This window comes from Fomitopsis serialis (assembly GCF_022376445.1).
Source record: "Fomitopsis serialis strain Sig1Antser10 chromosome Unknown B0H18scaffold_87, whole genome shotgun sequence".
Taxonomy (NCBI): domain Eukaryota; kingdom Fungi; phylum Basidiomycota; class Agaricomycetes; order Polyporales; family Fomitopsidaceae; genus Fomitopsis; species Fomitopsis serialis.
Genome location: NW_025955047.1, coordinates 20,875 through 84,943, shown reverse-complemented (window position 1 = coordinate 84,943; position 64,069 = coordinate 20,875). Strand labels below are relative to the sequence as shown.

The 64,069-nt window shown below is 56.4% G+C and overlaps 17 protein-coding genes across 17 annotated transcripts; 10 read left to right on the top strand and 7 right to left on the bottom strand.

The window, feature by feature from the left end:
- Positions 1-540: 540 nt before the first annotated feature.
- B0H18DRAFT_665355 (uncharacterized protein) lies at positions 541-2,722 on the bottom strand. Its single transcript, XM_048039035.1, has 7 exons — positions 2,380-2,722; positions 2,261-2,331; positions 2,165-2,206; positions 1,116-2,110; positions 1,026-1,067; positions 895-957; positions 541-821 (listed from the first exon to the last, which is right to left on the bottom strand). The coding sequence occupies exons 1-7, from the start codon at positions 2,638-2,640 to the stop codon at positions 805-807; spliced, it is 1,491 nt and encodes a 496-aa protein (XP_047889028.1). The 5' UTR covers positions 2,641-2,722; the 3' UTR covers positions 541-804.
- Positions 2,723-3,070: 348 nt separating this feature from the next.
- Positions 3,071-5,221, bottom strand: B0H18DRAFT_1198522 (uncharacterized protein; the record flags this gene model as incomplete). Its single annotated transcript, XM_048036101.1, has 8 exons — positions 3,071-3,405; positions 3,467-4,033; positions 4,104-4,309; positions 4,365-4,388; positions 4,444-4,511; positions 4,577-4,744; positions 4,865-5,012; positions 5,208-5,221. 8 exons carry the CDS (start codon positions 5,219-5,221, stop codon positions 3,170-3,172), a joined length of 1,431 nt encoding a protein of 476 aa, XP_047889027.1. The 3' UTR covers positions 3,071-3,169.
- Positions 5,222-11,500: 6,279 nt separating this feature from the next.
- On the top strand, positions 11,501-12,437 carry B0H18DRAFT_1030655 (uncharacterized protein; the record flags this gene model as incomplete). The annotated part of the gene is given in 3 exon segments (XM_048030042.1): positions 11,501-11,603; positions 11,623-12,148; positions 12,210-12,437. Coding segments are annotated over 2 exon segments (343 nt in total), but the record flags the coding sequence as incomplete, so codon positions are not given.
- A 738-nt stretch (positions 12,438-13,175) lies between these two features.
- B0H18DRAFT_1122958 (uncharacterized protein) lies at positions 13,176-15,656 on the top strand (the record flags this gene model as incomplete). The annotated part of the gene is made up of 4 exons (XM_048034610.1): positions 13,176-13,353; positions 13,412-13,617; positions 13,672-14,182; positions 14,233-15,656. The coding sequence occupies 4 exons, from the start codon at positions 13,176-13,178 to the stop codon at positions 15,654-15,656; spliced, it is 2,319 nt and encodes a 772-aa protein (XP_047889025.1).
- Positions 15,657-20,171: 4,515 nt separating this feature from the next.
- B0H18DRAFT_882671 (uncharacterized protein) lies at positions 20,172-21,317 on the top strand (the record flags this gene model as incomplete). Its single annotated transcript, XM_048040923.1, has 1 exon — positions 20,172-21,317. One exon carries the CDS (start codon positions 20,172-20,174, stop codon positions 21,315-21,317), a length of 1,146 nt encoding a protein of 381 aa, XP_047889024.1.
- Positions 21,318-24,169: 2,852 nt separating this feature from the next.
- Positions 24,170-26,149, top strand: B0H18DRAFT_1214143 (uncharacterized protein; the record flags this gene model as incomplete). Its single annotated transcript, XM_048036561.1, has 8 exons — positions 24,170-24,433; positions 24,491-24,561; positions 24,615-24,645; positions 24,706-24,780; positions 24,842-25,664; positions 25,728-25,766; positions 25,830-25,892; positions 25,955-26,149. 8 exons carry the CDS (start codon positions 24,170-24,172, stop codon positions 25,984-25,986), a joined length of 1,398 nt encoding a protein of 465 aa, XP_047889023.1. The 3' UTR covers positions 25,987-26,149.
- A 174-nt stretch (positions 26,150-26,323) lies between these two features.
- Positions 26,324-27,071, top strand: B0H18DRAFT_1030651 (uncharacterized protein). The gene is made up of 2 exons (XM_048030041.1): positions 26,324-26,880; positions 26,931-27,071. Exon 1 carries the CDS (start codon positions 26,438-26,440, stop codon positions 26,840-26,842), a length of 405 nt encoding a protein of 134 aa, XP_047889022.1. The 5' UTR covers positions 26,324-26,437; the 3' UTR covers positions 26,843-26,880; positions 26,931-27,071.
- A 5,009-nt stretch (positions 27,072-32,080) lies between these two features.
- On the bottom strand, positions 32,081-34,071 carry B0H18DRAFT_1106892 (uncharacterized protein). The gene is made up of 3 exons (XM_048032696.1): positions 33,631-34,071; positions 33,180-33,579; positions 32,081-33,129 (listed from the first exon to the last, which is right to left on the bottom strand). The coding sequence occupies exons 1-3, from the start codon at positions 33,928-33,930 to the stop codon at positions 32,237-32,239; spliced, it is 1,593 nt and encodes a 530-aa protein (XP_047889021.1). The 5' UTR covers positions 33,931-34,071; the 3' UTR covers positions 32,081-32,236.
- Positions 34,072-37,687: 3,616 nt separating this feature from the next.
- B0H18DRAFT_1030619 (uncharacterized protein) lies at positions 37,688-39,536 on the top strand. The gene is made up of 6 exons (XM_048030040.1): positions 37,688-38,026; positions 38,099-38,160; positions 38,230-38,253; positions 38,308-39,176; positions 39,235-39,297; positions 39,360-39,536. The coding sequence occupies exons 2-6, from the start codon at positions 38,108-38,110 to the stop codon at positions 39,461-39,463; spliced, it is 1,113 nt and encodes a 370-aa protein (XP_047889020.1). The 5' UTR covers positions 37,688-38,026; positions 38,099-38,107; the 3' UTR covers positions 39,464-39,536.
- A 589-nt stretch (positions 39,537-40,125) lies between these two features.
- B0H18DRAFT_1030616 (uncharacterized protein) lies at positions 40,126-42,033 on the bottom strand. Its single transcript, XM_048030039.1, has 7 exons — positions 41,882-42,033; positions 41,571-41,795; positions 41,437-41,504; positions 41,358-41,381; positions 41,104-41,300; positions 40,496-41,023; positions 40,126-40,428 (listed from the first exon to the last, which is right to left on the bottom strand). Exons 2-7 carry the CDS (start codon positions 41,769-41,771, stop codon positions 40,205-40,207), a joined length of 1,242 nt encoding a protein of 413 aa, XP_047889019.1. The 5' UTR covers positions 41,772-41,795; positions 41,882-42,033; the 3' UTR covers positions 40,126-40,204.
- A 519-nt stretch (positions 42,034-42,552) lies between these two features.
- Positions 42,553-43,576, top strand: B0H18DRAFT_1122952 (uncharacterized protein; the record flags this gene model as incomplete). Its single annotated transcript, XM_048034609.1, has 5 exons — positions 42,553-42,580; positions 42,710-42,956; positions 43,012-43,202; positions 43,421-43,453; positions 43,509-43,576. The coding sequence occupies 5 exons, from the start codon at positions 42,553-42,555 to the stop codon at positions 43,574-43,576; spliced, it is 567 nt and encodes a 188-aa protein (XP_047889018.1).
- A 1,070-nt stretch (positions 43,577-44,646) lies between these two features.
- On the top strand, positions 44,647-45,750 carry B0H18DRAFT_664756 (uncharacterized protein). The gene has a single exon (XM_048039033.1). It carries the CDS (start codon positions 44,843-44,845, stop codon positions 45,602-45,604), a length of 762 nt encoding a protein of 253 aa, XP_047889017.1. The 5' UTR covers positions 44,647-44,842; the 3' UTR covers positions 45,605-45,750.
- A 1-nt stretch (position 45,751) lies between these two features.
- On the bottom strand, positions 45,752-47,643 carry B0H18DRAFT_664755 (cytolysin). The gene is made up of 9 exons (XM_048039032.1): positions 47,435-47,643; positions 47,146-47,387; positions 46,909-47,087; positions 46,713-46,848; positions 46,575-46,647; positions 46,475-46,514; positions 46,405-46,417; positions 46,334-46,355; positions 45,752-46,272 (listed from the first exon to the last, which is right to left on the bottom strand). Exons 2-9 carry the CDS (start codon positions 47,292-47,294, stop codon positions 46,045-46,047), a joined length of 840 nt encoding a protein of 279 aa, XP_047889016.1. The 5' UTR covers positions 47,295-47,387; positions 47,435-47,643; the 3' UTR covers positions 45,752-46,044.
- A 1,715-nt stretch (positions 47,644-49,358) lies between these two features.
- B0H18DRAFT_664851 (uncharacterized protein) lies at positions 49,359-50,397 on the top strand. The gene is made up of 3 exons (XM_048039034.1): positions 49,359-49,599; positions 49,652-50,268; positions 50,325-50,397. The coding sequence occupies exons 1-3, from the start codon at positions 49,488-49,490 to the stop codon at positions 50,340-50,342; spliced, it is 747 nt and encodes a 248-aa protein (XP_047889015.1). The 5' UTR covers positions 49,359-49,487; the 3' UTR covers positions 50,343-50,397.
- Positions 50,398-51,507: 1,110 nt separating this feature from the next.
- Positions 51,508-53,114, bottom strand: B0H18DRAFT_1030537 (uncharacterized protein). Its single transcript, XM_048030038.1, has 6 exons — positions 52,821-53,114; positions 52,682-52,758; positions 52,508-52,537; positions 51,871-52,448; positions 51,757-51,819; positions 51,508-51,686 (listed from the first exon to the last, which is right to left on the bottom strand). Exons 1-6 carry the CDS (start codon positions 53,025-53,027, stop codon positions 51,652-51,654), a joined length of 990 nt encoding a protein of 329 aa, XP_047889014.1. The 5' UTR covers positions 53,028-53,114; the 3' UTR covers positions 51,508-51,651.
- Positions 53,115-55,020: 1,906 nt separating this feature from the next.
- On the top strand, positions 55,021-56,590 carry B0H18DRAFT_1030504 (uncharacterized protein). The gene is made up of 6 exons (XM_048030037.1): positions 55,021-55,343; positions 55,411-55,490; positions 55,536-55,571; positions 55,913-56,172; positions 56,240-56,302; positions 56,368-56,590. Exons 1-6 carry the CDS (start codon positions 55,116-55,118, stop codon positions 56,436-56,438), a joined length of 738 nt encoding a protein of 245 aa, XP_047889013.1. The 5' UTR covers positions 55,021-55,115; the 3' UTR covers positions 56,439-56,590.
- Positions 56,591-59,319: 2,729 nt separating this feature from the next.
- Positions 59,320-60,905, bottom strand: B0H18DRAFT_1030496 (uncharacterized protein). Its single transcript, XM_048030036.1, has 3 exons — positions 60,304-60,905; positions 59,951-60,085; positions 59,320-59,895 (listed from the first exon to the last, which is right to left on the bottom strand). The coding sequence occupies exons 1-3, from the start codon at positions 60,886-60,888 to the stop codon at positions 59,455-59,457; spliced, it is 1,161 nt and encodes a 386-aa protein (XP_047889012.1). The 5' UTR covers positions 60,889-60,905; the 3' UTR covers positions 59,320-59,454.
- Positions 60,906-64,069: the final 3,164 nt, after the last annotated feature.

Genomic DNA, 64,069 nt, shown 5'->3' with positions numbered 1-64,069 from the left:
GGATCTACATCAAGATCGCATCTTTACCAACCTCCTATCCGCGCCACTGACAGCAAAACCTGTACGTTTCAGTGAGCAACGTTCAGCCTTGCATGAAGTTGCATCGCACATTGCCGGGTTCGGCTCTGAGTCTGAGTGTACGACCTTCAGATACGACTAAGTTACGGTGATCGCGCCAGGCACACGTGACCCCGTGCGGGATACCCTGAAATCAATAGTGAATGGGATGAGCCGCGCGTGAGGCTAGTATCGACAATTCGGGTCTTGCACCGTTCTTGTTCTCTGTTCACACACAGTGTCCGATCGCCGGATCGGGTAGCACCGAGAACTTTAGTAGTGTAGCTCCTTTGACCACTTCCTTTCGCACCATTTATTCTCTATGCTTGGTTGGCAACCAGGCGAACGGCGCCCCGAGCACCCCGAAAGGATCCCGGCAGGGTCCAGTTTTTGCTCCTTTAGAAGACGTTGATGTTGTCCGGGGACTGGACGAGTATAAAGTGTGAGGAACGGTAGTCAGACTGTCCAAATCCATCATAGGTTGCTGGCCCGGGGGCAGACACTGGAAGTAACGTCACGCGTGTAACTGTAGTCAATCCGAGGACCTCAAGGACACATCTACACATTGACGAAACTACATTGACGAGAAGATACATCGTGGGAGTCGCAGATCCAGCTGCGCAACCGCTAATACCCACTGGCAATTACGCGCACTGACAAATACATGACGCCAGACGCGTCGTCCGGGAAATGACAGAAGGAATAGAATGGGTTGCTTCTCCCTGCCATGGGCAGGTCGTCATTTCTTCACAAGGCTCTGCGGACTAGATCGAGACGATTCAGATCGAACAACAATTCAGCATCACATTCGCTCGGGGACACAACAATCACACTGACCGTATCCCTTAGGAACCAACTCCGCCAACTCCTTCTCGAGCGCGGCCTCACGGTCAATGTAGACTTGACACGACGGGAGTCAACACGCTGACAAGCACCACAAGATCACGGCACGACAAGCGGGTACTCACATTTCTCCTCGGCGTGGAGCGAGTCAATCTCCTTGGCAAGCTCTGCTCAACGTCGGAGTAAATCATTTGAGGAATGCTAGGCAGACTTACTGAGGTGTCGCACACGCTGTGCCAGGTCGGCTGCCTCCTGCTGCTTGCGAGCCTCCTCCATATGTCGGATCGTCGCTTCGGCTTGTACGAGCTCGACCACATGCCTGGAGAGAACGAGCATGCGTCCTGTTGCGCAGAAGCTCACGTGTCGGGTGCCGCGTTCATTCGCGGGTCGCCCAGTGGGATCCAAACCTGCCTGCATGCCAGTGCGGGAGGGACCAGCATCAGATGTTACGGAGCTACAGACCTCGACGTTGCCTGAACGGGCCGGTACGGTGCCAGCGAGAGACTCTTGAGCTTCCAGAAGTAGGGCTGCACTTTCATCGTATAGCGTAGACCCACAGAGGTTCCCCAGCAGAGCATCAGTGTCTTCCACAGGCTCGGTCGTAGTTTGACGGACAGCGGCAAGCGTAGGCCATACAGAAATACCAGCATTGACTAGCGGCCCTTCCTGTGGCACTCCAGCGAATTTGACACTGCGGGTCGCACGACATGCGCCGGTGCTGGTCGAAGCCCGTTGACGAGAATGTCCGTCTGGGAATCGGTTCTCTTTCCCCTTGCGCTGTTGCTTGATTCGGCAGAGATCTTCCTTACGGAAATCGATGTATCTGACTTCTTCCTTGTGCCGAATCGGAGAACCACAGAACGTATTACTGCGACGACGTTTCGGCGGAGACCCTCTGAGCGCTGATGAACACGACCGCTTGGGGGCTAATGCCGCCGCCGACCGAGAATCCGGATCCAAGTCAGTGGCCTTAGGATCGCACACAGCAGACGAGCCAAAGAGAGGTTTTGTATCTTCATCATCAGAATGTTCGGAGGACGCGTGAAGTTTTCGGGCGGCCAGGACGACTGAAGCCTCCTGAACTGCGGGCTCCCTCTTCGCTGTGGGTGAACCGCTGTGACGGCGCTCGAGTTGAACCTGCTCGTCGAGCACCAGCCGAGACGACGGCTTGAGGGTGACCGCCGATTCTGTAGGAGGCAAGGGAGGGACACTGCCAAAATGATCGTGAGCGCCCAATGATCGGGGAGCCCAGACCGTCACTCACACTACTGGAGCGAGCTGCATAGGTTCGAACTGGACGAATGGTCTGAGCCAGGTCGCTTCAGTGAGGAACCCTAGGCGGAGGGAAGTGTGCACATACACATGGTAGGCTGTACGGATGCCCGACACCCACGAAGAAGACTCAAAGATGTCTACACTTCTTTGAAGAGCCTTACCGCGTAATGAGTGTTAAGCCCCACTGCAAGTCGTACCACTCACTTCGGCATGGCTCTCCGGCCCTTTCCACTCACAGCGGAGCTCTGCTACAGTCCGGTTGAGCGTCTTGAGCGTGATAATCCGGGGATTAGGCATCCTGCACGCCGTGAGAAAGGTATTTGCATACCCCCTCCAGACACTTCGCACGGAATTCGACGTTGCGTCGTAGCTCGGAGTGTTGTATAGGTAGGCATGGAACAGAATCCTACACGCCAGCCTGTACTCTGTCGCTTCGGAAGGCTGAGGGCCCACGGTATCAGCCATGGTTGAAACAAGGATAAAAGCGAGTGCGGTAGTCTGAAGTCGTGGATGGTGAACAAGGTACTTGTGTGCGGTGCGATGGTTGTGGTTCGGATTCCAGAGCAGTCGCGCACCAACCCGCGTCACCTCGCCGCCGGGTCACGTGACCATGACGCGGTCTGCGTTCTGAATCTCCTCCTCGCTGCTGGCGGGACTCGGCTGGAAGTGACAATATTACTGGATCCAACGACAAGCCAACATGAACTACGGGAGACAACTTGAAGTTCCTGCACCATTCCAGCCATCTCTGACATGCCCACTTTTGCACCTTCTATTAATACAGCACAACTTCAGTGAGCAGACCGACTCTGCAGGCTCTGGAACGCTGGAATCGAACGCGGTTCATCCTTATTCGCGCTGTGCGCAGGAAATGATATTGCCTACAGGAAATCGTGTGTGCATGAACATGGTTTATCCCAGAGGAGTCAGACACATAGGTATACATACAGATAAATGGGACTCATACGCGATTGGCCGCACCGCCCGTGCCTACCTACACACCCGAGCATTGTGTGTTCCTTCTGCTCCCGACACCAATCACCTCCTCGGTGATGCGCGACATTTGCAAGAACGCGTCCACGAGCGCGGGTACGACGAATGGCGTCTTACAATCCCGGCGTACGTCTGCCACTACTGCTTCTGCTAGCTCGCGCCGCCGCTGCTCCTCCCGGAGCGAGGACTCCGCCGTCTTGCGGGCTGCGTACTCTGATCTTAGCTGGGCGCGGAGCTCTGTAGAGCGGCTGTGAGCAGGAGAAACAAGCCAAGGCCTGTACGAAGGAACGTTGCTTACTCGTGATTTCGTCTTCCACGAAGGGCGGCACTGGAGGCTCTGGCGCGGGGCGCGCTCCTAATCGCTTGAGCTGCGTTTGCAGCGCGATTTCCCGGGCGGATAGGGCGGCGATCTCTCGCCGAACGTCCCACACCTCCCGTGTCAGGCTGCTCACGCTGCCATCGGATTTTGTTGGTGGTGCACTCGTCGTAGCACTCGGCGTCGTGAGGCTGGACGGAACGGATGTGGACGCACCGGTTTCACGAGCGATACTTTTGGTGAGAGGTGAGTGGGGTTGGCCAAGAGAGATATTCGTCTCTTCTACTTTGACTCTCACGTCCGGCGCTGCATGACTGTATGCGCTCCCTGAGTGAGACTGCGGGGTACCGGTATTGCACGGAGGCGTGTGCCGATGCGGTTGTGCCACCGAGGCCTTCGAAGCATCTGAGGTAGCGGTGGGTTGCCTCTCTTCCTGCTTCATCGAGCGTGTCCCATCAGAAATCGTGTTTGGCGAGCTGAAGGCCTTTTCTGGGTTCGCCTCTGGGTCCCTCGGCTTTCTCAGTAGTGGTCTCTCAACTTTTGGGTATTCTAAAAGTGTGTGCAACAACGTCAATAACTGCTTTCGGCGCTGCGAGGCATGATACTGTGAGCTACTCACCCGATCGTGAAGAGATCGCGCCGCAGGGACGGGCCATCGGCGAAGCACCCATTCTCGCCAGAGTTATCGACTTCGGAGCGCTTGGCACTTTTCCAAATGCGTACAGATGCGTGGAATGACTACGTGATGGCCCTGGTCGAGGAATGTATCCTGTCGGGTGTTTCACGCCTGGCGCAGTTACCCACGAAGCTGTACTAGTGTTGCCGCTGAAACAAGATGACGATGAGGTTTACTATTGCAATGGAACAATGCTGAGCTTACTCCATCGACAATCCTACCATGGATCTGCGAAGGGCGTCAACATTCGATTCTTGTCTCATGAATAATCGAGTCCACTTACATGGAACGGGCGAGCAGGCCTTGCCTATCGATCGCTCCAAAGGCAGCAGATAAATACTTCTGCAAGTACTGAAAGGCACGGAATACGTGATTAGCACATTTTCGCAGCGACTGATAATCACGACGGAACACACGCTGCCTTCATCGAGTGTCCAGCTACATTTGATTATCCCAGATTGCCAGGTGCACGCAGACTCTTGAGGCAAAGGTAGCCCGAGAAACGTGAGATCACCGTTCACAAACTCGTCCAAACTCGGCGTCGCGTGATCCCGATATTCTCTTATTCGTTGTGTCTTCTCGCCCTTGTAATGCAGATATATAGTAAGCAGCATGACGCCTTGAGTTTGTCAACGTCCTGAGTTTTTTCAGAGGTGAGGTTGTGCACATAATTTGCATGAAAATCAGATCCGAAGTGTTCTTACCTGGTAGATACGCCAATTGTACGCCAAGTCGCATATGGAAGTACTGCGATCGTAGGCGTAGGTAGTAACTGCGATCGCAAGTACGGCGAGACTACGCGGTATAAGGGCTTGTTGCGTGTTGTATTTTGTAAAGGTGGCCTCTGTTCGCCTGAGCTGAACAGTGTGAGATAAAGGATCGTGAGAGTCGCGAGGAAGCTCACTTCCTAGGAAGTTCATGGCCACACACAACGTGGACACAACGCGTATCGAAGATCACGCGTAACCGTCGTAACCACGTGAATGTGACACTCGCTTTGCATGAACAGTCAATGTGACTTTCACTTGAACAGCAATACTCACTCACTTGTGAAAGAGCATCGTAGTGCCCACTTGTCAAGTAACTTGGCTAGCCTGATTCAACTCATCGTATGAGGGAATGAAGGAGGCAAGAAGCTGCTGGATGGTCACGGTCACGTGGTCATATCCCGTTGAACGTGCTGAACGGATGCGACCGCGCCGTGTCTTCAAGGCTGCGTTGCATCGGAGAGTCCAAAGGCAATGGGCTCGAGTTGTTGAAAATGGAACCGGTGTGCGTACCCAGGATGATAGGATTGAAGGCTAAGGTTTCAGAGTTGAGAACACAGCGTGACGAACCGGAAGAGCTCTTATGGTCGGAGCGACGAAAAAGAGGAGTGTCTGGTGGAGAAGCTCGCATTTTCACAGTGCCTCGGGCATAAGAGCAGTCATTCAAAGGTAAGCGAGGGCAATCCCTTCGCAAAATATGCTCTTTGGCCCTGTGTATGTACGAGATCTGGGGGTCTCGGAGACATTGGTTGTCAGCGGGGTTCATATTACGCGAAGGGCAGGCAGGTGACTACGGCGTACCATGTTAACTTCATGTTAAGAAGATAGATGAGGTTGTACAGCGCAATCACTCTTGGATTCCTGTCGGTGCAGTCAGCCCAATCGGTAGCCTATTACGCACACATATGTCGTTTTCCGACCGTCCTCGTCCCGGGGGACTGTTATTTGCTCCCATACGTCGCGACATCTGGTAGACCGGGTATAAGTTGCCTCACACCATCAAACAAGATCGAGGTAACTCACCAACGCGTCAGCCTCTCCGAACGTCTACTCAGTAACCGGTACTGCTGACCATAGCCGGCCTACGGAGCGAGAGCCCCGTGTCAGAGTTGATCGTTCACCATTGATGTCGTACACGACCCAATCTGGGGTCTTCTTCTTTCACTGCCAGCCACTGCTGCCGCGCGCACAGCATCGTCCAACACTAAGAGATTTGAAGATTAGGTGCGAGTTCGGGCCTGCGAAAGGAGGCCGTGTACGTACGAACGGGAAACCCTGCATCTTAACATCAATATCTGACTATTGCAGCATTTGCAGTGTGGGTGCGAACCCAAACGTTTAAACTTTCAAGTTGACGAAGTTGGACAGAGTTGCCAGACCGCGACGGTCGGAAGCAGCCACCTCCCCCCGGGAGGGCTCCGTCGTCCAGACGAGCCCTGTGCAGACCTTTTCGTGGTCCGGGGGATAAGTAACCTCTACGAGGTGAAACCAACATGCACTATAAGGACTACCGAGGAAGACGAACTCGATGTCCCGGAGTCAACCATGACCCACATCTGCTGTCGGACACGACAATCCACCCTTACAAGGGTTAGCAGAACCGGGAGCACACCCACAACAAGGGCCTACGAACCCGATAAACCAACCGAATGCTACTACAATAGCATCCTATACGCTGGCAAGCCCCTGCGGCGCCCTAGAACCATATGAGACCCGCCAGGCAGACCAGCCGGAGGCGCCCAACTAACGCCCAACAGGCGCCCAAACACCCAAAATCCACACAAAATTAAAGTTCAACGAACTAGCACGATAAGATTTACACGTGATACTAGTTGAAATGATAGGATTCACACCGCCACCCGGGGAATAGCGATCGATCAGCTGACACAAACACCAAATGAGGCAGGAGTGACAGCAACATGTCCACAAGCCATGTCGACGCCGACCAACAGGCACACCACCCACACTCCCTGACAAAACCAACAGTCCTGGCCCGCTATAAAGCGAATAAGCTTACGTTAAGAAGCACTAATAAATCAACCTACGCATCAGATCACGCCCAAACGTCACAAAAGACGCGCATCCCCGCAGATAAAGCTGGCGCAAAAGGATGGTAAGACACGCAACAGGACTACCCACAATGTTCCTAACCTTCTCATCACAAAGGAGCGACAAACGTCCCAACCCACAGGACAGGGGACGAACAGAGCCTAACGAACACACACATAGCCACCGACACTCCCCGTCCAGACCATCACCCTATCCACACCACTCCACGATAGCTAGCAACACACACGAGGTGTGGGTGGAGGACGAGCCTGAGCTGGCAGAGTTAAAGGAGGGGAACGGCGACGAGGAAGAAAGGCAGACCATCTGGGTCGCAGCAAGACAACCCCAAACCTCCCTAGCGAGAGGACACGTGATCACAATGCGCACGACGACGAGGACCATAGGATCTGGAAGGATCACGGTCATCCGAGACATCACGAAGCACTGGGTCACGATGCAACTTACGGGAGGCATCATCCGAGCCCGAATCCGCTTACCCATATCATGGATACGCCTAAGTCGAGTAGACCGACACGCACACGTGACACTATACGACACACTACCTGACCAACCACCACTGCACCAATCCCTCCGAGACCAAATCCACCACACGGACGCGAACGAGAACATCCCATACGAGTACACCTCCAACGCGTACGATCGCCGACACCTCCAGAAGCGCCTGGCGACAAGCGCACGGTGGAGAAACCTTACTAGCGGGAACGCGCCGTCGGGGAAACAAGGGAAGGAGGGAACAGAGATAACTGGAGACATACCGGACATGTAGACAGACCACACGGACAGTGCCACAGTAACGCACATCACGTTTAGAGACGCCGCCTGAATCCAGTGTATTGAAAGGCTAAGAGCCGGACCGAGGCCCAACCACAAACCCACTAACTGAATAACACCCAGATACGGTATGAACTGCGAACTGCGAGGTACAAACCACAAACAACGAACCACGAACCAAAAAGGAAAAACCAAGCGTCGGATCCCGCAGAGAGCAACCAGCGGACAAAGGCACGACGCGCAGACGAAGGTAGAACAAGCGCCACTCCTCGGGACACGAGACGTCACGACACGGGAAAGATCCGAGCCCAAGCTAGACGCAACCCAGAACAACGGGACGACCTGAAGATCCCGATTGCGGGAACGACCAACATACCTCGTTATAGTAAGGGAGATGGAAACACTGCCGGATATAGTAACCCAAACCAAGAACACACCCCCTTTTGGCAAGTGCAAACACGACCCAACAGAAACCAGGCAAGCACTAACAAACTCACAACGACACCTTCCCAACCCCCAAGAGGGCAACACTGACAGCACCGACCATCTCGCACAACCACCAACGTAACTCTCGCGAAGAAGCGAGACACGACCGCGGATGAGGGACACAAACTACCCGCACGCGCTGCGCCGGCCGACAGGTTGTCGATAGAGCCCCTCCTCCGACTGATGCAAGGTGTCAAAACGACACCATCAGGAAAATCCAGATTCACAAATGAGGACACATGATGCAAAATGAGGCATAATTGTGCAAAATGTCACCTAATTAGCTGCATTAGAGATTAGATCATTTTGCTTTACCCCCTTTCTAATTAGATCTAAATGACACTCAGGGAGAACAAATTATCACTACTTCATGGAAGATATGGTCTCGGTGAGGCCATGTTATCTCACAAAACTTGCATGCTATTTCATACTATAAGCATGATACTTCCCACAAACCGTGGTGTAGCAGCTGTAGTGACGTCGCATCATATGGTTTAGGATCATACCAATCAATTGGGTGCTAAAGTACTGATAGTAATCAATTTCGGTATTAAATGTGTACGTATGTGTAGCTCCCGCCGCCAGCGCTGCCAGTGGTAGTAGTCTACCCGTACCCGCCCTGGGTACAGACCCGTCGCAAGCTGTAAATTGCCGGGGGCTTACCTGTACCCGTACCCGTACCCGCCCAGGTACCGTACCCGTGCAGCGGATACCGGTCATGTGCAGGTTCGCTGGTCTGCGGGTCCATGCGCGGATGGGCGAGCAGATAGGTGAGGGAGTGGGGGAGTGGGCAGAACGGCGGAGAGGCTCGCGCAGGCGGGCGGGCGAGCGAGTGATTGCGCGGGCAAGCGGGCAGCACCCGTTGTCCTGAGTCCTCGCCGTGTTCCCCACCATCTTCCTCGCTCGTGCGTACCCACCATCGACTCGCGCGTCCCAGCGAGCCTTTCGCCCATACGACTTCCCGTCTTCCCGCCCTGCGTCCCGTCTGTACGTGCCGCCCGCGAGCCCTCCCGTTTGCTCGTTGGTGTGTCTGCACCCACCCTTCGCTCGCCGTTCATCGGCCAAGCCTGCGCGCCGGGCATTCGCCCAGCGCGCTCGTGGTCGATGTGCGTGTGGTGCTGACTCGCCTGCGGGTACGTTCGTTAGCGGTGTGCTGCGCGCGGTTGCCATGAGCGTCGTTCCCTGGTTGTGTGACCGCCCGCCTGTGTACGCGTTCATCGGCAGTGACTGCGCAGGGCACCCACCTTCCTCTGTTCCCGCTTGCCCACTTCCCTGCCCAATGTCCCACCCGCCCGCGAGCTCTCCAGTCCGTCTACCTGGCCGTCTACTCGTTCGCTTTCCTGTCCGTTCGTTCGGTCGCTCGTCCGCGCGTCCGCGCGCCGGCGCGCTCGCCATCCCACCTGCCCGCCCGCTGTCCCGCTTGCCTGCCTGTGCGCTCATGTTCCACTTGCCCGCCCGCCTGCATGTGCGCTCGTGGTCGACGTGCTTGCTACTGGTCCTCGCCAGTCGCCGCCCGTTGTTGCTAACGCTCGTCCGCCCGCCGACTCGCTCGCTTGCCGTCCCGCTCGCTTACCATTCTGCTCGCACGCACGCCCGTCCAGCCGTCCGCCCGATGGCTCCTGACCGTTCGTCGGCCTTGTATGCGTGCTCGCGGTCGTCGTACGCGTCGCGCGGCACGTCGACGCGTCCTGCGCCTGCCGTTAGTGAGCGCGCGCGCGTATGCCTGCACTCACCTGCAGACCCTCACCCTCACCCTCGTCGCGCCCTCGCCCTCGCCTCGCTCTCGCCCATCCCCGCGAGCCATTCACCCGTCCCCGCACTCCGCTCGTCCATGCCGGCCGTCCGGTCGTCGCTGCGCCCAGGCCCCCTTCCCGAGCACTTCCCGGAGCAGCTTCCACTTGGCTAAGAACAGTGCGTGAGTACGGGTGGGTGGACAAGAACATGCGGGCAGTCGAGAAGCCGCAAGCGAGTGTACAGGCAAGAGGCAGGCTCTGAGCCGAGGGTGGGTGCGAGAAGTCGAGGGCGCCGGCGCGAGAAGGACGGCAGGCTACGGTCTACCTATCAGTAAGAGGGCCAAGTCAATTAGCTAAAACAGGTGGACGTGTGAGATAGCAAGATGACGAAGCAAGGCGGGTACTAGTAGGCGAGGCGAGGGAGGGCAACGAGAGCGGGCGAGCCGGCAGATGAGCGAGCAGGCAGGGTTGTATGCCGGTGGGCAAGACGGCGGCAGACGGCGGCGGACAGGCAAGAGAGAGTGGACGAGCGAGTTGGCGAGAAGGCGAGCCTGAGCAGATGAGAGCGGGCAACCGAGTGGGCGAGCCAGCAGGCGCGTGAGGGCAACGGCGAGCAGGCAAGACCGAGTAAACGGGCGAGAGCAGGAGGGAGGGCGAACGAGCATGAAGGCGAGGGCAGCAGGCGAGACAGTCGGCGAGAACTGGCAAGCAAAAACGCTAGTTAGGGCACGCAGGCATGAACGGACGGGCGTGAGAGGGCCAGCGGATGGGAAGCACAGATATGCGGGATGCGCAGACGAGAAGGCAAGTAGGCACCATGAGCTCGTTGCTCATTGAGGCACCTACTCACACAGCGAGGAGTTGGGAACAAAAAATCATCAGTGAGTACGCTGAAGACTCACCTTCAAGCATTTTTCGTGCCTCCGCATTCCTTTTTGTTCACCACTCCAACCCCTCGTCCTCCGCTTCCTTTGTCTGCGCTCATTGCGCTCGGGCGTGTCGTCTCGAAGCCATTAAATCTTCAGCTTTTGAATGCTGTGGAGAAGGGCGTTAGGATGAGATGATGGGCGCAAACCTCGTCGCGCGAGCTCAAAGTCCCAAGCGCCCGTTCCGGAGTTTCCCGCGCATACGTGGCTCGCGCTAGCGCCGGATGTGTGACTCCGAGACTCGTCTTTCGCTAACCACTACCACCCACGACGCCTGCCCGACCGCACCTCAAGGCTCATAGTTTGTCTCAGGGGACAGCAGACGGCGGCCAGGCCTACTGCGAGCTCGACTGCGTCTTTTCAAAGTCGCGTGTCTCTGCACTCGGCCAGGCAAACTCGGGCCTGCGCGATGCGCATCTAACCTGACAAGCGTGGGATGGAAGGGACGGCAAGACGAGGGGTGGCAGATCGAATGACGAGGACGAGGAGAGGGATGACCGTGGCAAGGGTGCGCACAACAGCTTGTAAGTCAGAGGTATGCCCTTGCTGACTCCTGACTCTAATACTCCCCGCCCTACTTGTCACAGTACTGCCCGTGCGACCCGGCATATCGACGAACAGTCAATTCAACGCGCCTACTCGCCACTGGCCAGTGTGCCCGCTTGTCTGGTTATCCGCAGCCCTTTGATGGTCTGCTCACTCACCAGGCGTCTGCTCACTCGTTCGCCGGCATTTACCCACTCGCTCGCTCTGCCTATCTACATACTCGCCTGCCCCTTCCTCACTCATATGGACGTCTTCTTGCCTGCAGCATTGTTTGCCCTCCCGCCTGCCTCTTCGCTCGACCACCCGGCACTTATTGACTTCCCGATCATAGGTCTACTCTGTCTGCACAACCATCGTCTCCCCCCCGTCACGTCCCCGCCACACCCGTCGCGTCCAAATCTGCTCGTCCGCGCGCGCCTCCTGTCATCCCCGATACAACACTGCCTAATCCGGTCCGTCTCGCCATCCCAAAAATGGATGGTGACCGCTCGCCACCCTCCGTCCTCGACACTTTTCCTACCGCCCTGACGCCGTCTCCGACCGTCAACTCGCTCCTGAGTCCTGGCTTCTACCTAGCGTCTCTTCTCACTCTGTTCGTCGTCCCGTCGCAGTCTCATGTCCCCGCGCCCTGCCCGCCAGCAGCCACGATGCGCCACTCACTCGCCCGCCCGCCTGCTGCCTGTCGAGTCGTGCATCTGCCTACGCATCTACTCATCCACAACTTGCTCATTGCCCACTCACTCTTCGCAGTATCACTCCACTTACTCCCTGGCTTGCCCGTCCAATCTCCGGCCTACTCATGCACTTATCTGTCCACCTGCCCACGTATTGGCATGCCCGCCTACATGCTTGCCTACCCTACCCGCCCGCGTATTGACCTGACCACGCGCCCGCATATCCGCTACCGCCCGCGCGCCCGCACACTCATCTTTGTGTCCCCTATATGTACTAACCCGGCGCCCATTAACTTCACTCATGATCTGTATGGTTACTATGGCGAGTAATGGCGTGGGTGTGAGATGCTATGGAGATATTCAGTCGTAGAATAGCTAACACATAGGAGTGGCTGTCATTATATTGAAGATGGCCTTGTCGACCATTGACTGTTGTGTTGCTTAGTGTAGCATATAGCATTTGTATTTGGTCATACCACACAGCAATAGAATTATTGTTGAACTAATCGTAACAAGACATCGTGCGCCTTGTATGATGCACCACTTTAGCAACAATTAGGGAACAGCTTTGTTGCTGCATCTAATAGGATCATACATGTACTAATACTGTATCCAGTAGATGCCATTATCACAGAATTAGCTCGCAGAGTTCAATGAGTACTCATTAGACGTGTTAGCAACAATTTGACACAATTTATTCCAAATTGTGGAATCTGGATTTTCCTGATGACCGAGGGACGCCATAACACAGGGTGAGCACGTACCTGAGCCCAATTTGGGAGCTCAAAACACGAACGCAGCGCGACAAGGAGAGCGCCAGGAGGGCATTATGAATACACCAACGCGCCGAGACCGACGCCGTCGCGATTCGATGCCGCACAAACACTCGCGAGCAACTCACGAACAAACACGCAGACTACTGAAAAACGGGGCGATCACACTGATCATTAGCGCACTCAGCCCGAGAACGCACTCCCTCGCCTACGAGCATCCCACTACCTACCGCTTCCTCCTTGTCCTGACTCGACGACACCTGGCCACGATGCTGAAGCGTACCAACAAGAGCGACAGGGGACACCATAGGACGCGCAACGCACAGAGACATGACGGCGAACGACCTGCCCAGACGCAAGCTGCGCCCGAAAACGCAAACAGCGCCGCCGAAGCGATACACCCGCACGACCACTGGGAGCCGAACCCGGCTTCCACGGCAACCAAAAGTAAGCAGCCGCAACAGAAGCAGAACATGGCTGACGAAAGAAACACTATACAACACAGACGACTCGACGACGGCAGCGGCGGCCGCGACCGAGGCTCAACCGCGAACGCAGGTTGTAGGAGCAACCGCTGACCAGGAACGCATAGTCGCCAACCTGGACGGACCCGGCATGTCAAACGCGACGCCGACGACTGTCACTGCGGACGCGGGCAACCCAGAGCCAAGCGCGAACACGACCGCCAACACGACTGAGGCGAACGGAGAGGTATGATCACCACGTACAATCGCAATGTTGTAGTAACAGACCGAGGCATGCTAGTTAACCCCTACGCAGGGTGCAAGTCGCACCCGCAAAATGAACCAACTAGCAAGTCTCGGGGCTGCCGAAGCACCAACGACGCAGGAGCCAGTCCCCTCGTCGCCCGCCAACAGCACGACACTCGCGGTAAGCGAAGCGAGGAAGAGGCGGCGTGTATCAGAGGACGTAGGAAACGACGGCGAACCTCAGACCACCGACGTCCGCCAGGACCCGGAGCGCACCCCCACCGCACCGAGTCAGCCCGCTCGTACCCAGGCTGCTGGCGCGTTCGTCGTCGTCGGACCGATGGCAGACTACGGCCTAGGCGACTGGAGCTACCTTCCGGACTATGGAACCGGAGCGACCATCGAGGACTACGGTGTCAGCTACGCCGATGAGGACGAAGCACGGGACGACATGCACGTCGACCACGAGCCAGCAATCGATAACAATGGCCTCATCATTGGGCACTTCGACGAAGACGTCCAGACGACATCCCAGCGTGCTCCAAGCCAGGCAGCCTCGCACACATGTGAGAAGACAATACTACTGCATGAGAAGCGCCACTAACCACGACGACAGTCGGCGTCAGCCCGTACTGGGCGAAGGGTGTGAGTGTCGCTGCGCCGACGCGCGCACGAGCCCCCACGCAGACGCGAGAAGCACAGAGGCCAGTCCCGGACGTGCACCTGCACACGCCCTCACCCACCTCGCAGGCGTTCGAACGCATGCAGCCCTCCGCCCCTATCAGAATTAACACTAAGTCAGGTGCCCGACGAGAGAGCGACGTCTTCGACATGGACACCCGGCCGGATACTCCGGTCCCGCATCGCCAACACAGCTACCGCCGGCGCTCGAGCAGCCACTCACCCGAGAACTACCAGCAAAACCTAGAAGGCCCGCGCGCCGGCCCGTCGCTGCACTCCCGGCACCCCACCATGCAACCCCAGAGCCCGACTCACTCGGTGATGAGCAACCCGCAGGTCTTCGCCCTGATCGAGATCCCGAACGGCGCGACACCGCGCCCGGAGGGAGGATGGCCCCTGATCGAAGGCAGAGACGCCTTCTCCAAGTCGGACGGCATGGCGCCAAAGCAGAAACAGGCCTGGGCTTTGATAGGCAAGACCAAGCCGGCGCTGCTCATACGCGTCCCGCGCCGCGGCGCAGACGAGCCCGGTACAGAGGACTGCATCATCGCCATGCAGGACGCACTCGAGCAATACCTAGAAGTAACCGGCACCACCATCACGGCAGCCGTCGCAGCCAAACCAAGCGGAAGACGCAACGAGGCACCCCGCTACTTCCTAGTGGAAGACGTCACCTACGAGACACGGGACTACCTCCTCGGGATAGAGTGGCTCTCGACGCCGGAAGGCACCTTCGGCTTCGTAACGATCGACGCTAACAACCCTAGCTTCGCCGGCTCGTGGCGTCACCCCAACCGCCTCGGCGTCCGTAGACGTGACGACGGCGAGTACACCGTGGTCTTCGTGCGCGAACTCGAGGGACCTGCGCTCCGCATACCGATCTCGGCGATCATCGCGAGGGATATCGACCGAAACGGCAAGTGGCAGTTCTACTCCGTCGACGGCGCGTTCCGCGAAATGATCAAGTCGGTGAAGGTGAGGTACCTCGCGAACGTCACCAAAGGCGAGCGAGACCCCCTAGTCCGGCTCTTCATCGAAGCACCGACCGCCGACCAGGCGGACTGGAACGCCTTCCGCAAACTCCTCCGCGACCACGACTTCGGCAGCGCCGCGACCGGCAAACCCGAGCCCTACCTAGGCACGCACTGGTGCGCATACTGCCACGCCGTGGATCATCCGGCAGGACTGTGCGACCTGCTGAAGATCGACGGATGGCATGACGTTGTGCCGGGTGCCGCGACGAACGCGAAGGCCGGAGGCCAACAAAAGAAGCCCAATCACGAGCCTGAGCGCGGCCGCACGGAGACGCGAGGCAACGGAAACTACAAGGGTAAAGGCAAAGGTGTCGATCGCTCCTAAACCCCCACTCCCTGCAACGTGACGAGAAACGTAGCACACTCGCATACGAGGACTTTCTGCTATACTCGTCCCCTGCTCCATACGCCTGATCTTACGCCCGACACCCCCAGTCCTGTTCCACGACGTACTCGCACTCCTACACGAACACCCTTCTTGACGCACCACGATACACTACTGCTCGAACTCGCACACATAGTACACCCGGAATCCTGATGATGTACATACACGAATCGCCCTTATGCCGCGAACGAAGACACGCTTTGTTCGCTGAACGCCGAATCGTACTGACCGACGACAACGCCTGACGTGTGCCCAAATCTACTGACCGAATATCGGGACAGGAAAGCCATAGATGGCGTCGTAATGTCCTCCCCCTTTCCTCTATTATAGCGAGGGTACTTGTAGACTTACCCTCGGCCGAGAGGCTGAAGCCTCGCTACTGCCCAGCAGCGGCAGGCAGGTCACCTGAGGAACTCAGGAGCAGTTCCCGGCCACCGCGGATCGTTGTAGCGGTGGAATCACAGAGCAACGGCAACAAACGAATATATTAAACCACAGACGGAAGAAGAAACGACACCTGGCAAACGCGACCCCCGACAGGAATGGCGTACAGCGTCCCCTGCCCACTGCATGCCAAATGACCTAGAAGGGGAACATGGCGACAGGGCTGCTCTCGGCTCCCGTCAATGCGACCGGAGACCGACGACCGAGAGCCGGACCCCAGCAGTCGGTCAACACAATGCAGCGGAAGCCCCTAAACGAGGCAAGGCGCATACGAGTGGCCGTAGAACCAAAGCCACTATAAAAGTGTGCTCGCTGAACATCAATGGGAAAGGAAATCTCTCTGGAACCCTGAACAATAAATGGAATGCAATGAACGCACTCCTAAGAGAACAACGCATAGGCGTGCTAGCGATCCAGGAAACACACCTTGACAGCGATACCGTCGACAGAATACACAACCTGTACGGCCGACGCATGAAGATATTGTACTCACAGGACAAAGACACCCCGAATGCGCAAGGTATTGGCTTCATCCTCAACAGGGAAATGGTGGACACGTCCAACGCGACCCTCAATGAAATCATCCCCGGGCGCGCAGCTACGCTAAGAATGGTATGGCACGGACAGACGAAGCTCGACATGCTCAATGTGTACGCACCGAACAATGCACCCGACAACGCGGCCTTCTGGGCAACAATCCAGGACGAATACAGATCAAGACCGAAACCGAATGTCGTGCTGGGTGACTTCAACCTGGTGGAGGACTCCATAGACCGCCTACCGCCACACAAAGACAATGCGGTGGCAGTAGAGAACCTGCGAAACCTACTACTCGACCTCAACCTCACGGATGGGTGGCGCGAAACCGAGCCAAAATCGAGAGACTACACCTACCCGCAGCGTGCAGCAACATCACGATCACGAATCGACAGGATTTACGCGACGGGAGAAATTGCGCGAGCGTCAGACAACTGGAAAATACTGAGCACAGGTGTTCCAACAGATCACCGCATGGTATCTGTACAACTGAGCGCAGCCCAGGCACCGTATATCGGGAAGGGAAGATGGACACTGCCAATCCAGCTGCTCCACGACTCGAACTTCACCACCAAGGTTATAAACCTAGGACGGGAGGCACTCCAAGCGGCAGAGACACACGAGAGTGGCACACTAAGGCAGGACCTCCTGAACCCGCAAACGATCCACCGAGACTTCAAAAAGCAGGTCACGGACCTGGCTCGCGGAATACTGAAGACAAAATGCCCTAAACTATCTGCCGAACTGAAACGACTAAACGAGAGCGCGACACAAATACAGAGCGCCCCGAAGTTCACCGAGGACGAAGGCTTACAACGGGAAGCCGCTGTCATCCATGAGCGCATCGTTGAGCTAGAGAGGAAGCGATACGGAGTGTCGCGCACCTCGGCCGCAGCAACGTACACTCTCCACGGCGAGACACTGACGAAGTACTGGTCGCGAATAAACAAGGAAAGCGGCCCGAGAGACATAATCTACAAACTTGTAAAACCAGGGACAGACCCACCGGAATACGAGAGACGGTCGGACAAGATGGCGGAACTCGCCAGGAACTACCACAACGACCTACAACAGCAGGGTGGTGCGTCAATGCAAAACGCACAAGAATGCAAACAAAGGCTCCAGCAGCTACTCCCCAAGATAAACCTATCCAGCTTCGGAAGCGAGTACAGCGCGTTAACAGAGCCCATATCGTCAGGAGACATACAGGACGCGCTGAAAACATCAAAAGCCGGTAAGGCATCCGGCTTAGACGGGATCCCGTATGAGTTCTGGACGACCATGATAGATTTGCACACTAAAGCAGGGGAAGACGACCCATCGTTCGATTGCGCAGAACTAATGCGGATAGTGTACCAGGACATAGACAGACACGGCGTGAACAAACATAGCAAGTTCGCGGACGGATGGCTATGCCCGATATACAAGAAGAAGGACAGAAACGACATTGCAAACTACAGGCCTATCACCCTGCTAAACACTGACTACAAAATATACACCAAAATAATCGCCATGCGCCTAGCCCCTGTCGCATCCAGGATCATACACCCGGATCAGGCTGGGTTCCTCCCGGGAAGGAGGATCACGGACCAGACGCAGCTGTGCCGTACCATGATAGACTATGCCGAAGCGACAGAGGAGAACGGTATGATAGTCGCTCTGGATCAGGAGAAAGCATACGATAAAATAAGACACGACTACCTATGGATGGTCCTCGAATGCGCAGGCCTACCGCCTGCCCTCATAAAGCGACTCCGGAGCCTCTATGAGTCTGCAGAAACAGTAGTAATCCTGAACGGCGAGAGAAGCACATACTTCTGGATAATACGGGGCGTAAGACAGGGCGACCCACTCTCCTGCCTGCTCTTCGACCTCGCAATTGAACCCCTGGCGTGTGCCCTGAGGAAATCCTCACTCTTAGGATACCACATACCTGGAATGGCCGAGAAGCTCATCGCCTCGCTGTTCGCCGACGACACCTCGGCGTTCCTATCATACATGGATAAGTGGGAACACCTCTGGGCCATTCTGGACGACTGGTGCGTACTGTCCGGAGCCCGTTTCAACAAAGAGAAAACCGAAGTCATACCCATCGGGACGGAGGAGTACCGAGCCCAACTGATCCAATCACGCTGCCCCGACCCGATGTCCAGCCACGGCCGGATCCCAGACCATATACACATTGCGGCTGACCACGAAGCAGTGCGAATGCTCGGCGCCTGGATAGGGAACAAGATTGATGAAGCAGCGGTGTGGGCCCCAACGCTAAGGAAAGTTAAAGCATTCCTAGACCGATGGGGAAGATGCCACCCGACGCATAAAGGAAAAAGGCTAATTGTCCAGATGGGACCAGGGGGCATCACGCAATACCTAGCAACAGTGCAAGGCATGCCTAAGCCGATTGAAGAAGCAATAACGAAGCTCATACGGACCTTTATCTGGGGCTCTGAAGCCCCACCGCCAGTTAACCTAGACACCTTGCACCTCCCGGTGCAGGACGGCGGACTGGGCGTGTTAGACATCAAAGCCCGCAACGAAGCCATAGAGGTCATGTGGTTAAAACGGTACTTGACACTAACCCCAGACCGTCCGAGATGGGTGTACGCGGCTGACACCATTATGGCAATTAGAGCGACGAAGGAGTCAGGGGCCATCAAACGCAACGCCCAAATTAATACGTTTCTGCAAGACTGGCACCCGGCAGGAAACGCAGGCTCCAAACTACCACCCTACCTGAAGAGGATGATACAGTCGGCGCGACGACAGGATGCGTCCTTCGCTGCCGTAACCCTGAGTAAAGAACTGAAAATGCAACTGCCTGCATGGTATCACATCAGTGCGAACAAGCACCTACGTCGCCTTAACAACACGGCTGTGAGCAACTGCATACGGGACAAACATGGGGTCCGATGGGTGGCAGACCTCGTCCGCCTCCGCCGGCACAATACCCTGGTTGAGAACACCATGGGAGGTGATGATTGTACCTGTGCAAAATGCACACAAGACCGACAACAAGGGTGCAAACACCCCGTGAGATGCTACGAGGCAGCGGGCAGGATACTCGAACTCCTGGAAGAGAAATGGAACCCACAGCTAGTGGTACTCCCAGACGGCCTAACGCTGACACACCACCGGCTGGAAAAGAACAGCACCGCACTTGAAGACGGTGGAACTGTAACCTTCGACCCATCGCTAACGGCGAGAGGCGGCATAACCGAAGCGTTCAGAGTGTTCATGACCTCGACCAACGTGAATAACCCCCCGGCAATACGACGCCGGAGGGGTAGAGTGGTGGAGGAAGAAGCAGTCACAGTCTATGTGCTGAGCACGCCGCATCCACCACCAAGACAGAACACTGGATCCAGACCCCAGGCGAGCGGAGACGGCTTTGTATACGTCAGCGGCGGCCACGCACGAAACACGATGGTCCACCTGATGCCGGAAGGGAATCCGGAGCTGGGCCAATGGGGTGAGATGTCCGCCGCAATTCAAGCAGCGCGGACGACGCCGCTCGACGTACCGCTTCACTTCGTCGGGGAGTCGGACGTCCTTGCACAGACAATGGTCCGCGACCTACGAATGTGGGAAGACCGGGGCTGGATCGACGCACCTCTTGGGAAACTGGCCCGCGTCCTGGCCAACGTGCTACGACAACGGTGCGCAGTGACCACGTTCCAACAAGCGGAGACCCAAGACGAGCGGGCGGAAATGGGCAAAGCGAAAATCGAAGCGCGGGCATGCAGAGACATAAGAGCGGTGGCCCCTAGCATGACAACCAACCCTGTCTTTGACCTGTCGGGAGCCCGCTTGTCAGTAATGTCACAAAAGCTAGCATACCGGGGTGTGGTACTCCGCAAGGGAACACCAACCCGGGCGACCACCGCCCACAATATAGCCAACATCCAGAAATCCCTGCTTACCAGCCAAGGCCTACGGGTCCACGCGTCGGACGTATGGCGCAGTATACGAGGCCAGGACATGAGAAAACAGATTTCAGATTTTCTTTGGAAAACCATGCACGGCGCCCAGAAGTGCGGAGTATACTGGGAGAAAATACCAGGGTACGAGCAGAGGGGAATATGCGGCCACTGCGGCGAAACTGAATCGATGACGCACATTCTACTGGATTGCACAGCCCCAGGTCAACACATCATCTGGTCGCGAGCGGCGGCCCTCTGGGCCCGGAAGGGCCTCCCGTGGCCGCAACGACTAAGGATAGAGGATATCCAAGGAGTGAACCTGCGACGATGGACACACGCAAGGGGTCGAAGACGGAAGGGCGCCGAGAGACTATGGCGTATCCTCGTCTCAGAGTCGGCCTTCCTAGTCTGGAAGCTTCGTTGCGAGCGTGTCATCGGCCACGAAGACCAGGACGACTGGCACCACACCGAAAGGGCCATAGTGGCACGCTGGGTGAAGGCCATCAACGACCGATTACACTTAGACATGTCTCTGACCCACCGGCGCTTCGGCAGAAAGGCCATAAAGACAGACAAGGTACTAAGGACGTGGAACGGCACGTTGATAGACGAGCTAGCGCTACCAGAAGACTGGACGAAATACAATCGGGTTTTAGTGGGTATTGATCCGGCAAGTCTCGAGGCACGGGACGATGGATGATGAGCCCCACACTGGCATTGTAACATGCCGTGCGTAAAGGCATTTTCTCCCTGGATATGCGGAGGCGGGGAAACCCGCTAGCAGGCTGGGCGACCAGGACTGACCAATTGTCAGTTTGCTGGCGCCCCAATGGCCATCCAAAAAAAAAAAAAAAAAAAAAAAAAAAAAGGAAGCAGCCACCTCCCGGCGGCATCGAGATTAATGATAGCCGAGGCACTATGTTCTCACACGTCATCACCTTCTGTCACCAAACTCCCCGTCGCCGTGGCCAGCGAGATCTAGAAAGCATGAAGCCCCCTCCTGGCGAAGAAATTGGCAGTGTGGGTGAACCACGTGATGTTCTGCTGGCTGTACACGGCGCAAGACTCCCTGGGACTACCCTCGCACTGGCCAGCAACTGGTAACTTGGGTCTACCGTTCTTGTTCATGTTCATATGCGGCAGCCGAGGCCGGGGAAACATATAGAACTTAGTAGTTGTAGTCTCTTTGTCCACTTCCTCGCACCCTTTATTCTCTACTCGGTGACCCACTGTCACGGTGACCGGGTCGTCGAGCGAACGGGGCCCCAAGACGATCGAACTTCCGGCGTTGGGTTCGGCTTTTTGTGGCCTGGACTTGCTCTGATGATCAGACCATTGCAGGTATGTCGTACAAAGATACACTGCTGCAGTTCACCGCGAACGTTTTATAGAGCGCTTCAGGGCAATCCCTACGGTCCAATGGAGCCACGAGATGGGCCTCTCTAAATACGCAAACACGTCAAGCTGACGGTGCACCTCGACTGGGACGCTCTCAGCTACGAACTGGCAGAGCGCACCTTAAGTCGGCGCTAAGTGCACTTTTTCTCTGTATCTGCGCTACTCGCTGAATCGTCGTACGAAGGTTTCCGCCGTCGCTACGGTCACTTCGCACATCTGACTTGCAGTATCGCTGGACGGACCCGGCACAATGATCGAGTCCGAGTGTTACTTGAACAGCGTTCATACGTCGCGGAGATTATGGAAGCACTCACATGCAAAGAAACATTGATTGCGGTAGCTATGTCCGACAAGTTGCGCCCACGTCATAAAGTGGCTGGAGCGTGACTGGCCTCTAGGCGACATATCCCCGGAGGTTTGGACAAGAGGAAGCACTGTAAGTTCGGCTACCTCGATGATGGTATAGCAAGCGGCTCGTGCGTTCAATGCACTGACCATTTGGTTGCTTCCAATCGAGCACACTCGACGGCAACGTGTGTGCGATGACCGATGTCCTGACAGGCAGTCTAGAACCGGACCGAGGCAACAGGCTGTACATGGGACCGGGAGTGCCCTAGCATCGAGCGACACCCCGTATGCATATGCCTGACTCATTCGCCATGTGTCGCAACTCGGGATGCACTCGGAGTGGCTGACTCGCATCATGCAGGTGATGAGTTCGAGCTCTGGAATTATCATCCCGCATCGTGCTGTGCTCCCGTACGACGCTGTGATCGAACTTTGTGTTGTCTTCAACCTGTATCAGAATGTCTACGAAGGGGGCGACATGTATCACCAAATGTACAGATTCACTGCTACTTAAGTACTGCCAGCAGTGGTCTGCCAGTGTCCGCCGTCCGCTGCTGTTAGCAACTGATCGTGCGGCGCGGATCAGCACTACAGTATCGATGTGATGACGACATCTCGGATTCTAGATAAGGACAGAAGCTTACATCGCGGAATTCGCATCGAGATCAACAATATACCGAACGCCTGGACCAGCGTGTGCTCTTGGGAGCGGTCATAGACCTGCCTTGGTGACTGAGTACTGAAAGCCTGACCGTTGTCTCTGTAGCGATCACGTCCTACCCGTTCAGGAGCTGACACTGTGAAGCACGTGACGTGTCGGGGATGCAGGAAACTCGAGAGTGGCTCGGATGGTCCTCGTTCAGGGCTTTGGTTATCGACAGTGGTTGTAGAAGGGGTTTGTCAAGCGGCCTCACGCCCCGACGACGTCAAGATGGCAAGCCTTGGATCATAAGCCCTTAGTGAGGTGCTAATCTTTTGTCGCATCGAGCTATTGGCGCTTACTGCTTATGCTAACTCGTTTTAACCGATGGTTTGTACTAGTAGTAGGACGAGTTACATACGGTACAGCTCAACGTTTGAAACTCCTGCCTCATTTAAAGTCTACAAATTCCTGTGATATCGCCTGTACAAAGTTACTACAGACCGGCGTCATAGCCCATTTAGCGTCGCCATGAAGTGGTGGCGGACTCAGAGGAGGGGACTTAAGCGCTAAGCGCTAAGCTCCCGCAGTGGGCGAGATTGTACTTCACTCCAACTAGCAACCATATCGACTACATCATGGCCGCGAGACCTCTGATCGCGGCAAGTAATGCTATACCCATCTACCGCTCCTCAGGCATCCCTGCTGGATTCTAGTAATTATCCTGGCACCGGCCCAGCCGCCCAGGCCCGGCGGGCATCATCATACTTACATACTGCACAATTACCGAGTCGTTTCTTCTCGGGGGCAAGGATATTCCCTATACTGTAAGCGGGTCAATGAACATCGCTGAGATCCGTCCCATATCCCAGCTGTGATGAGTTCATGTACATGAAGTGTTTTCCTCAGGCTGCCAGTGCCGGCGCCGTGTGCGGTGGGCCGGTGGCGTCCACCAACCATCATGTGATCCCACAGTTGTTCAACAACCGCCGCCAACGTACCTCCTCGGACCTCCAGGTCCTCCTCCACCTGTCCTGAACGTTGAACGTTTGAACGTCCACCACTATATGATCTCCCTTGGCTTTGTTTCATATCCGTGCGCAGTCGCGCCCACCATCCGCTCATTCTGTGCCAGTCACTATATCACTCTACTTCCACTGGCAAGCATGCCTGTTTCTCGATCAGCCAGCAAGTCGTTAGACTGCACACTGAAAGCCGCCATCTGCTTCGACATTTCCCGCATCACACGGACCGCTTATCTTGGATCTGATGCAGCCGCACGACGATTCTACAAGGACAAGGCCTGCGCATACCTCGACACATACGGCTTCCGAACACCCAACCGCATGATGCTGATACTTTCCCGCTCTGACGCAACCGGAACAGTACTCCATTGCACATGGAAGGCTGAAGACGACGATGAGGAAGAGGTTGTTTCATTTCTGCTGCAGTGGGACTCGTACACTCATACGCGGAGACGATACTAGGCGCTGCAGGCAGCCATGAACGACTTTGAGTCGGCTCCTCCGGATCCCAAGTTCCGCAACGAGCACCACATGTGCGCATCCAAGTAGAGTGTGTGCAGACACATTTCATCTAACACTGCTACAGACTCTCCGTCGAATTCGTCTCGATGGTGCCCGTAATGTGAGTCTCTCGTCTCCCTCGTCCTTGCGGCTTACGGATAACACACTTTGCCAAGTACGCGTCCACAGCGTATAATGCGGACTCGGCCGAACTCCCCGGCGACAGCGCGACGCAGGCCGCCTTCGCCAACGTCCGACTCTGAGCCAACCTATCCCAAGCGCCGTCGAACTGATACCCTCGGCGGACGGAAGACGTCTGCAGCTCGTGGGAAACAGCCGGCTTCCGTAGACCTGGGCGACGAAGACCTCTCCACTCCGGCCTCTCCTGAGATCTCTTCCGTCGAGAAAGCTGCGGCGACGCGTCTCTTTTACTCTTCTCCCGTTCTCTCCGACTCGGACCTTGCTTCTGAGGCTTCCCACGGTGTTTGGACGCAGACCCCAAGACAAGATAGCCAAGACGACGACTCATCGCAGAGTGCCGCCCAGGACCAGCCCACCGCCGGGAGCTCAAGCTCAAGTTCTAGTCGCTTCGTCCGAACGCAGAAACAAGGCCGCCCTGTCGATGTCTCTGCATCCCCTCAGAAGATCGTCGTCTCCGATAACTCTACGGTTGACAGATTCGCATCGCCAGAGAACGAGGTCTGGGGTTCGCCGAGGATCCTCCTTGGGCCCGCTACGCTAGCCACCGAAGATTCTGGCCGACCTCTGGCAAGCTCAGGTTCTGCACTGTCCCTTTCTGGCAGCCTATTTCCTGGTCTATTCGATCTCGATGTCGACGCTATGTTCTCTGCTCCTCTGCCTCTTTGGGCGACTGTGGCTGCTCCCTCCCGGTCCACGCCCATCGGCCAACAGGATGAGCAAGCGAGGGCTGAACCGGACGACCAAGCTGAGCAGGGCTCCACTAGCGCTCTTGCGTCTGAAGTCGAGGTCGAACACGACGTCAACGCCACGGAGGCGGCCCTCGAGTCGGCGATCAGCAAGGTCCAGACTGTCCTCGCAGAACGCAAATCGGAGATCCAGCGTTTGCGTGAACAGGTGGAGGAGGCCCGATTGGCACGACGCATCCAGTCACCGCGTGAGTTCCGCGCTTCATTCATCTCGCGGCCTAGCAGCCTCATGGTTCCGACAAATCCTCAAGTTGACAGGCAGACCACTCAGCTTCGGTCTCGGATCGCAGGTGAGTCCTCCGGGGCCTACGCAGTGTCTGTTCTACGCTGACACTGTTGTGTGTCGCGACAAGATCGGCGCCGGCGCTGCGCGCTGCTCATGCAGGAGCTGAGGAGGTTGCGTCCAGATAAGTACAGTCAGTATCGTCTGTCCGTCGTGATGTTCGTGCTGAGTAGTGAGATGCGAAATCGTTGTCAGATCCCCGACGTTCACGCTCGGCTACCAACTAGTCTACGCAAGTCGCGAACCGGGCACGACGTCGTCGCGGGCCGTCGAACGCGTGCTCAGTAGGACACAGCACATACTATTCATTCTGGCATTTCTCGGACGATGTATTTTGTGGATTTGTATGACCTTTTGCGATGTACTTGGGGGTCGGGTGGGACGCAGCGGCAATCTCTGCGCGCCCGTATCGTTGAGAAATGCGTGTATGCTGCGACACAGAGACGGCGCGCTTCGCCGGCTACAAGGCTGATACGCAGCCCCGCGCGGATAGAGGTGTACCCGGAAGAATGGCTGCGAGGTACGCGAATTGCATTCATGGAGATTGCTTACTCTACATGCCCCGGCCGTAACACAAGTACTGATACACCGCCTCGACCGTTTCCCAACTGCTCGTCTTCGCCCTTCGGCTCCCGGAGAGCTACCCTCAGATGTGCATATCCTCGGCGCCTTGGGGAGATGCGCGAATTCCTGCTTCCCTGTGTGGCTCTCCGAGGAGCGAACGAGTCTCCCGCACGCGCCCCCGGTACGACCGATGACAGGACTTGCATGCCCGAGACGGCATGTAATGTCTTGCGCGTAAACTGCCTGGCTTGTTGCGATCCACCTGACGGAGATCCGAGCAACGTATGGGCGACCCAAATGCACGGCGATGCGGTCGAAACGACCCTCCTGTTCATTCGCCTACCACTGCCGCCGGATTATCCTTGCGTCGTGTCCGTACACTGCTCGACTGGCTACGTTGGTCTCTGCACTGAGACTGTCGCCCTCGTTGGTTCATGTTCTGAGTCCTCGGCGACCGGTGACCGGAGTCTCTATGTACGTCCCGCTGCGACGATGATCCCTCGTCCTCAGAGTCTATGAACTCATGCGAGGAAGCACGTCGGTGTCATGGCACGCGGCTGCTCAACGATTAGCGGGTTTGTCGCGATGTCACCACAACCGCACTCGCCCTCGCGCCCGGACCTCCCACTGTGCTGCTTTCGGAGTCTGGATAGAGGAGAGGTGTCCTATGCGTGGTGGCAAGTACCTCTTGGGCGCACCAAGAGGTACTTGTAGCCACACCCAGGATACCTCTGTTTTATCCAGACTCTTCTTCAATGGTTTCATCTTGCTCCTCGCAATTGCGGACATTGCTCCGGGTAGGCCTCGGCAGAGTACGTCCATGAGCTGTGTCATTTCCAAAGTGCGACTCAATGGTCATGAGCCTATTGCAGCGTCGGACGACGTTGAAGATTGCTTACGGTAATTTGCTGCCAGAGGTGACTGAAGGTGGCGATGTGGAGAGGGCCACCGTGACGGGGCCTACCAGAGAATGAGGATCAGCGTCACCAATAAATGCTTGAGGCTCACCTGCGCTCGGAATGTCAGTAGTCGATTTAGATGCAGGCGCGTTCATGTTGACGCGATCGTGCGGTAGAAGTAGCGTCGACTTGTTCGCCCTCATGACGGCGACCACTTGAGTGATCCTACTCCGTTCGCATGTTGCATGGTTCCAGGATCTTTGGTCAGTCCGCCGATGTCCTCCGTGTTAGTCCTGTACTGTGGCCGCCAAGACGAGCTCTCATATGATACCCAGAATGACTTACCAAGTCAGCAATCTCATCTCTTTGCTAACAATGGATCCATATAAAGCCAGCATGTGCAACGGACCGTTCAAGATCATGGTGCTTACATGCTGAACTCTGACAGACGCCCCAAGTGCACAGCGGAGTCCAGGATAACCACGACCTTCGGCTGCGGATTGAGTGTGAGTGAGATATGATCCAACACTCCATACATGCAAGACTACACGGAAGTGATACTGACGCCGTGTCACGACATTACAAAAAGGGTGGCAACATACCCCGCGAGGCTCTGTCTGATCACGTATTTGGGGCAGCAACGACGCTACTCACACATCGGCTATTCGATGCTACTGGCTGGTTGTGGGCGTCGTGCGTCGCGCTTTCGTGTTGTGTGCATCCAGCATCACATCGCGTGCCTTCCTCAGCTCGATCGATTCCTCGCAGTACTACTACTAGAGTGTCTGATAGTTCGCAGTAGGTTATGCCGGCCTGAGCCTGGTTGCGTCTCCAACGCGCGGTTGGAAGCAGAAAAGCGCCGGTGACCGCCTACGGGGATGCTTAATTTTCGGAGTTGTCTTCATAAGTAGTACTTATCTTCATGATACAATTCGTCGGGTGCTAGTCCAACCGTGCCTTGAATCTGTTTGAGGCGAGTTAGCAGTGAGCGCTAGTCACGTAGCTTAATGCGACAAAAGATTAGCACCTCACTAAGGGCTTATGATCCAAGGCTTGCCATCTTGACGTCGTCGGGGCGTGAGGCCGCTTGACAAACCCCTTCTACAACCACTGTCGATAACCAAAGCCCTGAACGAGGACCATCCGAGCCACTCGCGAGTTTCCTGCATCCCCGACACGTCACGTGCTTCACAGGGTCAGCTCCTGAATGGGTCGGACGCACATAGACAACGGGTGAGGCTTTCAGCAAGGCAGGTCTATGGCCGCTGTCAAGAGCACACGCTGGTCCAGGTGTTCGGTATATCGCTGATCTCGATAGGAACTCCGCGGTGGGGGCTTGTGTCCTTATCGAAAATCCGAGACGTCGTCATCGATGTTACTGATCACACGATCAGCTACTAACAGCACAGACCGCGGCCAGTGCATTCTGTGCGAGAATCGCGAAACGTTGCAGTTACGGCTTCTGTAAGGCCCTGCGGATATGCATCTGCATTCTGTAAATATGCGCATACATGGCACGGAGAGGGCACTCACTGGAACACGGAGCGCTCCAGTTCGGCTTGACTTCTGTGAAGCTTCCAAAGTAGCGTTCATAGGTCCCTGTCAGTACATCTGATGCGAGAAGAGATAGTGACACGACGGAACTTCAGACAGTCGACGGTAATTAGTAAAGACATAAGTGTGTCAACGGATTCACGACTACCTGAGGGACTCTCAACCGCCTATTCGTGAAATCGGCAAGCTCGACCGCGTGTCGAGCTCAAGATGCAGGAGGTGTCGTGCTCAAGAAACGACGCATCATTGTGAAATATACGATAGGCATCGCCGAGTGCGAGGTCTACTCGTACGAACCAAGCAAGGTCGAGTTCGACCCACCGACTATGACGACGATGACGACGTCGTCACTGTCGGCGAGGAGGACTCGGCATCCTCCTGGCGAGGGCTGCTCTTCGACGTCGACCCTTATGACGTCGATGAGGCTGGCGACCAGCCCTCGCAGCGGATTCCTGCGGACGGGCGGCACATTAGTTCTATGCACCTGGACGGACGAACAACCTACCGTCGATGCGCATTTCAGTCAATCTCGGCGATGCACTGAGGATTCACGGCGCTGGCCGGATGAGCGGGACGACTTGGTCCGCCCTCATACGCGCACTGTCGGTATCTTTGAAAGTCTTGCTCATGGACTTGGGGTTTATTTGGGGTTGTAGGCGGAATCGGAGCTTTGAGCCGCAGAAGATAAGTCAGGGTCGACAGAAACAGTGATGAGTCAAACACGCGCCTCGTTGTTCTTGTTCTCGAAGACGCGTTCGAATTTAATAGAGGCTGGAACGGAGTCGTCTCGAGTGACTGAATGGATGCTGGCTATGTTCGGCGAGATGCAGACTTCCTCTGTAAAGCGTGAGTACCACTCTGACTGGCGAAGCCTTGGCTACGGGTACTCGGTGGATGACGGTGAAGGATGGGGGGCACATGCAAGAAGGTTGAGGAAGTGGATTAACACTTACCGCCAGCAATAACGCAGCGAACTCAGCAGTGAATCTGTCCTTAGCCGTGCGAGACGGAATGCTCCTGTTCACTGAACCCATGTGAGTACACGCGGAATGTCGGGTCCAGAGGAACCGACTCGTAGCCGTTCGCAGCTGCATGTAGCATCTATAATCGTCATATATCAGTGCACATTCACGGGCATGCAGAACTAAACCTACCTTTTCCTCTCGAGCGTCTCATTGCTAAGGGAGCACCACTCGGTCTTAGGCTCAGAGACCTGAAGCGTCATGCGGTTAGGCGGTGGGAATCCGCATACACCGAGAAATATGCATACCTTTCCCTCAGTGAACTGCTCGTTCTTTGAAGCGTCGACTCGCAGTAGCTCGTAGTGGGTCAGCGAGGAGCATATGGATCACTGGCACGGGAACGGAACCGAAAGGTTAGGCGCCGAGAAAGCGTGTCTTGATTAGCGCCGCCCCGGCCCCTGGGAAATTGATCCCGCGATAGCGTCCACATCAAGATTGCATCTCTACCGAACTTACCTCCTCCTCCTCCTCCTCCTCCTCCTCCTCCTCCACATCGTCAAGACGCCGACGGCGCCTGTGGCTGTCGGTCGATGGCTAAACGGATCCCTATCCTCCTCCTCCTCCACGCCCCTTAATTAGCCGGTTTTCTACACTGTTGTTGCAATGGGCCCGTCATCATTTCCGAGTGAGTTCATGATTTGCTGATCCGCGTATACACCGCGTTGTAACTGCGTTGACATTTCTTGGGTAGACATTTTTACGGTGCCACTGTACACACTCCCGGGCTCCCGAACCGAACCGAAGTCCTTGGAACGCTCCGCCGCACAGGTTGCCTGAAGACGCCCCGCTATTGCTACGTTGTCCTCCTCTGGCGTGCCATCGACAGACTCTCTGCAGACTGGCTTCTCTTGTGCTGCTCTGGCTACCTCACTCAGGGAATCTGTGTCTGGTGTCAGCGGCTCCAGTAACCTCCCTTGGCCCCGTGTCGTTCCCACTACAATGCAGCAGGGCTCTACCTCGGAGCTAACCCAGGAGGAGCGCACCTTACAACCTCATCCCGCACTGGTCTACCGCTGCGCCGATTTGTCTGCGCAGGTTCACTCGATGCTCGGAAGATTGGAAGCCAGCAACAGGTACTAAGCCCAGCTTGAGAGCAGGGTTAAAGGTGCGTCGGCATTGGCGGTGGTGCGCTTCGCACGGTCAGAGGGCTAAATTGATGATTGCGTGATGACAGAGTTGGCGGTGCGCCTAAGGCTCCATATGCAGCTGTGCGAAAGGCAGCAGCAGGGCATCAACTGTACGTCCTCTTCGCATCGTGTAATTGCTTAGGAAATCCTGACCGATGACAGGCGAAGTGCGCAATTAAGTCATCCGTCAATTCGCGCAGTCGCTGGCAGACGTGAGGGCTGCGCACGGAGTGGGTCATCGTCGGCTTCGAGGGTGTCGGCCTGCGCTCGGACTCGTTTTTTTTTCGTACAGCTCTAGCTAATATCGTAAGCCTACTACATGTATTCCGTCAATCGTTTTGTACCATTATGTGTATCATCCCACGTGGATCTACCTTGGTATAGAATGCGATGGCTACTGCGAAAACGAACGACGATGCGCTGTCTATTTGAGCTCTGACGTCGGCCGTACTGTCTCCAAAACGTATACTCATTAAAATTCTTCCCTAGTATCGGGATTCAACGCGGTTTGATGTGGACACACGATAATAACAATTGTGGAGAACAAGTATTTACTATCACAGCACATCAAAAAGTTATACATCCCTGTAGGCAGTCACCGGCGCTTGTCTGCCCCCTCTCAATCGCGCGATTAAAAGGGCGCAACCAAGCTCGGGCCGGTTTCAGGGGCGGATCAGTGGGTATGCTCTAGACACTGTAACATGCAGCCACAGGTCGCTACCGCCTGCGTCCATGAGTTCTTTGCGGCTGACGGGCGATCACGTGCATTCAGTTACATGGCAACGTTCGAGGGTCGGTACTCACACTTTGGAAAGAGCTCAGCCTGGACACGCAGCACCGGCACCGGCCCTGGGGAGGAGGATACGCCGCGGACTCGGAAGAGGCTGGATGAGTTGAGAGGATCGTTATCTGTGATTCTTGTCCTGATGGGCGGCCGGGTGTACGGATTAGGCCCTCACTGTCATCCGCGCTCTTAGTGTTTCGCCCACATGCACCCATTCATATGAGCTGCTGCCTACGGCACGCATTACGACGGTTCTTTCCTTCCATGAGACTGTCAGTCCGAATTTTCATGTGTCGATAGCCTTGAAGCTCCACTGTCTAAGGACTCCCGTTATTTAGCCTCCGTCACAAATCATTGCAATGAGGACTCTACGCTCACAATTTCGATTTAACTACATATGGGACAGGGGTGTCACAGGAGGGGAGAAGGCGTGTACTACACATCGAGAACACAAAGGAACGAGAAATACACAGTGAGGAATTGTAGGTAGACTAGCTATGTACCAAGCGAGTCCTATCACGTTGGACTCAATTGACCGTGATTAGCGCGAACGGCTCCCGCCCTGTATTAGGAACGTCCTCGATCAGCTCGTCTAGCAGGTAAAGCCAATGGGCCACCTCTGTATCGAGGCAGATGTCGTCAAGCGCGTCCCACACGCAGTCGTCGCATACGGACTTGCGCCTCCTCACCGTTCTGAACTTCACGTGGTCCAGTTTGAGACGCACGGCCGCGCGCGCACTCGGCAGATACAACGCATCGACCACGGGCAGCTCCAGGACGCGCAGATCAGAGCACAGCTTGGAGATCTCAAGTAGGCCCGGGATGGTCGGGGCGGGCAGGGACATCAGGTCGTCGTCGGTGATCGTCGGCACAGGGATCGGCAGGTACCTGGGGTAGTCCGAGGGCAGTTCCGAGAGAAGAGTGATCTTCAGCGAGCGCAGAGCAGGCCAGGCCTTGAGGATTCCGTCGAGGGCGAAGCCGCTTGTCCAGAAAGCCGTAGCACCAGAGAGCGCGACAGACCGGAGAGATTGCATCCTGGACAGCACAGACAGCACAGCAGCAGCGAAGGGCACGGCGACCTTGGAGCGCTGTTCGCGGGAGGTCTGCGGCCAGGCCGCCACTGCCACGCCCTCGAGTATGTCTCCGAATGTGTCGACCAAGATCATGAGACAGCCCTTCAGGTCGTCCAAGGTGCATGGGTTGTGCGGCCTGAGAGAGACGTGCCGGAGTTTGGGACAGCGCAGAGAGGCCAGTAGAGCCTTGACGGAGCCGACAGGCGCAGAGACATCGAGGGACTGCAGTACGAGGAACGGGGCCTTGTAGTCACCGCCTGGAAGGGCGAACTCGCGGCGAGTCTTGAGCGTCAGATGGGCAAGGCTGCGGCACCACGAGAGGACGACCAGCGACTCGAACCTCGGCGCTGCCCAGTACCTCGTCAGCGCAGTCACCGCCATCCACGATCCGACTCACTGCATATGCGGATCTGTGTCAGGTCCGGCGCGGCCTCTTGGATCCGCACGAGCATGTAGTCCGTCAGCTGGTCGCGCGCCGTCAGGATCCGCTTGTACTTGCACTTCGTCTTCGTCGACATCTCGAACTGCGGGCCGTACACCTCGTCCCAGTGCTGCACGTCGAGGTAGCGCAGCGTACGCGGGATGAGGAGCAAGAGATCCACGTCGAACGCCGAGTCGACGTACCAGACCGCGCGGCGCAGGCGGGGGAGGAGCGGCTTCCCGCCGTTCGCTGCCGAGAGCGCGCGCCAGACGAGGATGTCGACGGGCGAGCGGTTGAGCCCGTTGGTGGAGAGGATGCGCCGCGCGTGATGCTGGAACCGAGCGAACCGGTCAGGACAGAACCCGTCGCGCATGACCTAAGATAATTCCAGTTTAGTTATCAAGAACAAGAGGGCATGGGGTCGTACGTAGATCGGGCAGACAGCGACGAGAGTCTTCCTCTTCTTCCGCAGCGGCTTCGGATCCCTACGCTTCCATACGCCCAGCACCAGGAGGAGCGGGTCGAGGTGGTCCAAGTGGCTCCAGAGAACGTCGAGCGCAGGCTCGTACAGAGCTCTCCCAGCCAGCGCGGCGTCAATTAAGGTCGCGTTCCATTTGTTCTTGGTAGCGGCTTTCTCGTCGTAGTCGCCGGTAGAGGTGGGCTGCACGGCAAAGTAGCTGAAGATCTCATCGAGAAGTTCGCGGCAGCGCAGAACGCGGAAGGCCATTGACGGTGTCGCACGAAGCAGAAACTGGACTTTGAGCGTTATTTAGGTATCGCTTTCGGACAGATGAAGGAGCTGCAAGCGATGAGGAAGATACAGGATCAGGCTGAGGAGGAGGAGGAGGAGGAGGAGGAAGAGAAGGAGGGTCTCTTGAACGAAGTTGAACTTAAGAACTTAAAGAGGCGCGATCGACTCACGTGATTTGGAAATCGCAGGTCTGCCTGAGCAGTGAGCAGCGCAAGCCCGTCGGACCATTGGATCACCTCATTACAAGCTTCATGACTAATCATTGACATTACGGAAAGGATCCCGACAATACAATACAACGTGGAAGAGTATTCTGATGAACGGGAAGTAAAGCGTGGGTACAGATGTCGAAGTGGCAGAGGGATGCATCAGGACTTGGACCTTCAACAGCGTAGCCTGCACTGCAAGGCCGACCCTCCCACGCACCACTACTTGGCTCCGAAGGTCACGATCGAGGCAAAAGCATCACTTGTGGATGAAGTACTCGCCCCCTGCAACATCGTGTCCTCTACGATAACGCCAGGGCACGTTTACCACAGTGTAGCACACGCTTCGTCGTCCTTCGCTTCACCACGAGTTTGATTTTGAACTGTAGAGGACGAGCATCCGAGCCAGTGAGCCATGGCATCAGTGTCAGCAGAGCAGAAGTCAGCAGACAGGCTCGAGTCTGTTCCCCGTGGCCAGCTTGAAAACGCGCAGATCAGAACAGTGATCCGGGATTGTAGGCAGCGTTCCGTGCCGGGGCAACACGCAGCTCGATCTAGAGCTCGCTCAGAGGTGATACAAAGCTGAGCAGTGTCCAGCCAACACCGGAGCAACATCCCGGGAGCCGGACCAGGGGTGTAGAGGTTCGAACGAGATGGCCACGGCGCCGACGCAGACAGCGCTGTAGCGGCCAATGGGATGGACTAGCCCCATGTCATCCCCGAGACTAACTCATGTTGGCCGCGCTCTCGAGAATGTGACGGAGAGCGTGACTGCCCGCGAGCCAGGATTTGAAGTCGCGCCTTCAGAGGCAGAAAATCTGCCCGGTGAAGTCAGCAGAAGTGAAGAGAATCATACGAGAGCGGGTCGCTTACTTCCTGCATTAAAAGGTATTGATGCTATCCATAGAAACGGTGTGTATGTGCGCACCACAAACAGTGACCGATACGATACCGCATTGTTGTCTGGTGTCTCTGTGCACTGGGAGCGATAGCCGCACTTGCGCAGGAAGCGAAAAAGGTATGCATGTGGTCGAGGTCACTCCGAACTCGGGGCCATACGAAACCGGGTCACAGACTACAGCCCGCGGGAGCGACGTGCAACAGCACCCTTTGCAAGATCGCACAATGATTCGTCAACGCTGCGAACCAGAGCATTAGCGGATATCCTTCCGCAACATGTCTGGATCACTCACCGCTCGTCGTAGCCTGAGTAGATCGCAGCTCATCCTGGAGCGCCGCTATCACCACGTCGCGTTCTGTAACCCAAGACTATGAACAATCGACACATACTAGTCTCCCCTAGGCAGACCCTAAAGAAGACCTCTTTAAGTGGGGGAGAGGACTAGACACATACACTGCGCGATCAAAACGGACCCCCAACGGCCCTACCCATCCCCTGCTTGACCCCAGGAGCGACGTCGCAAGCGCTGACAAGCCACGCCCCAGCCGACACACTGTTACTATGTCCACCCGCGCGCACACTCACCGACTGGTAGGCCTTGTACCTGGATGAAGATAAGGACCGGGGGGAGGGGGTCAGAGTATATAAAACAATTTTCGATGTACATACCTCACACCATTGCCCTTCGGGCATCGTCCGTGCCCGGGACACTCGCGCTCGTCGACCCGCTTTTCGCTTGTTCACACGCGCATCCTGTCCGCGAGTTCCGTCTCGAGCTGTTCAATCAGTGTCGTCGACAGCCAGGCGAGAGTCGGTGCCACTTCCGACCGAGCGTATCCCCAGAAACAGCCTGTTGAGTATATGATCGCTTTCTCGGGTTATCATTACCAGCAGCAGAGTCGTCAGCGACCGGCCCTACAGCTCCATACGACCGCTTGAGCGGGACTCTGAGGTCGCCTGCCAACTTGCCAGTGTTGACCGGGTATTGGTACGCAGATATTACGGCGTGTAGAGTAAGAGAAAAGAAAGAGAGGGTAGTGGTGCAGCCTGTGCGGCCTAGCGGGATGAGTACTAGGTCACGGTGGTTGAGAAGATGGAGAGGACAACCAGGAGCGAGTTCGACGGAGAGAGATGCATCTGATCACCAAGATCTTTCCAGATTTGTCTCCGCGAGCGCTCAATCGCTCAGGTCCTTCCCGCGACCACGACGACCACCTCTATAGCTCTGGCTTGGTTCCATCCCTACATCGCTAGACCTTCTCTCATTGATACAGAGTGTGTACTGGAATGAGCAGCTTGATGCGATGCGCAGCTTCTGCTTCGTAACAAATCTGCGCGGCTGGCAGTAGGGCCTCTTCTCTTGTTCACTGGTGACCACTTTTCTCGGTTGTTCTTCCTGTGCGCTGGTATCGTCGTTCCTCTCGCGGGCTCATCTATTAAATCTACGGTACGGTTGATTAGTGACTGTCCAGGTTTCACTATGATTGAGGCCGACCTGTGGACGCGTGTGTGTGTGTCAGGTAAGCGGAGACACAGAGGTTTACCCGACGATCATGACTAATAGCCGCTTATAACCTTCATGATCCTTTCACTCTCGACTCTTGTGCGGCCCAATTGCACGAAGACGCACCCAGCTGCGACCTCTCATCCTTCCGCCGTACGGATCCAGGTCCCCCTCTGGCCCTAACATATGTGCATCACTGTGACACGAGCCTGACAGGGGAATGCACGTGACGTCACGCTGGGTGTGCATAATGCGAACGCGCGGCGCGCGATCCCTGCAACCGGCCATACGATTCGTATAGCAAGTGGGCCCGCTTGCGTCGTGTTGGAGAAGTGCTCAGGCATGCTTCCATCTGACCTTGATTGCGGCCATGGAGTCGACTGCAGTATTCCATGACAGCAACCAAGTTTCGGTCAGATTGAGGGGTATGTTGCGGCTGTTTTTGTGCCGTCGACTGAGTAGGTTCTTGATTTTGGGATCTGGGCAGTGAACTAGGACGTGAGCCGTGAGTACTCGAGTCGTGATTCCCTCAAAATAAATTTTGCACTGATCGTACGTTCAATGTTCGCCTGATATTCTAGCTACTACCCTGTTGCTAGACCCCGAGCGTAAAAGTGAGCTCAGGCGGACCGTATTGGACCTATTACCTCGGGGATATTTCCATGAGGTTTGCATCATACAGGGAAATACCGACAGCAAGCTAGGCTGTAGCAGAGGAAGCGGATGGCCCGACGGGACACGGAGGGATCAGACCTCTCCCGACGACCTCCGTCTATGCGCGCTCTCCTGTGGAGGGTCTCAAACTATGGGATTAGTTGTCGAATGTCTGATGCCATTATTTACAGTACTTATGGATGAGTCGTGTAGTCTTCGACAGCCGGTGGAGCCTATCCTAGTGTATATCAAGTAATCATATCTTCCGGCCTGCCCCCCTGATAGGACGCAGCCAATATCACTGCAGCAGGTCAGCGTAGACATAAGAACAAACTTGCGTTGGATACATAAGTGAGTAGTAAAGAACGGTGGAACGACACAGACAGCTCGGGTGACTCACACGGTGTGACTGTCACATTGATGCTTGCGTGGTTCAAGATCAACCATCGTTCGACTCTTACCAGCACTTCTCCCAGAGTCCCAACCTCCCCCATTTCGTGTGCCGCACGGGTGCGGCCCACTCCGTTGACTTTACTCTATACCGTATAATCACGACTATTCCCGGCGATCACCATCATGTCTTCAAGTCCGTTCACCGTTCTCATCCAATACGACGTCAGCGTTCGCAACGCGAAGACTTCCTGCTTCTCTACCACTAAATCCGATGCATTACAATTGATTTTTCCGTATCTCAAACAAGACCTCTGGAGTCTGGGGATTCCTCTGCCCACTCTATCGAGCATGCTCAATTGGTCGCAAGGCGTGATTATGTGCTATTGGGACGGGGAGACGGCTCGGAAATACGGTGTAAGTGTCCCCAACATCATTTTGCGGCCATGGCACGGCGTCGTTTCTTTGTCTCACTCGCTCGATTTGCAGGTGAAGGTCATGGGCAAAGTAGATTCCGCTGTGCGCTTGGGCCGTTTGCCAGAGCTCAGCATGTAAGTACCGTGGTCGTTATCCCGAAATGATTCCCTGGGCAGGTTGACTCAACGTGGTTGTGTCTGTAGTAAAGAGATGAGATTGCCGTCTTGGTATGATACCCTGGTTATCGTGATATATTCCCGCGACTGATCCCGTACATCCAGGATCAACGTGAGCGGACCGATCCCACCCAGCGTAGTGGGACCTCCCAAACGACCCCGGTCTCCATACAACGACTCCCCTCAGGCTAAGCGCCCCCGTGACGACCGCTACTCTAGCGAACGGATCTCAGTCGACACCGCTGCAGGTACTACTCTGGGCAACACTACTCCGGCATCCCACTCGGCGTCAGCTCGCGGCCCGTCTCACTACGAATCGGTACAGCCTCGTCTGGCCAACCTCTCTAGCGCTCCTACTTCACAGGCTACTCCGACGGACTCTTCAATGTCACGGCTCGATAACACTCACTTAAATCGGAAGAGGCAACCTACTGGCGGATCTGGATCGGGGCCTCACGTTACTGTACTGCATGATCGTGTCAACACAAACGTACCTACACGTGCCAAGGCTGCGGACATCACAAACTCGACCAAGCCTGAAGCTTCTGTGGGGGACACTACCGCTCGTTCTCAGGTAGACTCTGTGGCTCGCTCAGCTCCGGCTCCCCCGGTCACTTCTGGCGGTAACACTAGGGCTACTGCCTCGACTGTCGATCCACGTTCCGCTGCCCAACGTAGGATCTCCTCTGGACCTGCGAACAACGCCTCTGGTAGCTCCTCTGGATCGGCCTCACGTATCGCAACTGTCCCGTCTCGATCATCTGTTATCTCTACGCAGGTCTTGTACATGGCACTCGGGATACCCTGTCCTCACGACCCGTGCCGAAAGGTTGCGCAGGAGCTCAAGAATGCGACAGAGAAGATAGTCGCGCTGGTCCAGGAAGTGGACGCATCCAAGAGGGAAGCTGCAAATTGGGACCATGCGCGGACCCGCATGGAGGCGAAGAACATCGAGATAGAAGCGAAGAACATGAGTGAGTGAAATTTTTCACCTTGCGTATGCCCGTCGCCGTTGAGAACGTGTGATGGCAGCCTTGGAAGCGAGGATCAGGCAAGGAAACCGGGACCTCGAACGCGAGCGCCAGCATGTCGCTAGTAAGTGTTACTCCACGGTCGTGCGGTTGCTCAAGCTGATACTTCCGCTTGTCTGGCTGAAGGCTATATGCAAGTGATTGAGACCGAGAAGGCCATTGTTCGCGTGATCGCCAAAGACAAAGAAGGTAGGTTTTCCGCTTGGGTACCGGTCGTAAGGTTGGGCTGACATGGAGAAGGCCTCGAGAAGCGGGTTGACTGCTTGGTGGCGGAGATACAGAAGCTTGCACCTGTAGGCTACGGTGAGTCTACTTCGTTCTCGGGGATGTACGGGATATGTGCTGATTGTTGACAGACTTTAGTCACCTTAAGCAGGGACGAGCCACAGGCGGATCAATCTATCGTGTGGAAACCCAGGACGAGCACGTCTCGCAAGATCGCGGTCAGTAGGATAGCACATACTATCGTCATCATTTTCTGTCACATGTACCACCGTTCGTTTTGTATGCAACGATACATCTGGTGACCATCTCTGAAGGATAGCTCAGACGACGTGAAGCGATCGTGAGATCATACCACCAACATCCACCGGGTCATCCGCTGATCGTGACAGTGCCCTCCTCGAGATTCTGAATCTGGTCCCCCGCCGATTGTGCGCGCAACGCTGCACAGTGTGGATATGTTAGTAATGTTGTTCGACGAAGACACGTCTACTAGCCAGCCTGAGGCCCATCTGAAACAGCACCGCTCACGGACCATCCTGCTAGCATGGAATTGCAATAACCTATAAGTATGAGTCACCTGCGTGCTTGTCATAGCAGAGGACGATCCCTCCTGCATAGGATGCACATCACTGACATCAGGATTGGGAGTATGCTCTGTGCAGATAGAATGCATACTCCCATACAGCGAACCGTGCGCGTGAATACATACTTAAATATAGATAGGATGTTACTTGCAACCGGACACCTCAGGGTCCCGCCCCATAATCTGCGGCGACGAGAGCGTCTCCGCTGAGGCGCGATATCTCCACGAACGCGTCCATGAGCGCCGGTACGACGAACGGCCCGCTGCATTCTCGGCGAACGTCCGCCACGGCCCACTCCGCAGCCTCGCGCCGCCGCCGCTCTTGCTGAACCGCGGACTCCGCCGCCCTCCTCGCCTCCGACTCGGCCTCCAGTCGCGCGCGGAGGCCTCGAATGCGGATGTCAGCTCTCCCATTCGTCTCGCAGGAGTGTAGGCAGGAGATCGGAACACGCACCGCTGGCCTCGTCGTCCATCGTCTTGCGCACTTCCGCGGGCCTGGGGGCCATTGAAGGCTCTGGCACGGGACGCGCTCCCAACCGTTCTAGGTCCCGTACAAGGCGGTCCTCCCGGGCGACGAGGGCGGAGAGCTCTCGTCTTACGTCCCACACCTCGCGTGTCAGGTTGCCGACGCTGTCTCCGGGCATCACAGAGCTCATGCTCGATGCGGCGCTCCAGGTCGACAGGATAGAAGGGTGCGCCCGCGGAGAAGACGACGCTCTGGACATGGGGGTCTGCGGAGAGGTGCGCTCGGTGCCGTGGGTAGTGGCTGCGTATGATTGCTTAGGAGGGGTCGGTGCTCGAAGGGCCATGCCATCGCTCTTCTCCTTCTCCTCTACTTTGATTCTGGTCGACGGGCCTGCTTCCGCGACGGGCTGCGGACTGGCTCCTTCCATCCGAGTTGTGTGCGTCGCCAAGCCAGAGTGTGCGTTTGCTAAGGGGTTGCGGGGGCTATCGAACCGTTGCGATGTATCGTCGAAATGTGCTGAAAACGCCCGGAATAGATCAGGATGTCGTTATGCATTGAACGCGGGCGATACAGTGTCCGCTGCACGAGAAACTTGCCTTTTCGTGAGAAAGCCGCGCTGGTGGGTGGACCGATGGGCAACGGGGCCATCCTCGATAGAGCGTAGGTTCTTGGTGCACTCTGGATTCTGCCAGTCGAAGCTGGATGTACCGACCGAGTAGTCGCAGCGGTTAATTTCTGTGTCGCCATAGACGGGCCCTTCACGCCCGGTGCAGTGATATATTGGCATCTACCCCTGTGAAGAAGCGACAACATCAGCAAAAATAAAGGAGAGGAAATGAATGATAGTCACTCCGCCTTCAAGCCTACCATAGAACTATCACATAAGTCAAGAAGCTGCTTGGTTGGCGGTGAACAAAAATGCTGCTCACATACTAAGCTCGGGTAAGAAATCAGCATCGATTGCGTCGAAGGCGATGGAGATACGTGCTTTCAGGTCCTGGACGTCGTAAGAAACATGATAATACGATCTAAATCTTGGAAAAGAATTGGATCCTCAACGTACCAAGTCCCGCTCGGTCCTCCACGTGCACACCGCTAGTCCGGACAACCCCTTACAAATGCAATCATCAAGGACAGGAAACCCAAGTGTCTTCAGGTCATCGCTAATGAAAGCGTCGAGGAACACAGAGACGGGCTGCTTATCGTCCTTCATTGTCCGGATCTTTTGGCCTCGGTAATGGATATGCAATGTAGTAGCGCTCATGGCGTCGCTTCTGAATCCGGGTCTACATATGGTCAATGCTCAATATTTAGGGTGAGTGCAGTCAGAAGTAGTCTCTGACCTTCTGCAACGGATCCTGATCGGCGCCAGGAGACTGCAATTTGTGCAAACGTCCCGAGTCGTCGTAGGAGTGGAACTTGGGGGAGTATCACCCTGGGCTTTTGGTGATTGCCCAACGAAGAGGTTCGACGTCGGGAGACAGGATACAACAACGGCCGTCACGGTCTACCTTGTGCTTTGTTTCAGTCCGACCCCTATGCATTGCACTGCTCCTCCAAGCCTGGCCCGGAGCGCTGATTGGCGCTGATTACGCCGATGGACGCGTTACCGTGACTACTCTTCGGTCATGTGAGCGTGACAGTCGCGTCGCGCATGTTGCGGCGGGTCCGGGCGGGAGTCGAAGCGACCACGGAGCTCCCTCAAGGCCTCAACCGGCAACCAACATCGTCGATACCTGTGCAGAACTATCATTTGACTGCTACTCTGGCTACCCTCTTTTTCAGCTGTCACGGCCAAGGTACCTCCACGGGACGAGCCTGAGTACTTTACCCACAAGTGATGCTCTCGTCGTGAACTCCAGGCTGTCGTCTCCATCTCCCCCCTCGCTCGCTTGCACAGGCTGCAGCTCAGGCTCGTCAACAAACGCCGTACACTACGCTCTCTTGATATCTCTTCCTCACACGCCATAATGTCTACGTGCTTACACCCAGCCGGCGCTAGCAAGTCAGGCGACCTCATCTCGCTCAAGCGACCATATGACGCTATGGACCCGGTCGCTGGCGACTCTGCTGGTACGGACAACCCGAGGAAGCGACCGTACACTCAACAGACTCTCCTGGAGACACGCTCGCCGTGAAGCACTAACAACTCCCGCTTTGTGGACGACGCTCATACTGTGGCACCCGCTCTCGGACTCGGAGCCTCGACTACACCTGGTTCTACCGCTGCGGATCATGACCCTGGAGCTGCTACTTTTACTTCGTCTGGCTACCCGATCGAGGGGACCTGCGGGATAGTCAACGTTGGCTCTGCGAGGTGGTCCGTGGACGCGTCCGAGTCTGGCCTGGCTGCGCCCCCCGAAGTTCCTACTACCGGGGATGCAACCCCTAGCGACATCCTGCCCTGGTCGACTGGCAAGAACGGCGCCCTCGACGCGGTCTCCTCGCGGTCCCTGGATAACACGAACACGAACACGACTCAGACTGGAGACTTCCCCCGCCAGCCCCACCGACTCGGAGGACGGCGGCTCCGACTCCGCGTCGCGCACGGCGGACCTCGAATGTCCCTATTATCAACGCGCCACGGGGCTCCTCGCGATTCTGACTGAGCAGATCGAACGGCTCGAGGCGGAGCTCGCGGACGCGCAGCGCGAGTGCAGGCGCAGGGCAGCGTCGGTCTGCGCACGGGGCATCGGTGAGTCGTGCGCGGGGTGTCGGCTGAAGCGTGGTTGGCAGCGCGCGAGAGGGCCGGGCACTGAGGGGAGGGGTGAGGAGGAGGAGGCGCGTCTTGAGAGCGCGGTGTGCGTGTCGGTTGAAGTTGTTGATTGCCTGGGCTTATAGGACGCGATGCGGCGATGTGGCTGAGCTGCGGTGTACGTCGGCTGCGACGGGTGTGGTCCTGATCTTGGATAGGGGGCTGGATGCGCGTCGCTCCCGCGGGATATGGTGCGTGGTTGACTTGCGTGTCCCCGATCGAGTGCGCTGAACGCTTACAATATAGGCGGAAGATTGTTGCCGGCGATTCAGAGCTCCCACAAGGGCTCCGCGCGTCGACTCGACGCCTCATGAGCTGTTCGCGCCCGCCCAGCGACGGTGACGGACGCAACACGGCGGGAGCAATTCCGAGAGATCGGTGATCGATGTTGTATGGCGCCTGTGGAGCAACGATAGCCGCGGAGGGAATCAATCACTGTCAGGCCCCACGCGCGCTCAAGTACGCAGGAACCTCCACTCATTCCCAAGTTCGCACGTCTGCAGTCGGCCAACCGCTTCCAGCGACGCAGGGGCCCGATCCACTCGCTCTGTCCGTCGTGCATTTCGACTCTGGCCGCCCAAGGCAGCGACACGTGACGTCCCGCCGCGCGGAGGAAAGGCAAGACGGGGTGGGGCGTGGTCGGCTGACGGGCAATAGCTGATACAAGCACGCCCGCTAGCCGTGCACCGAAGACTGTCCCTGTGCCGATACCACGTAGCTATGTGAGGAAGCACTGACCTCTGCGCAACCGCATTGACGCTCGGTGGGGAGCATGCTAATACCGGGGGCAGGCCTGGGCAACGGGTTACTTTTTGACGTCTTGGACGACGGCGAGGTGAGCAGGATCCGCGGGACGCGTGGACCGAACATGGCAAGGCTACGTATCATCTATTCTGGACTTGCATGTCGCGCCGCTGGCAGGTGATATATGATCGTCGCCCGCTGCTCTTCCCCGTCGTGTGTCACCCTCGCCCCCCCGGCGTCGCGCCTCCCTCCCTCCCATCCTTCGAATTCAACATCTGCTGTACAGTGCAACGTCCGAGTCCTACGCTTCATTCCCCAAACGAGCCCTGCATCTCTGCCCTCTTCGGCGCGACGAGTCTGCAATGCCCTTCCGAGGGACGGGACCAAAGCACCTTGACGGCGAGGTGGGTCTTCGCAGCCGCTATGTCCTCGTCGTGTTCCTGACCATCTCTGCGCCGCCAAAAAGGGATAATCCAAGTCTTCGATAGCATCAGGCCTTCAAAGATGCGAGTGCTGCATCCCGTGCGAGAGCGCGACTCGGACTTCTGACCAGGCGTGTTGTCCGACCCGTCGAACCAAGATCACAGGCAGCACTCCCTCGTTGGCGTCCTCGCACCAGTGCTCTCACGTGGGCTCAAGAAGCAGTGACACTGCGGACTGCATGAAGTAGTCATTCATGCAATCCGCCGCATCGATATCTCTCGTCGCCTGCAGTGTTCGAGGCCGTTGTACGGGTACGAGAAGAGCCTTCGGCTGTCTCTCCGCCCCGTGCCACTGGACAGAAGGCGCTGCAACGTCGCATCCTCCCAGAACGCGTGTTCCGCCCGCATACATGGATGTATGCGGCGTTCGCTGCCTGCTACAGAGCCCTGCGGCCCGTGCCTTCATCCCACATGTCTGAACTTGGTGCCGTCTGTATGCTCACAGGCACATTCGCAGCCTCGACGGGTAGGAAGGGATCATCTCTGCGTATGGCCGGGCCGCCGTCAGGTCCTCTGCTCTCTGAACGGCGAGGGGGTGGCACGTGGGTGCCGGTGAGCACCGAGTCCTCTGCGCAACGGACCGCCTGTCCACGTCACGCGTCGTTCTCACCTCGCCAGCAGGCGGACGTGCGCACGGTGAGTCGGACGCGCCATGGTCACGTCGAGCATCCTCGGGCTGACATACCATGCAGGACCACGCACAGCGTGGATTGCATCCAGCTCGAAACAGACGAGCGAGGACTCCGAGGCGCCGGCTGCGCTAGCGCCAGCACCTCTTCATGCGGCATCTCGAATCGTCCACTGTACGTCCGTAGTAGTCGTCTTGGCTGTCTCGTAGGCTGTCGTACGAGGGGCGCGCAGCTAGCCAACCTGATGCGACAAGACCAGAGGGCCTTATGCATCATCTTGTTCTTCATGACTCGCAAGTACGAATGGCCGTCGGCCGCTCGTTCTGCGGGCCCAGTCGGCGACGGGATGGTGGCGCGACGAAAACAACAGCATATAGGCGACGTGGACTATGCACTCAATGTGATCTCGCTCGGCCCGACGTACCTGCGAGCGTCCGTCGATCCCGACGATTCAGCCAGTGGGCCGAGGACCACGATCCGTCGATGACATCGACACTTGTCGGACAACGGGATGCTTCGCTCAGCCTGGCACGGTTCACGAATCACGATGCTGTTCTGTCCGCGTCGGGCTGCACGCGCAGATATCAGAGGTTGTGGAGGGGTCAATCTATTCACGTCTCCGTAGCCGGTGAGTGGTAGCTGGTCTTTCAACGGCCGGCGGCTCATCGTATTCACAGCCCCGACCTCCAGCACCTCCACACGGCGTACGTGAGCCGTCGGCCGGTGTGGTGAATGTGCAGTCCATGTCATGTCGGAGAAATAAGCATCCGTAACGATCTGACACGACAGTACATTTAACAAGAGCTCGATCCGGTACACTGATGTTACATGCATTCCAAATTGCTTCCGCGGACAGTCGGCCCCAGCGTTGACCTCCACACACCTGGATTCCGCACATTCGTCTCCCCCGGCTGCCCCCAGTCCCGCCTACTCGCCGGCCTTATCCCCAGCCGGGACAGCGAACACGACCTTCACGGCGTCCTCGCCGGCACCGCTGCGCAGTGTCGCGTGGGTAGGCCCGCCGACGGGCTCGATCGTAGACTTGCCTCCGGGGGCGACGCGCTGGAGCTTGAAGTTGTACTGGACCTTCTTCAGGCTCCCCGAGAGCGTCATCGTGCCGTGCGGGTTGTTCAGGTAGTGGTTCGCGGAGTAGCCCTGGGAGGGCACGTCAGACGTGGGCGTCGCATACGCTGAGCAAAGAGGAGTGGACACGAACCCAGTAGTAGTGGCCGTCGTATCTGGCGCGGGTCAGCCTGGCGAAGCACGGGGAGGTTTGGTGGGACTCACTGTTTGCCGTCGGCTGCGCGCGGTGCACGGGTTCAGCGAAGGATTAATGTCATGGAGCGGATGGACGTACTGCCGATCATGTCGCCCGGGTAGTCCGCGAGGCCGTAGTCCTGTCATGACAGAAAGGATTATCGTCGTCGTCACTGATGGCACTGCTGCGGTGGACTTGCCGCTGAGAAGTACTGCGTTCCAACCGTGGTGACCTGGTCGCGCAGGAGCTCGACGGTCTCGCCAGGGCCCACTCTGTCCGCGTACAGGATGTAGGCTGTCAGCGTCACTTGACGATCGAGCGAGGACCACGCGCTCACGAAATCTCCCAAGTGTGGCTGAGCTGGTAGCTCTTGTTGTCGGTCTTCGCTTCAGTGGACTCCGTAGAGACGCTGAAGTCGATGCCGAGGTTGAAGACGTCCTTGATGTTGAGGCCCGCGTTCAGCGTGATGGAGGCTTACATGCAAGAGGATCCGTCAGCTCGCAGCGTCCGACACGAGACGACATCGCGCGCACCGTGCTTCGTGATAGACACGGACGTCGTCTGCTCCTCCGTCCACGTCTCCGTCCACGTATCGACGAACGGCGCCTCGGTCAGGTTCGTGTACGACCACGCGACGCTCTCCTTCGACGAGTCGCTGTAGACGGGCTCCCCGTACCGCACGCCGCCCTTCACGTCGTTGTAGCAGTACCACCTGCACACGCGATTCAGCACGGATCCTCCGGCGCGTCCGGGCGCCACGGCGCACTCACCCCCACTTCTCGGCGAACCCGCCGTTGAGCGCGAGGTCGTCGGCGCCGCGCATGGTGTGGCCGCGCTGCGCGTTGAGCGTCTCGTAGACTTGCTGCTTGAACCAGCCGAGGGTGGAGAGGTCCTCCCAGGTGGTCTTCGGACGAGGCATGGTGCGTATAACGATGTGCTGGAAGCGGTAGAGGTGGCGGTCGCTGCTTCATACCCGTCGTCGCAGTGCGTATTTGTACTCGGCTACGTGGACCTTGGGTGATTTAGGTCTCGGTTTCCATGACCGAAGTACGTACTCACCTATCGACTCCGCGTTAAGGCAAGGACTCCAGAAACTCACACCATGGCCACGCTCGTTGGTGATTCTCCGATGGAGGTCGGGCGCCGTCAAATTCTGGGAAGCACGCACCGTCGGCGGAACATCACCATCAGTGGATGCTGGACGTCATAAAACACCGCCGTAGCTGCTGCCGGCCGCCCATTTCCAAAGTTCCCAATTGTGAGTCGTCAAAGTTTAAGGCCTCCGAACGAGTGCTTGTCGCTGCCACCGCTTGTGGCTAGCCTTGTGGGTCGGACTCGGACGGGCATAGCAGTGCCGAGGAGTTCGACCGCATAACGGGAAATGGAAACGGGTTGTTGAGGCCCTGAATTCGATTGAGGAAGTGTTCGCCGACCTGCTATACCATCGATTGATGAGTGTCAGCCCACCGACGAGTCATGTCGTGTGAAGCCAACTGGTCAATTGACCTACCGTGCATTCCAATTCGTGAGCTGCGCGACGTCGGATCGTCACATCTCCGACTCCATGAGGCGGTGTAGCACCAACAGCCGCGATGCGGTGTGTCAATTCTCAAGAGGTATTCAGCGGCCCTAGTGCAACACAGGAAATGTCAGCAAGTGGTATGGGATATACATTCGGCGCACCTCGGCATCTAGATGATATATGAGAAAACGCACGCATATACCAGGATTGCGGGTAGATGTCCTACTTAAACATGCGAATAGTAGGCAGAAATTCCTGGTTTTCATTGTACTCAGACGCTCCAAGTCAAGCTTGTGCCGATGTACCCGCCTCTAACACCTGTGAATTAATGCGCAGACCCAAAAGACAATATTCAAGTTTGCTTCGTACCAAAGTACTCACCAATATGATTACCTCATGATCGATTCAGGCTACAGTCTTGCACGCACGTTGGTGTACCAGACGTACGACTTAGTAGTAGTAGACAAGGCTTCCCAGCCTGCCCATTCAGACGTAGCTCTGGTTCTTGTGCTCTACTCGCTTGTCCTGGACTTCGTCGTTGAATTTGGCGTGCTTCCCCGACCCACGAGCTTTCTGCGGAGCTTTAGAGCTTTGGGAATGAGTTATGGTATTGAGGAGGAGGGGTCGAGGTCAAAATGGAAGCCTGCCATACAAGCCTAGCCGACGGGCGTCTGCACGTCCGAGCCCCGGTGGGCGGCTCAATAGACCCTTCGTCGTCCCAGCCACCTTGCCAGGACATTCTGGCTGTCGTCGCCGAACATTCATTACAGCCACCACTTCTTCTCAAAACTCCAGACACCTCCACAGGAAGCACGCAAAATGAAGTCTAACACAAGCGAGCAGTACTTACTACCGGTACGTAACAACCAGAGCTGCGATGAGAGGTCAGCGACTCAATCATCATCGCAAAGAGCTTCGGCGCGATGACTGCGTGATGTGACTTGTGGTGGGCGTGCTTCAAGTTGTCATTCGGCGCTGTCCTGAACGCTGGACGCCACGGCTGGGTACGTCCAAGCATTCGCTGCAACACGGGGGCGCAAATGCTAACTGGGAGTATCAGATTCGCTCAATAGCATGACTGTATAAGTGACAGCTCACTTTTGCAGGGAAGTCGTTACACATCAGTTGACCATCATGCTCGTGGACTGCTTACTGAAAGTAGGACTCTTCTCCGACCTCCAATTCTTCTTCGATGTAGCAGGTGGTGACCAAGGTTACCCTTCAATAGGGCCAGACTACCGGTGGGACGTCCAACATGGGACGTCGGCGCAGGGAAGCTAGACACGAGAATCACCGTTCTTCGGCCCGAGGATATCTGCATCGTTCGGTGTGGTTCGCTCCCTTCACTTCGTCTTTGCTTCTACGTGGACAGTCATGAGCGGGGAATGATGAATCGGAGTGTCTCGACACAAAGAAACGGGGCACGAACGTTGGTATAGAGCTAGGCGTAAGTGCTCATGTGGAGCACGTACCTTCTTGTGCCGCAATCACTGACGAAAGATCGCCCCGACCTTTCCGCCTACCAGTTGGGAGTCGGTGCAGAGTTCAAATAGTTGCGTTGGCCTCACGCACACACACCCCAACCGCAACATGTCTGCGCATCCTGATCTCTATCGTTCCGGAAACACCACCAACGGGGGTGGTTGGGACAAAGTGCGACCCCAGGACATCTCCGAGGACAGTGACGGTAACGTCCACCCTGGTTTGTTCAGCTCCGGCGAGACAGCAGCGGCATCGTACTCACCAATCTTCAGGGAAGAAGGGAATGTCGTGCTTCAATAAGATGCAGAGTGGCTTCAAGCCCACGAGCACCTGGGTACTCCGCTCGACCACATCGCTCCCCACCGGGCTCTCAGCGGTCAGAGACGGCGGCGCTCACTACGTGATCGCCCCGGCCTCCGTCATGCCGATGTCCACCTACAAGACGCACCTCGCGAGCCTAAACCATCTCACGGTTCGGTACGACAAATTGAACACGGTGCAGTCAGGCGTCGAGGCTATCCCGAGGACGTCCACGCACGCGAGCAAGAGCGTCCAGTTCGTCGCCAACGCGCTCTTGACCGTGTACCACGAGCAGACCGCCATCCCCGACTGGGACGCGAACGACTACGCGTGCGTCGCCTCTCTCGCGATGTCGCTCGATTCTGGCGAGATCCAGCTGTCGGACGTCTCGTGGAAGGAGGGATCGGAGGAGACGAAGAGCCAGTATCTCGTCGCGCAGGCCATCGGAGCGTTCATCCACGCCGAACGCACCGCCCGGGCCCCTCTCTCGGAGGACGAGCACGACGAGATGCCGAACGACCATGCTGTACTGGTGTCGGCGCTGGATCTCGACGAGGCGTCCAACCCCCTTCAGGCTGTGATGACGGCGGTACGTGAACATCCTCTTGTCGTAAGTAGACATACACTGACAATCGGACTCACTAGGTTCAGGGATCGGGATGACGTGGTACCATCCGAACAGAGGGGTCTGTAAGGCGGCCCGTAGGCATGTCGAATGAAAGCTGAAGTCAACCAACATTCAAGCTGTGTATTAGTACTGTGCTCAAGTCGTCTAGCCGACAAATGTGAATGATCTGCACGTAGCTTGGTCCAGCCAGCTGGCTCTATGTTTCAGCCTCTCGATGGGTCCACCATCTTTGCGGGTAGGGCAGGATGAGTTGGGGCAGACATGGAAGCTGAGACGTGTCGATGGGAGACGACCGCAGCCGACCTCGTGAATGATTGTCTCGTGGATGACTAGGTTGAAATCTTCAGTGAAACCACCCATGGAATCGGAGAATAGCGCAATCCGGGTCTTTCATTTTGGTCAGATGGTCGTTCCATCTGGTATGCTCCTATCATCTGCGATAGGGGCACAACATCCCCAATACTAGTCAGCACCTGCTACGCCAGAAAAGAACGGCCAGACTCACTAGATAAAGTAGAGAGCTCTGCTATCGGTGAGCAAGCCGACTATTGATGCCACCACAACTCCTGAACCGAGGCCCTGTTCAGTTTCACCACCAGGCATAGCTGTGACCCCAGCACCCCCCAGGAAGCCAGAAATGTGAGACACCTGCCCACCGCAATCAGCAATCTACAACGACTGCAAATCACGTCAGTCACTCGGACTCGGGTGCGACTGAATCAAAGCCGAAGACCATTATGGCACCGACGAGACTCAGCAGCTTTCATAGCCCAAGCGACATGCAGACTGGCGGTCCAATTCTGAAAGCGTGAATGACACAGCCTCCTTGGCGAGAAGCACCGCGCTCAGGTCTACCTGGTTGGCAGTGCGATCTGGTTGGCGGCTTGTGAGCAGTGCGCGGTACGCGACAGCTGCTGTGGCTGAGTGAGTGTTTGTATCCGGTCTTGAGATGATTCTGACCGTAACGGGCTGATGGACGCTGTGGGAGCCCACACAGAGGGATCCCTGGTGGATCGACGGTGGGGCCCGGGAAGATGGTGGCGTGAAAGTTTTGGAAGCGAGTTAGCCAGTTGCGTGGCGGATGTATCCCCTCAGCGCAACCACGCAAACCCGTGGGGGGGGGGGGGGGGGGAAGGGGGTCAACGGAGATGAACTGCCAAATTGTTGCATCCACCCTCCTTGGCTTGGCGAGCGCAAACACGGAAACAATGAACGGATGAACATCATGAACAGGAAGCAGATGACACAATACGCAAAGATCCAACGTCTCCATTATTCGTTCCGGTATGTAAAGCGCGTTCACGAAGCACCAGATCACACGTACTGAACAGGACCACGGAGGTCCTACCAGTTCGCCTGTGGGCGCTCCATACGAACGTCTGCATCGTATCCGGTAACATTAGCATCTGCTCGCTACTCGCGCTCAGGCAGGCTCAAAAGCAAACTTACCATAACTCTTCGCCTTCAAGCGCTCGATGCGGCACTTCGCCCGTGCGACCTCCTGCCGGAGTCCTGTTCACAGCGCAGTGAGACGCTAGACCGATCCGAGACAGGTGAACTCACGCGTGTTCTCCGCGATGAGCTTCACGTCGCGATCGTACGTCTCCCGGATCTTGCGCCGCAACGCCCTATCTTTGTCCTGCAGGTCACGCCTAGGTCCACGTCCAGGTTCGGCCTTGATCCTTGGCCGAACGCCGGTGCTGTTGCTTGAGCGAAGCAGAGCACGGTCGTCCCGAGGTTCAGCTTTCACGAGAGGCTGAACGGGTCCTGGAGCTGTTGTACTAGTAGCTAGTGCAACAGTGGTCTTCGTCGGATCAGATTGCGCAGAGGCCTCAACGATGGGGATACCAGAGTAGGACTTGACAGGTTGCGAAGCCACGCCAGACGCGTCACCTGGCTGAGTAGATGCAGCGGGAGCAGAAGAGGCAGCGTTGGTTAGAGAAGCAAGCGGAGCCCTAGTCCCAGGCGTTATATCGGAGTTCTGCCCAGAAACAGTCACGTCGGAGTCGCTGATTGTTGCTCCAGTTACCGGCTCAACGCGGGCCCTCTTTGCCTGCGACGGCTCGGAGGAGGGCTGCGCGCGACGCTTTCGGGCAAGATGGAACGTGTCCGGAACTCCTGGGATGATCGTGGGCGGAAGCCTAAGTCGGCGACCTCAGTCTACGTTCAATATCGGGAAGCAGTATATCGGGGGACTCACGGACTCGCTGGGACTTCGGTTATCTCGCAGCTGCAGCAAATCATCAACGAGGGACAGTCGGTTTGTGATGGTTTGGACGTGATACACAGCGGACGTTGTGGGTGTTGCCAGCCGCAGCGCGGACCGTGACAATAGGCGAGGTAAAGAGCATAGCTCGAAAGGCAGAATACTCACATCTCTAGAGCCTCAAGCAGAGCAGCATTGGCACGCACAACATCGACCTGCCGCCGCATCCCGTCGATGAAGATGTCCTGGACGGCGGGTGGTCAATTCTCCCGTTCACTGGCCAAGTCGTGCTTCAGTAAACACCTACCCCGATGTCGCCCATCATCTTCCAGTAGCACATCACGCGAGCCTCCTGCCAGTCCAGGAGATAGAGCATCCTAGGTAGCGGTAGTTCGAGCGATTTGAGGTTGTCCTTGACGAAAGCCTTGGGAAATCCACGCGACCGCGCCTTGTGCAGCCGGAAGAATTCCGCGTTCAGACCGACATATTGCAGGGTAATGGCAAAAGCAGGCATAGCAGTGTAGAAAGTCTGAGACAAGCCTGAAGACCTACGAGAAAGCGAGAATAGTGGAAGCGAGGAACAAGGAAGAGGAGGACGAGGCGGAGGCCAGGGCCGCTGCTCTGCCGCAGTCAGCCCAAAGTGACAGTCAGCCACCCCCATCATCATGTCTTGTTGCGAACCAAACCGACCGGGCCTCTTGCATTGCCAGCGAAGTAGTAAGCGGCATACAGTCTCGTAGCGATGTATGCGTACTTTACTAATGTAGGTGTTCCAGCCAGAGCATGGCGTGAATGTAACGTATGTACCGGGGTCGTCGAGGCGGTTGCCTTCACCCCCGACAAACATGGCGAGTCCACCGTCTCGCTTTCTTCACGACACTCGGTTCGTAGTGACCATGTACCATCATGTCGATCGCTGCCATATTGCTACCCCTCGAGGCTCATATATGAGGCCTGGGGCTTCGCACAATCTCCTTTGGCACCGTAGGCAATAACATGCCAGTGTATACGGTCAAGATGCATCGCGAGGTCGACGACAGGCTCGCAGACGCCGTTCTGTGGAATAGTTCTTCCCTGAGGCCTGACGGGTACCTGTCATGCCTTTAGGACCCAGCATTCGATGTTCTTTGAATGTTAATGCTGGTGTAGGCATGTCTCCGAGCGCATCACTGGCTTGACTGGATCCTCCACCTATGACCTGTCCGCGTGTTTGTCTGCTAACGCCGTTTCGTTTTGGTTCAGGGCGAAGCCTTATGCGGAACCGCGACTATGATGACAGTATTCAATATGCAGGTCAATCGTACTCAGGCTGAAGTCGACGTGATCCACCGTCGACGGCGAGCCGCTTGATGGTGGGTCATGTTCAGGATGCGTGCCGTTTGCTCTTGACCGGGACCAGGCATTGCTGATTAACCTGCATTCGCCTAGGTATATATACACGCCAGAAGATGTACTTAAGTACCTCCGGGGGCAGTTACACGCCACTCAAGGACACATTAGTCTCCGTAGCTGACCAAAAAGAGATACTCTCGTTTAGGACACATCCTGGTGTCCCTATCTCCATTTGGTCGTAGAGGTCGCTACGCTCTTCAAGTTGAACACCAGAGATACCGCTATCCCCCCTATAGGTCCGTATGTGCGCTTGCTTTGCCTAGTGGCGAGTAAAGAGGCCGTCGACAGGCTGATAGGCAGATGACACTTCACAGAAGACGATGCAGCATCTGTCGAGAATAGTTCTGCCGACTTCGATGACAACACGCTCCCGCCGTCTTCACGCGCCAAACGTAGACAGGTTCCATAGGAGTTCCGCACATGCGAATCTACCATGTACGTTTGCCGTTGGACGGGCTACGGCTGTGCTACCGCTCATCTGCGCATCGCATTCACCGGTCCAACAGCCTCTCGCAGTATTCACGTGATCCCTTATTGGACAACCGAAACGCAAAAGTCTGGTGGGTGTGGATGGCTGACGGTCTTCGTAAGTCATCGCAGAGAGTGCTCGTGGCATTCGAGCTCTCGTGCAGCTTCATCGAAAGAATTCAGTGGACGACCCAGGACTTCCCGGTGCAGGGGGTGATATGCGTTGATCAGTGAAGTTGGGGCGGCCGTTCGTGCCCGGTTGACAACGGCGTATCATCCTCTGTAATTTAGGCACCCTGGGCAACGGAACCTTTTTAGCGTGGTGAGCTGTACTACGTTTTATGCTCTCCTCGCGCGTTATTATATTGGTGACACATGTCTGGTTTATTTAGTTTCGCTGCCAAACGGGCGATGCACCGACGCCAATTCCATCGCATGTGGGCATCACACGCTTTATTTTGTTCTATACGATACGACTGATCATGTTTCTTCGTGCATCGTGATCCTGACTGCAACGAGTGGCGAGGCCTACCCGTCACTGAAGGCTTCTGTTCCAGAACCTACGCAGGCTGGCAGGTCGATCTGACAGCGGCTGACCGTCACATTCGCGATCATATCTCAGTCGGCCAGCCTCTGCCTTTCTCTCCGTCCTCTTACCTCTTTGACTTTGTTGTCGCGACACTCACCAGCCCAGTCGGCCACGTCATATCCTCGCTCGCTCGCTCGTCCTCTCATCACAACGATGGCTTCCGAAACATCCGCAAGTAGCTGCTCGATTCACGTCTACTATCGTCTTGACGGTAGTAGAGTTGCCTATTTGAGGAGTGCGGCTGACAAGACGCGAAACTACTACGACCGATTCCTCAGGCACGACTTGCGATACTTGGGATTCCGCGATGCCCAAGAAACGTTACTACAGAGGGGCGTCGAGGGCAAGATCGAGTGCAGATGGCATCCACAAGACGACGAGGTGAGTCTCTGTCGGACTTGTCTGCGATTCTCTCGACGCCTGAGGCCTGACTCTTTACCTTGGTCAGGACGACGTCGAGGTCATCCGGGAGCAAGTTCACTTTCTTCAACAACCGGATGCAGCGCGGATGATGGAGCTCTTGGAAATGTACGCGTTCACGTACCGATAATGAGACATCTTGAATAATTGAAGTTGCATGTGTAGCTCGAGGATCGAGACGGTGCCATCGTAAGTCCTCGTCTTCTTCATTTCATCGCTGGTTTCCGTGGCGCACTAGCTATCCACTCTTGCGTTGCACTCATAGTTGATGATATGGTGAATATTCATCTTCATCTACTGGGACGAATGCAGACTGGACTGCACCAAACCCCGCCGTCATGTGATGTGGGATGCGTGCATGGCCTTCCCCAGTGGTCTCACGACTAGAGCAGTCGCCACCTTCACAAACTGGGCAGTTCATAGATGTGCGCGAACCAGTGCCAGACTACAATTTGTGAATACTGTACTTCAGTTTTGTATCTCTTTCATGCTGACCTGCTCACGTCTGCTTCCTTGTTTTTCCATTGTAGGCCCGCGTCTGTGGATCCGCCCGTGACCCAAGCTTCCGCACCAAACCAACAGTCGGCAACGCTCACTGCAAGTACTCAAGTCGATCACACTCCGTCAACCTACATCAAGAGAGGACAACAGGACGACCGGGCCATAGAAACGCGTCACAGCACATCCCAAGCTACCGTCGACGCACCAACAGAACGAGATCTTCTTGAACTCAGGGATCTTCTCGAGCGACACCGAGCTTGCGAAGTCCTTCACAAGACCCAGAATACCAGTGAGACCTTTCTCGTGTCTGTGGGCATGCCATACCGTGGCGAAGATGGCTGAATGGCATCGCACAGAGCTCCAGGCTGAGTATCGGTGTCTACAAGGAGAGGAGCGTCGGGCGACAGAGGAGCACAGGCGTAAGTTCTCTTGTATGATTGTATTATAGAGAGCATGAACTAATGACGGCTACTACGATTCGTAGGCTTGCGCCGGATGTCGGAGGGCCACTCCAATAGGGGCGCACACAGTGTAGGAAAGACAGCGCGACGATAGTGGGACAGCACTCGAGTTGCATTAGGTCGCCCAAATTCTGCTCAGTTCGTCATGGCCGCTGACATCGCATCTCGGCCCTCTTCGGTAAGATAGAGTGTAGAGGTATTTTGTCTTGAAATAGATTGTCAGCTGGAAATGCTTGCCCACTCGCGATATTCAAGTCAAGGGCCGTTGCAAGTTGCATGTAAGGCATACCACCACAGCCAAACACCTTTTTGAGGAGGCAATGCGCTCAAAGCCCAGCGCTGGTCGGATCGCTATGACAAACAAGGTGCCGTTTTCGCAATTAGCTGAATGAGTCGGTACGTCCTCGACGACATGCTGGCCGGTATCGGGACAAGTGCAGGGCCCCATGGCGCTCTCTAAATTGAGATGCGATCCGAATGGTTTCGGAGGCAGAAAGCGCGTATGTTAAAACACCGATTGTCGATGTTTTTGACAACAGATATTGACAACCGTACAGGTCGATGGCGCCGAAATAAGCACAGGTAGGGTATCTTGACATAGCGACAAAATTCTGATTCATTAAATCGCTGCCCTCAGGTCCTGAAAGCTTGACTCTTCGGGCTTGATCTCGTGTTGTTAAATGTGTGGTCTGATTGGACGCGCTGGCAAGTCGGAAAAGAGCAGCACCCCGAACTCATACATGAGGCAGCCTCTGTCTTCGTGAGTATATGATCTTCGGACGCTTCACACAACCCTCCAAGGCCGATCAGGCTGCGCCACAAGTTATCCTGCGTGCTACACAGTCGACCGCAGGTTCTTGCACGTATGCAGTGATTACATTCCAACCAATGGAAATCGGCAACGCTCAGCCTCATTGCGACACAGGTACGATGCTTGCCTTGATCCGCCGCCCACACCGGCCTGTCTCTCTATCAGATTAACGTACTATATTCGCCTGTCGCCGTATCAGTATCCCACCTGTGGGCCGGTGGCTGACACACCACAGTGGGCGGATAGATTTTGTCCCTTTGACAGGTACATCGGCGCATCATGTTGACCCCCGGGCTCACATCGTGGTAGCTCGGCTGCCTTGTTCATCGCAAACGCGCAGACGGCACGGCATTCAGGGTTCACGTTCACCGGTCAACAACACGGAACTGACAGCCCTGCCGTAGCTCGAGCAGACCTCAAAACTCTCTCCTTGGAAGAGGTAGGGAACACCCGGACCTTTTCCGCCACCTCAAGCGCTCACGCGTTACGAATTTGGAATGCAGTTTCTGTTCGCATCGGAGGGTGCCACTGAGGGGTTTGCACAGGATGCCGTAACGGCTAGTTCCTGTCAGCAGACCGTCCCCGGACCCGCGTGCCTGTAGCGTGTTTACGGTTCTCGGTCGAATCAGGTCGAGAAGGACCTCTGTGTGGGCCGAAATCGAGCGAACCTCGCGAAGCAGGTCAGAATTTGCCTGTTATGTGCTTCAATCTGTCATTGACCACTGCGATTCGCGATAGGAAGTAAACCTAGTCCATCCTTATAACCGGGTAAGTGGCGAAACACTATCAGTATCGCGGAGGTGGACACAAAGTCCATGTCACTCACTGCTCGTACGGAGTGTAAGGGGTCGGAGATAATCAGAGTATGTTGTTCAGACACGTTCTGGGGAAATTCACTGGTGTTATGTACCAGGGTTACAGCATTGGTTGCGTGCAAGACGAGTCGGATTACGCAGAAGCCGATTGTCAAATTCGTGGAGAAGATGAACACTTGTGCTCCGACCTCGAGGCAGCTGGTTTTTCGAATGAACAGTCGAGGCATAGCTCCGGTGACCCTCCAAGGACATGCCCCTCAGTTCTGGACTAGTTCCAGAGCATGCTCTCTTCGGCGAAGACACTCCGATACCTGCTTAGGGCCCCTCCGAAGAGTCAACAGATTATCGCCGCTCTTTTTCCAGTCCCAAGTCTCTGACTCCACCCGCCAGTTTTTCGCCGAACAATTCAGGCGTAACCAGGGTCCGCTACTCTTCCGCAATGTAAAGCTTGCCTTCGCCGATCAATGCACCATGGTCCACGGGAAATACGCCGATGCCCGAGATCCTCGCGCCGGTCGCGGTAGAGCTTATCTGGTCCATCATTCAATTTTCTTCGCACCCGAAGCCAGTTCGACAGGTTGCATACAAAAGACTCGCAGGAACAGCAAAGGAACAGGGACTTTGCTACATACCAAGCCGCGCCACTGCCTACTTCGCTTTGATGCCATGGACGATCGAGGGACCTCCCGTCAGGTATCTTGGCCATCGTTGCGACTTCTGGCAAGCCGGCGGTATGTCTTCGATCCCGAGGACCCTGAAGGTACCGAGAGAGTGGTACGGTGCCTGCCAGCGCCATATATGACATGCTCAGGATGCAACTATTATGTACGTCTCCCCAGCGACGTCGGCGGACGGGAATGTCGTTTGTCAAGTCGATTCACACTGCCTCGCCCCTGCTCTGCGCACGCCGGCATGTGCTCATGACGACGACGCGTTCCTATGCTTACAGACGACTCACGAAAATAGTCATTTGTCAGTCGATGGAGAACCAGGACAGGCGTGGGATCGCTTCGAGAGGGAGATGTCGTGAGGCACTGGGCAGCAGAAATAGAGAATAATCATTAGGCTATCTACAACTATATTTTGACATTATGTACAGTACTTCTTGCACCCTGCGATGCGTCCAGGAGATCACCATTTTCTATCTATGTCAACTAAGAGAACCGTAGCGAAGACTGTACCAGAACAGCCAGAAGATTAGAGACGTAGAGTACAACAAACGAGTGCGGTAAGAAAACTATACGGCATACGAATACAGAACGATATGCGAATTATATACGAGGTCCGAGTCGTCGGGCAAAGGTCCGTGGTCATGTGAGGAGTGTTTACAAAGATATGATCGCACGTCGACGAGTTCGCAGAACTCACCGAGTCCATCAATTAGGGTATGTGCGTGCACAGGGTATGGCAGAGAAGAGCAGTGCACCAGTGAACACTGATACATCCATGGCGGCGCCGCGAACAGGGACCGCCGCCACAACCGCTCAGACAGCGCTCATGCGGCGGACTGCAGGCGCGCCGTGTCTCTGCGACGAGGCGGGTATCGGGAGTCCGGTGCGTGGGTCGCGCGGAGACGACTGCATATGTGCGCGTGCGTGTTCGGGCTTCGCGCGGCTGCGCTGGGAAAGGTGTTGGTAAGGAGCCGGCGAAGGAGCATGGTACGGCGCGTGCGCGTACGCATTGGGGTACTGCGCGGGAAATGGCGAGACAGAGGCGGGAGGCATGAGCCCAGGGCTCGGCAGGCTAGACGAGCCGGGCCAGCAACGCGAGCGCGCGGGCGACTCCGCCGGCAGCTCAGGCGTGCCCGCTGTGATGAGCCCCATCAGACGCGGGTACTTGCGCGCCTCGGTGATAAATAGCTGCGACGCGAAGAGCTCCGACCGAGGCCCTATGTGGATGCGTTCGAGCGAGGGATTCTGGGAGATCTATCGAGAGACGTCAGATAAGCTCGCCCAGCACACTAGCGCGAGAAGCACGCACCTCGAGCAGCGCGGTGTTCCAGACGGTGGGCAGGAGCGCGCTGACCGTTCGGAGCCTCGGAGCGGAGGCAAGCGACGTGGCGAACGACGCAGACGCGGGCGAGGGCGAGAAGCGGAAAGCAATTTGCACGCATTCCTGCGATGGTGGGAACCGTGTCAGTTTGAGCAGCAAACGATCGCAGTCGAGAATGCGGCTAGTCCTCTTCGGGGCTGCTTCGAGTCGTCGATCGCCCAAAACGGCAAGGCGAAGACGTAATTTCCATGCATACCATACCGTAGCGGCACTGGCAGTATCGGGCTCGAAGACCCAGTGGGGACCAGCCAGACAAGCGGAACAAAAGAATCGAGACTCACAAGGTACTTCCAGCGCCGGATGGCCTTGCCGAGCTCCTCGAAGATGTGCGTCGGACCAGGCAGGGTCAAGTACGCGTTCTTGCGGATGACGAGGTTCCGTAGCCGACGCATGCATGGGAAGCTGGTGCAGAAACGTACGACCGCCGCGTCAACGGTAGGCGGTCGCTGCGAGCTCACGGTTGGCGCAGGCGGGCCAGAGGGACCGTTGTCCACGGTCATGTCGAACTCCTCGAGAGCAGGGCACAACCGGACAACGTCCGGGAGCATCTGATAAGTGCCCTCAACACGGATGCTGCGTACCCAGCGACCGAGCTCCGGGTTCGTGCGTAGGCTGTGGGCGAGCATCGCTGTCTGTCTGTCGGAGCGGAGGTCGATGTGGCGGTAGAATGCGGGTGTCGCGATCCGGAGCCACTTCCGCGATACCAGCAGGGACGTAGCATGGGGTGCAACGCCCGACCTCGTAGCATTGGGAGTCGCGACATGCCAGGACGGACGATGGGGCGCGGACGGCGAGGAGGGGGTCACGGCAAAGGCGAGGATGCGCTCCAGGAGCTCCTCGGGCATGGTCGACAGTGTGAGGCGCATGTTGGTGGTGGATTAGAGGCTCTAGGTGGGTTAGGGGGTAATGGAGGGCCGCAAGTTATAAGCGATAGCAGAAACCTAGTATGACGCGAAACAGGAAGGGTGAATGTCAGTGTATGTTTAGCTGAGCGCCTGATGGAGATTGCCTGACACCGCGCCTATACAGCTGAATGCAGGCGCTGTATAAGCCCTGTTAGCCCGCCGCTCGCTCTCCGTGGCGCGGGCATAGTGGGAGCGACGCCATGGGTGCACAGCCCGTGACGTCAAGTAGCCCATCCTGGTTGTGTCGATCGCGAGCTGAGGACCATACCGGGCAATATGGCGTCTCGCCGTCAGTCAAATGCCCTGATATAACGAGCTCAAGATGACGCATGACAGCGCAGTCAAGCATTGTCTGTTCTCCAGCGAGACGGAGGGTTGTACAGCGGTGACAACGCGAGTGCGGGATGGACAGCGGTGACAACGCGAAGGCGGGATGGACAGCGGTGACAACGCGAAGGCGGGATGTACTCACCAGTTCAACTTCTAGTGGGGTATTGACTGTCTACCGGCGAGCCTGTGTCTAAATAGCAGGAGGGGTCCCGAGGTGTTGCAATTTGCAGGTGAGACCTGTGAAGGCGAAACGTCTAGGCGGGCAGTGTAGGTGCGGCGGCAGTGGGTATGACGAGGGTCGACAACGCAAACTTGCCCGTCGCCTTTAAGTCTTTTGCATGGTTCCACGCTCCGGGTCCAAGAGAAGGCAAACGTCAAATTCCAGCGAAGCGATGATGAGAGAACATACAAAAGCTCGGCGGCGGTACCCACAGCATCGCATCCCCGAAAAGGCAACCGGCCAGGGCGCTGCTAACTCCGGCGCTGACCGATTGGCTCCCCCCGCTTCGTCCTCCCGCCGGCCCTGGGCGCATCTGCGGCCTCTGCGCGTCGCCATCTGCTGCCAGAACTCCACGCCAGGCCTGCCGCATCGAGGACAAGCGAGGGCCCGATTCGGAACGTCCTTTGACTTCGGCAAGCACGTCGGAGACATGCCACCTCGATCCAGGCCCGCGCTCCTGTTCTCCCTTTCTGATCCCACAATTGGGGCTCCGTAATAACTCCCACCTCTCGACAATTCGCCTCAGCCGTTGCCATGCCCATGGCCACGTATTGACTGCAGGAAGCCGCGCACGGTGCCTTGCCTCCGAGAATACGCAGCGCACAATACCGGTGCACCCCTGTCTCGCTCGGGCTTCACGGTCTTGTACTAGCCTGTTGTGATTCACTGGCCGTGGCTGTCCTGCAGATCGTGAGTTCACTCACTTTGTCCCACTGGCAGACAATACCATCGGAGCGCCGCACGGCCGCACGGCGCTAGCATGTAGGGCCGCGACCAAGCCGCGACGGAGAGCGCATTTGATGGTCCGTAATCGAACCTCCACTTGCCATTCGGGACTGCAGCAGCAGCGCCTGCATGCGGGGCAGACTTACCCTCGAGGCTCGTGCGGGCCTCACAACGATCAATGTATACGGCCCCCGTGCCTCTTCGACACGACGGGGAAGACTTGGAGCAGTCGAATACCCCGCGCCCGCGACGTTCCATTGCTGCAATCACCGACCAAGCTCCATGTCTTCTGGTCCGAGCTAACGGAATGTACTCCAGTTTTTACGAAGTGGTCGGTCGAAGCATCAGCGCGGGTCCTCCGACCACGAGCTCGCGAAGTCTTCCCCTACGCAATCGCCCCCGGAGCCATGCAAGTCCAATCGCGTCCAGCACAAGGGATCTTACCAAGGGCCCTCTCGTATCGTACCACCCACTTGGGTAACCTGCCCACTTCCCGGTAGTACAACGTGCGTGTGTGCAACGAGAGCTCAGTCAAAACAGGGTTTACAGGGCTTCGCATGTGGTCGGCGCACTCACCATGCCACTATTGCGCCGGGAAATTGATCGTCATGCCGTCCCACGCGGGAGCTAGAAAGGCATGGAAGGTGCCAATCCACGGGGCTAGCAGCAGGGGTCCTGGGGTCAGCCTCCGTGCTCGACGCGGGCCAGCAGCTGAGGAAGATCAAGCGTGAAGGCACCATTATGCCACGAGCTCCGACGCGGGCGCGAAGGAGGACAAGCTAACGTCCATATCGAGGCACGCAGGTGTCCAGGACGCTCGTCGCCTTGTACAACGCGGAAATGACGGCTTTTTGCGAAGTCGAAGCCCAGGGACCGCGGGTTACACGTACGTATGCCTCGACCTTGCTTCGCGCAGATTTCAGCAAAGCAGGAGGCGTCCAGCGCTGCTGTAGCAGGTGTAGCACCGTGATCTGGACAATGTCTATTGGAGACTGAGTTATCTTCACCAGTGACCCGGTCAGCAGGAAGGTACTTTCGGAGAATGACCTTACCGCGGGAAATACCAGAAGTTTGACTACGTCTGGAAAGAGTGGTTGTGTCGGTCAGAAAAAAGGAAGCGATATTAGCGAAGGAAGATGCGGAATGTCTGGTGGAAAGAGATCTGTCAATGTTATGTGGGCGGTGATAGACGCTTCTGTGTGAGAGCGTCGATTTGAGTCGTGACCCTGAGCCGTAGAAATCAGCATAGGATGGAGTATATGGTCTACATTCATGAGCTACCATGCGCATATAGTGTGTTTGCCAATGTACGGGAGACGTGTTGCTCAGGAAGAATGCCGCAATTCTTCAATGAATATATGCGCGCGCTAAAATTCCAAGTATGGACTTGGGCATGACGTAATCCGAATCGGCCACTGTTGAAATGTTCAAGTTCCTCCTACATACCCTATGCCAATCTACTGTACATACACCATGTCCGAGTACTTATATATCGAACACAATATTTGTACAAGCGCGAGGGCCCCGCGCAAAACCAGTCTGTCGAGCCAGGTACTCAGTCTATACGGACTACAGGCTCAGCCTCCTTGTGGTCTCGCCGATCAGTCAATACGGGCAACAACCGAAGCAAAACGGAGCCGGACATTGCATCACTATACAGGGCGGGTTAGCGGGATGCAAGCTCCCACAAGATGATCATGCCGCAAGGATTTTTCAAAGGGGATGCCGGAAATAGTGTCTATGTTGCCTGAGGTAAGTAGACCGTACGTACCATGTAGCACTAGGCCGAGCCAGATCTGGTCGTCCCAACCACCTCACGTTGCGAATGGCAATTACGATCTCGTGTTGCTTTGCGGGCAGCTCATG

Coding starts and splice junctions, on each gene's coding strand:
- B0H18DRAFT_1030504 (XM_048030037.1), top strand. CDS start 55,116: ATGGCTTCCGAAACATCCGCAAGTAGCTGCTCGATTCACGTCTACTAT. Junction 56,173..56,239: donor TCACAAGACCCAGAATACCA/GTGAGACCTTTC, acceptor GGCATCGCACAG/AGCTCCAGGCTGAGTATCGG. Junction 56,303..56,367: donor GGCGACAGAGGAGCACAGGC/GTAAGTTCTCTT, acceptor TACGATTCGTAG/GCTTGCGCCGGATGTCGGAG.
- B0H18DRAFT_1030537 (XM_048030038.1), bottom strand. CDS start 53,027: ATGCCTGCTTTTGCCATTACCCTGCAATATGTCGGTCTGAACGCGGAA. Junction 52,759..52,820: donor AGATGATGGGCGACATCGGG/GTAGGTGTTTAC, acceptor CCCGCCGTCCAG/GACATCTTCATCGACGGGAT. Junction 52,449..52,507: donor ACCGAAGTCCCAGCGAGTCC/GTGAGTCCCCCG, acceptor TCGCCGACTTAG/GCTTCCGCCCACGATCATCC.
- B0H18DRAFT_1030616 (XM_048030039.1), bottom strand. CDS start 41,771: ATGAGCGCTACTACATTGCATATCCATTACCGAGGCCAAAAGATCCGG. Junction 41,505..41,570: donor GGAGGACCGAGCGGGACTTG/GTACGTTGAGGA, acceptor TACGACGTCCAG/GACCTGAAAGCACGTATCTC. Junction 40,429..40,495: donor GATGGACGACGAGGCCAGCG/GTGCGTGTTCCG, acceptor TCCGCATTCGAG/GCCTCCGCGCGCGACTGGAG.
- B0H18DRAFT_664755 (XM_048039032.1), bottom strand. CDS start 47,294: ATGCCTCGTCCGAAGACCACCTGGGAGGACCTCTCCACCCTCGGCTGG. Junction 46,849..46,908: donor CGTGTCTATCACGAAGCACG/GTGCGCGCGATG, acceptor CTTGCATGTAAG/CCTCCATCACGCTGAACGCG. Junction 46,648..46,712: donor AGCCACACTTGGGAGATTTC/GTGAGCGCGTGG, acceptor GTACGCGGACAG/AGTGGGCCCTGGCGAGACCG.
- B0H18DRAFT_665355 (XM_048039035.1), bottom strand. CDS start 2,640: ATGGCTGATACCGTGGGCCCTCAGCCTTCCGAAGCGACAGAGTACAGG. Junction 2,207..2,260: donor ATCCGTACAGCCTACCATGT/GTATGTGCACAC, acceptor GACCTGGCTCAG/ACCATTCGTCCAGTTCGAAC. Junction 958..1,025: donor GCTCCACGCCGAGGAGAAAT/GTGAGTACCCGC, acceptor CGTCGTGTCAAG/TCTACATTGACCGTGAGGCC.
- B0H18DRAFT_1106892 (XM_048032696.1), bottom strand. CDS start 33,930: ATGGCCTTCCGCGTTCTGCGCTGCCGCGAACTTCTCGATGAGATCTTC. Junction 33,580..33,630: donor TCGCTGTCTGCCCGATCTAC/GTACGACCCCAT, acceptor GAATTATCTTAG/GTCATGCGCGACGGGTTCTG. Junction 33,130..33,179: donor GACACAGATCCGCATATGCA/GTGAGTCGGATC, acceptor GGTACTGGGCAG/CGCCGAGGTTCGAGTCGCTG.
- B0H18DRAFT_1030496 (XM_048030036.1), bottom strand. CDS start 60,888: ATGCGCCTCACACTGTCGACCATGCCCGAGGAGCTCCTGGAGCGCATC. Junction 60,086..60,303: donor TCCGGCGCTGGAAGTACCTT/GTGAGTCTCGAT, acceptor CCACCATCGCAG/GAATGCGTGCAAATTGCTTT. Junction 59,896..59,950: donor GGAACACCGCGCTGCTCGAG/GTGCGTGCTTCT, acceptor GTCTCTCGATAG/ATCTCCCAGAATCCCTCGCT.
- B0H18DRAFT_664851 (XM_048039034.1), top strand. CDS start 49,488: ATGTCTGCGCATCCTGATCTCTATCGTTCCGGAAACACCACCAACGGG. Junction 49,600..49,651: donor TGACGGTAACGTCCACCCTG/GTTTGTTCAGCT, acceptor ACCAATCTTCAG/GGAAGAAGGGAATGTCGTGC.
- B0H18DRAFT_664756 (XM_048039033.1), top strand. CDS start 44,843: ATGTATGCGGCGTTCGCTGCCTGCTACAGAGCCCTGCGGCCCGTGCCT.
- B0H18DRAFT_1030619 (XM_048030040.1), top strand. CDS start 38,108: ATGGGCAAAGTAGATTCCGCTGTGCGCTTGGGCCGTTTGCCAGAGCTC. Junction 38,254..38,307: donor GAGATGAGATTGCCGTCTTG/GTATGATACCCT, acceptor CCGTACATCCAG/GATCAACGTGAGCGGACCGA. Junction 39,298..39,359: donor CGAGCGCCAGCATGTCGCTA/GTAAGTGTTACT, acceptor GTCTGGCTGAAG/GCTATATGCAAGTGATTGAG.
- B0H18DRAFT_1030651 (XM_048030041.1), top strand. CDS start 26,438: ATGCGCGAATTCCTGCTTCCCTGTGTGGCTCTCCGAGGAGCGAACGAG.